Source organism: Cuculus canorus, unplaced genomic scaffold (genome assembly GCF_017976375.1).
Source record: "Cuculus canorus isolate bCucCan1 unplaced genomic scaffold, bCucCan1.pri scaffold_91_arrow_ctg1, whole genome shotgun sequence".
In the NCBI taxonomy this organism is placed as follows: domain Eukaryota; kingdom Metazoa; phylum Chordata; class Aves; order Cuculiformes; family Cuculidae; genus Cuculus; species Cuculus canorus.
In genome coordinates this window covers 46,849-118,470 of record NW_026527856.1, presented here as the reverse complement: position 1 = coordinate 118,470, position 71,622 = coordinate 46,849, and the positions used below count along the sequence as shown (strand labels likewise).

The 71,622-nt window shown below is 47.9% G+C and overlaps 1 protein-coding gene across 1 annotated transcript; it reads right to left on the bottom strand.

Moving 5' to 3' along the window:
• Positions 1 to 37,764: 37,764 nt before the first annotated feature.
• Positions 37,765 to 38,766, bottom strand: LOC104056101 (olfactory receptor 14A16). Its single transcript, XM_009557311.2, has one exon. It carries the CDS (start codon positions 38,719 to 38,721, stop codon positions 37,765 to 37,767), a length of 957 nt encoding a protein of 318 aa, XP_009555606.2. The 5' UTR covers positions 38,722 to 38,766.
• Between the last annotated feature and the right edge of the window lie 32,856 nt (positions 38,767 to 71,622).

Here is a 71,622-nt window from a genome sequence, read left to right as displayed (position 1 = left end):
GTGCCAGCATCCCCATCCAAGCGATATGGCCTCTTGAAGGGCTGGGGAGAGTCTTGGGGCTGGAGGCCTTCCTCTTTGAGGGATGCTATGGCCCCACCAGGGAAGTTGTCCTGGACAGGTGAAGAGTGGCCTGAGGCCACCATGATCCCTAACTCTTCCTGAGGCTGATCCTGCTCTGCAGGGATGGGCACAGACTGCAAGCAGGAGAGACCCGTATGTTGGGTGGCCTCTGATGTGCCAGCTTCCTTCTCCAGGCAGTGTGGCCTCTTGCAGGGCTGGGGAGAGTCCTAGGGGCTGGTGGCTCTCCTCTTTGGGGGGTGCTGGGGACCCCTGGGCAAAGTGTCCTGGGAGGTGCCTGCTGCTGCACCAACCCCTGTCTCTTGCTGGAGCTGATCCTGCCCTGTAAAGACAGGTGCAGTTGGAGGATCTCCTGGGTGCCTGTATCTAAAAGACGGCGCTGAATGGCTTTGTTGAGAGGAATTAATTTGAAATTGTAATTACCAGGTCATCAGCAGTGAGAAACGAGTAAATCCTAACCACGCTGGAGTAAAGGAAGGAATTATTGCAGGCTGAAACCCCTTAACCAGGTGTTCTCTCAGCATCAGATCCGTCTTGCTACTTGTCACCTCTTATACCTCCCCTGGGAGTAGCTGGGCTCCTCTGAACCCCAACACACAGTCAAAGGAGGAAGGAGTTCCTGTAACAAAGCAGTGCTCCAAATGCTGTTTTCTGGGAGACAAGCCACCAGATGTCTACAAAAGAGCGTGCTGCTGTGATTCCTGCCTCCGTGTAAGATGCCAGCTACTGAAACCAGCAGTAGAAAGATCAGCTCTCTGCTCCCTCTTGTGAGAGCTCTCCGCAGTGACAGTGTCACCGATCTGCAGCCCATCCGCTGCAGGGAAAGTGGCTGTGGTACTCCCTCCTCCAACACACTGGTGCAACAGCTGTGAGCGCTGAGGAAATGATGGCGTCAGCAGCTCTTGAACACGAGAAGCATTTGAACCTGTGCAACTCACTGGATTCCACAGCCTATTCCTTGGCAGGCGAGTCCCTTCCAAATGTGGCTTCTTCACTGCTTCCAAAGATGCCTCAAACTGAGCGCTGCACACACAGACACAACCCCCCACAGCACAGGGACAGACACCTCCAGCAGGACAAACATCTACGCCCCTTGGAGAGGTTCCTGCTCTGTCACATTCTGTTGGGCGCAGAGACAAGTGCTGGAGGTGGTAGGGTTGTAGCCCATCCCAACTCCTTTTATTTACCGACGGTGGAGACCAGGGCTGATGCCCAGTTGGGTCCACAGAATCACACAGAATCACAGAATCACAAGGTTGGAAAGGACCCATTGGATCATCGAGTCCAACCATTCCTAGCACTCCCTAAACCATGTCCCTCAGCACTTCATCCACCCGTTCCTTAAACACCTCCAGGGAAGGTGACTCGACCACCTCCCTGGGCAGCTGTTCCAGTACCCAATGACTCTTACTGTGAAGAATTTTTTTCTGATATCCAACCTGAACCTCCCCTGACGGAGCTTCAGGCCATTCCCTCTTGTCCTGTCCCCTGTCACTTGGCAGAAGAGGCCAGCTCCCTCCTCTCCACAACTTCCTTTCAGGTAGTTGTAGAGAGTAATAAGGTCTCCCCTCAGCCTCCTCTTCTCCAGGCTAAACAACCCCAGCTCTCTCAGCCGTTCCTCGTAAGACTTGTTCTCCAGCCCCTTCACCAGCTTTGTTGCTCTTCTCTGGACACGCTCCAGAGCCTCAACATCCTTCTTGTGGTGAGGGGCCCAGAACTGAACACAGTATTCGAGGTGCGGTCTCACCAGTGCTGAGTACAGAGGGAGAATAACCTCCCTGGACCTGCTGGTGACCCCATTTCTGATCCAAGCCAAGATGCCGTTGGCCTTCTTGGCCACCTGGGCACACTGCTGGCTCATGTTCAGTCGGCTGTCAACCAGCACCCCCAGGTCCTTCTCTTCCGTGCAGCTCTCCAGCCATTCTTCCCCCAGTCTGTAGCACTGCATAGGGTTGTTGTGCCCCAAGTGCAGGATCCGGCATTTGGCCTTGTTAAACCTCATCCCATTGGTCTCGGCCCAGCAGTCCAGCCTGTTCAGATCCCTTTGCAGAGCCTCCCTACCCTCCAGCAGATCGACACTTCCTTCCAGATTGGTGTCATCTGCAAACTTGCTGAGGGTGCACTCAATGCCTTCATCCAGGTCATTGATAAAGACATTGAACAGAGCTGGACCCAGTACTGAGCCCTGAGGAACTCCACTTGTGACTGGCCTCCAGCTGGAGTTAACTCCATTGACCACCACTCTCTGGGCCCGGCCATCCAACCAGTTTTCAACCCAGAAGAGTGTGCGCCTGTCCAGGCCAGAGGCTGACAGTTTCTGCAGCAGAATGCTGTGAGAAACTGTGTCAAAGGCTTTACTGAAGTCCAAGAAGACTCCATCCACAGCCTTTCCCCCATCCAGTAGTTGAGTGATTTTGTCATAGAAGGTGATCAGGTTAGTTTGGCAAGATCTGCCTTTTGTAAACCCCTGTTGACTGGGCCTGATCACCCGGTTCTCTTGCATGTGCTTCATGATAGCACTCAAGATTACCTGTTCCATGACTTTCCTTGGCACTGAGGTCAGACTGACAGGCCTGTAGTTCCCCGGATCCTCTCTGCAACCCTTCTTGTATATGGGCACAACATCAGCCAGCCTCCAGTCTAGTGGAACTAACTGGAGTGGAACTAACTAACCACACTGGAGCAGCAGCAAAAGCAGCTTGCCCTCCAGCACACTCTGCCCTCAGCACTCGCTGCAGAGAGGGTGTGAGTGTGCAGCAGGATTTCCTGTGGGAGGAAATTTCCTGTGGCTGAAAAGGCCCTGGGAATCAGTGGGCCCATGGCCGTGATGTCCATCAGGATGGTGTCACCCAGAATTCAGTACAGGTATCACGGAAAGGCACTACAAAAAGGGGGAGAAAGCAGCACCCAGACCTGGGGTCAAGGCAATAGCTATTTATTTGTCTTGTCCTGAAATAAAATGAACACGTGGATCCGTGCTACTGACAGGAGCAGAACAGCCTCCAGCAAGGCTGGGGAATGTTCTGAAGGCTGGGGTACCTCCTCTGTGGGGAGAGATGTGTTCCCAAGGGGGAGTGGTCTCTGTCCTGGCCCTGAGCAGAGGAGCTGCGGCTGCAAGCCTGGGCAGAGGAACCTTCTGCTGTCAGTCTCCTGGCTCCTCCTGGCGCTGATCCTCCTCTGAAGAGATGGGAACAGATGGGTGGTGGCTGGGATCTCCATTGTGGGTGGCGTCTGATGTGCCGGCTTCCTCCTCCAGGCAGTGTGACCTCTTGCAGGGCTGGGGAGAGTCTTGTGGGGTGGTGGCCCTCCTCTTTGGAAGGTGCTGGGGACCCCTGAACATGTTGTCCTGGCCAGGAGCAGAGGTGCCTGCCACCGCACCAAGCCCTGTCTCTTGCTGGGGCTGATCCTGCCGTGCAGGGAGAGGTGCAGTCGGAGGGCTGCTGGGACCCCCATGGAGGGTGTGGTCTGATGTGCTGCCTTCCTCCTCCATGCAGTGTGGCCTCTTGCAGGGCTGGGGAAAGTCTTGTGGGGTGGTGGCTCTCCTCTTTGGAGGGTGCTGGGGTCCCCCAGGCACGTTTTCCTGGCCAGGAACAGAAGGGGTGGCCACCACCATGATCTCTGGCTCCTGCTGGGACTGATCCTGCTCTGCACTCCCATGGGTGGTGGTCTGTGTTCTGCTGTCTTGCTCCTCCACATCAGAGCCTGCAGAGCTGGAGGAGTCTGGCTGGGCCATGGGAGTGCTCTCCTGGGAGGTGGTGGGACTGATGCTGACTGCAGGGTCCTCATCTTCATCCCTGGCAGCATGGAGCTCCTGCTGGACTAGGTGCTGGCGGATCTCACTGCCACACAGATGCACGGCAGCGCGGATGAGCTGGCGTATGAATGTCCGTGTGTGCTGTCCCAGGGAGGGCTCTAGCTCCTGCATTAGCGCCTCCTCATCCAGCCCAAACATGCAAAGGCAGGCCAAAATGATGGCTTCGATTGCAGACATCTCCCACCACTCATCCACGAAGAGCACGGTAAGCTCCCGTCGCAGCCACGGCAGCAGGGGCCTGATATGATCTGGGTGGCATTGGAAAAAATTTGCCCAGACCTGAGGAGAGAAACCACCTGCCTCAGCCGCAGGCATTGTCACTACAGCCTCCTGCTCATCCTGGTCGTCTTCAGATGATGACTCCTCAGCCTGTGACTCTCCATAGCGTCTGATTGAGATCATGGAATACTCCTCCATATTTTCAAACTGCAGCTGTAACAAGAGAACCTTGGTGTCCGTCCTGCAGAGGGGGCAGTTTGGATTCTCATTTAGCCAGCGCAATGCACAGGGGAAGCAAAACTGGTGATGGCAGGGTAACAGGTAGCCAATGTCATCTTCATTGTCCCTGCAGATGGGGCAGCACCAGTCACTCTCATTGTCCGAGTCCTCTGGTGGACTGGGCTGTGCCCAGGATGAGAAGATGTTCCCCATTGCTAGCGACACAGCAGCAGATGTTTTGCACTGCAAAAGTGTAGAGAGGCCACAGTTACTTGCTGTCCTGGGGATGGGTCAGGAGGGGAGGAAGAAATGTCCAGTTCCCTCAGGAAAGACACCCTACTGTCTCCCAGAACCCCTTTGCCCTGCCCTCGGCCAACCCAGGGTGGGACGTTTTGCTGCACGGCTCACCTCTGCTGCTGCAAGCACACCCTGTGGTGCCCTGCTGCCTGAACAAAGCAGGGACAGGGAAATACAAGGGAAACACAAGCTCCGGGATGGGCACCGAGAGCTGCCGACGGCAGCCTCCAAAGCAACACCCAACACTAGGAGAAGCCTGTCTCAACACTCTGGTCCTCACAGGAGACCAGGCACGAGACAACTGGGTCAAGCTCACCTGTTGCCAGCAGATACACCGTGAAGGGGTGAGGTGTCACCCTTCACCCCTTTGTGATGTCACAGCAGCCTCAGCGTCTGACTCCACAGCCACCCGCTCTCTTTAAATGGCCTCCCCTGCACAGAAGATAGAGGGGACACCACAGGGTGATGGGGACTACTGATGGCCAGGCTGCCGGGAGCTCTGCCTGCTTGGCTTCTAGAGACTACAGCTCTGTGAGAGGCTCTCACACATGTATCATGCTCTAGATATGACATCCTCCCATTGCAGAAAACTTGATCTCGATCAGAGACGTTTTCCTTCTGCAGAGCTTGTAATTTGACGTCCTTTTGCCCCTCACAAGATGCAGCCCGGGCAGAACTGCCGAGCATCAGAGCAGGTAGGGCAGCTCTACTGTGTCTCCATGGCCATCTTTGTACTCTGCAGCAGCCTGGGGAGAGTGGAGGATGAGAAGCTGCTCTCCCTCGCTGCTGCCAGCGATGCCAGCGTCTGTTGTGTGCTGCAAAATGGAGAGAGGCCACAGTCACTCGCTCTCTGGGACAGTGGAGGAGGGCAGAAGAAAAGCCCATGCCTCACAGAGGTCTCCTGCTAAGGGGAACGGGATGGGACCAATCAGTGGCACCACTACCTGGATGGCCATTGGGCAGCCCTGAGTTGGGGTCTTCCACCCTGCTGGGTTATATCCCCTGTCAGCAGGGAGAAGCCTAAAGGAGCATTTTGTTTCAGCCCCATCCACTTCCACTGGCGCACGCCCACAGTGTCACGTCCCTCTCCATTTACAAAGTTTGCTGGTGCTCCTGGCCTGCTGTTGTGTTGGTGGTCCTCAAAAGCACCATCAATGGAGCCAGATCCTTTGTACACAGGAAGGAGTTCTGGTTGCTGTCCCTCGTCGTCCCTAATCAGGCAAGCACACTTGATTAGGGATTGTGTTTAGCCTTGTTTGCAAGCAGCAAACATCTGCTGTATTGTGTTGGGGAATTTTCGTAGTACCCCTCACCGCTGATTAAACTCATGTTTGTGCTTAAATATGAAGGAAAAGATAATGAACACTGCATTGGGCTTAGTCCTATCACCATAAGCAGTTCTGTGCGGAGTCTGCAGACACGTTAGGAGCCAATTCCTTACACATGTGTGCAGCAGCCCCCATCCCTAGAGCGGGTGCACGGGGCTCCTCAGCCCAGCTGTTGGTCCATCCAGCTCTGCTGTCCATAAGTGGCCTCTGAGGTCTCCCGAACCAGGATGGTCACAAGATGGGATTAAAAGAGATTTTAGGGTGTCGGGGCAGCTAGTGAGGGTATGTGGGGCCCGAGTGATTTTTTTTCCCCTCTTTCCAGTTAAGGCTGGTGACCTTGTAAGGCTCAGACGGGTCCAGTCAATTAATACATGGCTCTGTGGCTGGTGTCAGCGCAACAGCTGTAGGATTACAAGTGTCGTGTGGGAGCCACTTTTCTTAAAGGGGGAGAAGTGTCTTTGCCCAGGAGCTTGCAGGGCCCGTAGAGAGGGCTTTAGACTAGATAGGAAAGGGGTGATGGATAATATCAGGACAAGCGGTGGGAGGACAGACAATGGCTGGAGGGATGGGGTGCTGGTATGGGCCTTCCACCTGCTGTCCAGGGTCACGCTGGGGATGCCGCGACATGGCTGAAGTCCCGTGGAGATGAGTGGGAGGCTCGTGAGGTGGTAGATGTCAGGGAGGAATTTTCTCCAAAACACCGTACAGGTAATAAAGGGTTGATCAAGAAAGCGATGCAACCGGCAGCCCAGCTGAAGTGCCTCTATACGAATGCACGAAGCTTGGGTAACCAGCAGGAGGAGCTGGAAGCTACCGTGCTACTAGAAAGCTATGATCTAGTTACCATTATGGAAACTTAGTGGGACGAATCCCATGGCTGGAGAGTGGCTATCGATGGCTACAGGCTGTTCAGAAGGGACAGCCCAGGAAAGAGGGGTGGAGGCACTGCCTTCTCTCTCAGGAAAGGGATAGAATGTGAGGAGCTGTCTTTGAAGAGTAGCCACAAACAGGCTGAAAACTTGTGGGTCAGAGTAAAAGACAGAGGGATCAATGGGAACATTGTGGTTGGTGTATGCTACAGTCCACCGATCAAGGAGAGCCAAACAATGAATTCTGCCCCTCCATTCCTCTCTGGCGAGACTGCATCTGGAGTATTGTGTCCGGTTCTAGAATCCTCAACATAAGAAGGATATAGAACTGTTGGAACGGGTTCAGGGGAGGCCTACAAAGATGATCAGAAGGCTGGAGCACCTCCCGTATGAGGACAGGCTAAGAGAGACTTGGGGTTGTTCAGCCAGGAGAAGAGAAGGCTCGGAGGAGATCTTACAGTGACCTTCCAGTACCTGAAGGGGGCTACAAGAAAGCAGGGGAGGGGCTGTACATAAAGGCTTGTAGTGATAGGACTAGGGGCAACGGGTATAAACTGGAGAAGGGTGGATTTAGACTAGACACAAGGAAGAATTCCTTCCCTATGAGAGTGTTGAGGCACTGGCACAGGTTGCCCAGGGAAGCTGTGGATATCGTGGAAAGAAGAGGGAGGGGCAAAGGAGAGTGAGGGGGAGAAACTTGCATGTTCCTTAGGAGAAGAGACCAACACCCACCTCGCTCTCAGCCTCCTTTCCTCCAGGCTAAACAGCCGCAGCTCCCTCAGCCACACACCATAACCCTTGTTCTCCAGCCCCTTCACCAGATCCATTGCCTTTCTCTGGTCGCACAGCAGCTGCTCAATATCTTTGTTGCAGTGGGGGGCCCAGAACTGAATAGAGGATTCAAGACGTGGCCTCACCAGTGCTGAGTACAGGGGGAAGATCCCTTCCCTGCTCCTGCTGGCTACACCATTTCTGGTAGGAGCCAGGATGCTGTTGGCCCTGTCGGGAGCTGGAGTGTTTCCCTCTGTGCCCCGCAGGGAGCGACAATGGCTCCCCCAGCACTGAAGGCCCATCCCCGGGGCCAGGAGACCACGCCCCCTGTGTGGAGTAACCACGCCCCTGGCTGGGAGGCCACGCCCCCCCCCAGCTGGGAGATGAGACAATTGACAGGAATTAGGTGCAGTACTTTCTGATGGAGCAATCAGTGAAGTGCAGGAAAACAAGAGGGCAACGTTTCTTTCCCCCGATCCCAACGGCAGGAAGTGCTTTGGGTTGTTTGGGTTTTGCTGTCGGAGCTGAGTTTCCGCACAGCCAACGCTGCTGGTTTCCCGAAGAGCTCCTCCGTAGGATGCGACTGCCCCAAAGGGCTTCGCTTTCACCCAAGAAACAGCATTTGCTGCGCCAGGAGTCACTTCAGTAAGTGTCCTGTGCTCCTCTCCTGTAGTCATTTTTCAGTCTGGTTTGGTTTGTTTAGTTTCTCTGCCACTCCATCTTCCCATCAACCATCATTGATTTTAATTTTCTTTTTGCTCAGTAGCAACTGAGAAAGGAATGGATCGGGAGGTGGGGTGTTGGCCGTTTTTTATCTGGAGAGGTGGGTGGTTTAGGGATTCGGTTTATTTGCTTTATGAATCAAGATGTGCACAAAAAAGGGGCCTCTGCACCCTCACAGGTACTCTCTTTGCTTTTGTTAATGGGTGGGGATGAAAGGAGACGAAAGGCCAAAGTGTTTCCTGCTGTCTTCTGTGCCTCTTGCTGCTCTTAGTGCCTTTGGAAGTCATTTTCTGCATGAAGGTATACAATCCCCTGTATTAGAAGACTTCACCTGAAACCTTGAATGCTGCTTCAGAACTGAAACCAAGGTGTTCCCTCGTTGCACCTGATCCTCTGGGAGCTGTGTGCACCGTATCCCCCAGAAGAAGCAAGCCCGGCCTTCTGTCCCCAAGCTGCAATCCAGTGTGTCACTCGAGTTTCCTGTGGGCCTTATTTGTTGCTTGAAAAAAAGGATGCTGGCAGTTAACTGTTACCACAAACATTTTCTTTTCCATTCTGGCAGGAGGGTAACGCCACAGGCCACTGAAACAAGGGAAGCTGGTAACCTCAAAAAGCACGATTCCTCCAACAGATACCAGGTCTCGTCGACACTGCAAAACCTTCCCACAAAGTGCCATGTGGTGCTGCAGGGTCAGAGGCTGATTCAGCTTCTGTCAGGCTGGCAAGACAAGGAGGCAGACCTGGTGAGCGTATGCCTCACTTGTTTGTTTTTCCTTTGTTTTCTTTGGCTTTGCTTGAGTGTGGCGGTAGAAAGTGCTTGTAGATACTACAAAAAAATCCTGTGGAGTTTTGAAATTAACCTATGGGAAAAAAATGAGCAATTGAAAATGTGATGGAAGAGGTCGCTTTGTCAAGACACCCTTGCAGTCTGTCGTAGCGCTCAACAAAATGTGTAGTTCTGCCCTATTTCTAATCAAAGTAGGTGATAATGGTTTAGCTGCACTTGACCGAGGTCTTTACGATTTCTGCTTGGGCTATTTCAGTAGCGGTCTGGTGAAAATTGTGTTATCAGAAAAAAGCATCATCAGGAAACTTGGTAAATGCCTATAAATTGTTTTTCCTGATGACAATTTCTTACAGTGCTCTTTTCTCATACCAGTGTGCTCCGTGCTTTTCTTACATCCTTTATTAAAGAAGAAAATGGGAGGAACTTGAGCAGATGCCTTGCATGGATGCTTAGAGCAGGGTGACAAATCCAGAAATAGGAATTAACAGACCAGTAGAAACCTGTCGAAGAATCCAAAGTCAGAGAAACGAGGTACGAGAGGAACATGACGTCCCAAGGTTCTGACTGTCCATTTTATCAAGGGAGACAAGTGCTTTTCACTGAGTAAAGCGAGCATTTCTTCCTGATAAAAGAGCAGCCTGAAAACAAAGGTCATGCTTCTGCAACCAGATAAATCAAAAGAGCAGCACCTTTTTCCTTCTCTCGACAGCTGCTGAAGCTCTAGAGTCCTGTGACAATGAAGTCCTCTCCAGCAGGATGTGCTGGAGACCTAACTGGTCTTTGCACCGCTCCAATTCTCCAGCACCCAATAAGCCCCAGTAAGGCTGCTGAGACCCCACAGAACTCCTTGGATCTCTTTGCACCTGTTAGTGTTTTAAAATACTTTTGTACTAAAGTGCCAGATACATATTCCTGGCACAAACAAGTGTTAAATCTCTGCCTGCAGGAGCTCTATTTGCTCTCTCCCAGATCATACGGTTCGTCGAGAATTTAAGGCTGATGACCATCATGGTAATAGTTACGAGACAGGAAGAGAGCCTTCTGATTTTGATATAAAAAATGTTTGGCAGCGGAATGCCAAAGAAAACACAAAGAAAAAGAAGGTATGATACAAAAGCACTGTGGGACGATGCTTTGTAGAGCTTGGGAAGACACTTCTAGCTGGCCTTGTTGGTTCTTATAGAAGGGAAGCTGTAGAGCACTCAAGTGTCCATATTCCAGAAGCAATTTTTATGTTTCAGTTAGCAAGTAAGAAGTACTCCGAGAGTCAAATTTAACTTTAAGAACTGTGTAATTGAAGTCCATGTGGGGTGACTGGTAAAGTGAGGCTGAAGTCCATTTCTGTTTGGGTGGAGTTTGATCGAGACGCAGTTTCCTACAGTCACGTGAAGGGAAGTTCTCATGTCTTTTATTTATCACCAAATACAAAACAAATCTATGTTATAGACTCAGATCAGATACCAAATCTGCCGAGGCCCTGGTATTTAATTTATACTTGTCTTCTAGAAGGTGAAGTTGAACTTTGTCTACGGTACTAAACCTACCAAAAGTTTCTCTTTAAGATTAGGTGCCTGAGAAGGCAGATTCCATGCCTCTAACTTTAGCTTTACCTCCACCCCACCAACCCTGAAATGGTTGCCCTACATAGTACCTTTTCTTGTTCCTTGAAAAGCATCTGATATATCTTGAAACATCACATGTTGCTTCTTTCACGGGTATTTCTTCTATCTCCTTCTATATTAGGTTTCTGTCCTGTGCTTTAAGAGTACATTTCTGAAGAATCTTCAAGTGAGATGATGGATGTAGCCCTTGCAGTCTTGATTTTAGTTTTGTTGCCTCACCTCCTGTATGTGGAAATGTTAAGAGATGTATTGCAATATACCATAGGCAAATTTCCAAGGAATATTCCATTTACTTCTTTGACTAAGTGATGATAATGCAGCAGCAGAGTACCTCAACTATTGAGACTGAATGTATTGAAAACATTTTTCAGTGCCGTCTGACTAAGCAGTTGCCGAGGAGAGAGATGTGTGATGCATCTGTGGAGACAGAGTCCAAAGAGCATCCTTAGGGACAAGTGCAGTAACATTTCAGCCTCTAAGAGTGCCTCTTCTGCTCAGTTTGGAATACAGTGTTTCCCGAGTGGGCCCTTGCTCTCGAGCTTTAGGCCAGTTTCCTTTGAAGCATTTGAGACTCCGCTGTTCCTTATATTATAGTTGTCACTGCACAGAGGAGGACTGGAGATGAGGGAACCGCTGCATGGTTCTCCATGCCTTGGGATATATACTGTAGTTGCTCCCTAATGCCTTAATCCCAGGGATAATTATTGTTCTCCTGGCAATTTTGTAAAGCAGCAGAGATGTGTTAGTGCATGAAGGATTTCATCTTTATGCTCATGGCAAAGCGATGGACTGCCAGCCCAGGTGGATGTTTAAAAGAGAAAACGGCCAAATAGTAGGGAGGTTCTAATTAAAAGGATGTTTTAGTATAACACATAAAAACTGGTTAATAAGCTTTGCAAAGTCTGTGCTTTCTTTTCCGCACTTCATGCAATGAAGTAAGCTGTAAATAGTCTTTAAAGGTGATTTGGTTTTTCTTTAGCCTCAGAATTTCTTAGCAGCTACTAGAGAAAGATACATGGGAATTGCTTGGGATATTTAATTTCATGCTTTTGTTTTAGAGGGAAGTAAGTTGACCGTTCAGCAGCTGTTAATTTTGATCAAAGTTAAAATAAACAGCTTTGATAACGTGTTACTAATGTTTCTCCATTCCTTTCAGTTTTACAACTTTCAGTCCTAGAGTTTGTGATGTCATTTCACTGGCTTCCCAGGTGTGTTCTTCTCTGTCTTTCAGTCAACACTGAGTTTCTTTACCTGTCGTTAGCGAGTGACAGAGGATAAAATACATTTTTCTGTTGTAGTCTTCCCCAACGTTTCTTTCATTGTTTGAGTTTCAAACCTCTAATTCAAGTACCACAACTGTTTTCTTATTATATGGGGTGCTTTATGCTTTTGATAGAAACAAAAATGTAGGAAATGAGGTGGCAATTAATTGCTGGTCCCTCTGCCTTTAGTAAGATGAGGATGTTTTCATACACAGCCTACAGAGGAACGAGCCAAGCTGGGAGGCTGCAGTGGATAAGTTTGAATTAGAAGCTTAACTTTGGGTAGAAGCGTACTGTGAGATAAAAGCTTGTGGAGAGAACATTTGCATTCTTGACATAGTGAACAAACAGCTGACCTGATCTAGAATAACTAACTAAGGTGCTGCTTTATCTTTGGCTGTTCCTTTCTACTCCTCTGCTCTTACTTATGGGAATAATGTAGATAAAAGAGTAAAATTTGAAGACTTTGGGGGCCTTTGACCTTAACTTCTCAAAGTTATACTATTATACAATCTTCTTGGTTGTTTTTATCCTAGTTATCTTATTATTTGGTCATAGATCCTTTGATTAAGTTAAGTTTCTCTTACACAGGTAAAGCTCCCAGCTAGAAATTCCAAATATGCGAGCAGAATGCCAAATGTTTCTACAAACAAGGATTTAGCAGCAAAAATAATCTTTCCTTTCCACCTCTGTAAGTAGTACGCTTCTGAAATTCATTGAACTCCTAAGCCTGCAGCTACTCGTGGAGGCAAGTGACAATACTCCTTGTGGCGTTGCAAGGATTACTCAATATGTCTTCATGGAGCGCACTTTTATTGTATTCTAAATGGTCTGTTTTTTAACTCAGTACCAGTGAGCAGACGCAAACTATAAAGTCCATTGTTAGCATAGGTTACAGAGACATAAGTAGGACTACCATTTTAAGAAAACACATAAACTATAGCCGGTATAAGGTCAGCGGCAACAAAAATACTGTAAGGAACACCTGGAAGATAGTAGTCTTTAAACAAATGATAATATCGCCTGTGATATGATGTAATCACATCATCACCTGTGTGCACAACTGAATTGTTTCTGTGTGCTTTGTGTTTAAAACTTATTACACGGTCATTAGTACCCCAGTATGTTTTAGAAATACATTAGTGATGCAAACTAAATGATTAAGTTGTCTAATGAACTTATGAGCATATCTGTGGCAAAAATTTCACCTTTGTGCAGCACAGAATGAGTGCAGTCAGCGTTTTTAACTGATGCGTTCCTTGTGTGATTTCCCTTTTTCACTTTTTCATCTCCAAGAGCAGAACTGTGTAAGAATTCTACATGATAAGTTCCAATAAAATGGAAGGTTCTCCTCATGTAAAATTACATATTAGTGAATCAGGCATGGTTGTATGCTCTTGGGGGGGTTTTTGGTTGTTGTTTTATTTTTTTTTTATGATTACATGTATATTTTTATATGTACATTTCAGTCCTATGTATATGTCTAGTTACTTAGAAATAAATTATAAGATTATTGCCCTTTCTGTGCAAAATGAAATTTTCCCACCCAATCCCCATTTTTGTTTAGTTATGCTGTTTTTTTCCTTAATATATTCAAATTTACAGACCTGCTCAGACTAGAAGTGAAGCGTTTAGGTTTAGCAATTTAATTAGCAATGGTGACGGGATTGACTGGTTTCGGCAGCATAACAGATGGGAAGAAAAGGTTCAAGAAACATCAGAAAATAGTGAGCGGACCAAAGGTAAAAACGTCAAAGGCTGCTTCTTTCCAAATGAGTTGGGATCTCCAAGTAAGAGCAGAGGGCAGCCTGAATAATTTGCATGGCTCTCTTTGAAAATCCTGAGAGTTAGGGAATTACCATGCTTAGCTTACAGTCCTTCATGACCAGCTGAAGAAGAAAGCGCTCCTGTTTGTAGTCAGGGAGGGCAGGGGCTCTCATGGATTGTTCTCATCTTTGTCATTGCAGAGCTGTGCTCTGTTTGGATCCAAGGCCTTCTGTGTGATGTTTTTTGGGACAGTGCTATAGACACGCTTCTGTCCTCCTGCCTGCATTTAAGCAGACCATAACATATTTGTGGCTTGTTTGTTGTGAGTAGTCTTTGGCCCCTAATATTTTTTTGAAAACTTGTGTGACGAATGTCACTGAGAGTTACGGTTAAGAAATAAGTCACTGTTCATAAAAACTTGTCAAAATATATGCACATCAGTGAAGACAGTGACGATGCAGCAGGTCTGTTAGAGAGAGAAAAAAGTGATCCGATTTTTATCTATGATTTGAAACCTGACTTCGTCACGTGTAATGGTAATAGCGATGGAAGACATCACTTGAAAACACTGAGATAGAAAGGTTAAATGAGGGAAAATTCCCCTTACTTCTGTCAAAGGCCTTTTGCTCAGGCGTTCTATAATGGCTTGGGAACCACAATGGGTATATGAGTTTTCTGTAGCAACCTTTTAAAATGCTGCTGCATGTACACATTGAAAGCTTCAGGTCTCTGGGTTTTTTTCCCAATTGTATCAGTAAATGCTTGTGTATATGATGGGTTGCCATGAGTCCTTTGACCGTGATATATCATTGTGTGGGAGTCTTAGAAGCCAGTTAATTCCATTTCTGCAACATTTTGCCACTTCTTGAACTCATCTTTGTGTCTTCCATTAACGTATCTACAGTAAATTTGTGTGGATTCTTAGTCCCAGAAGCACATTGTTTAGAGCAGACGTTCAGCTTTGCAGGACAGTTTTGTTGCTCTGCCTGCTGCACACCAACCAGCTGATCAGTCAGGATCTCCAGCTGCATGATTAAGACCTGGTGTAGTTTTCTTTTATAGTCTTGTTCTATAGAAATGAATCACTGGGTAGCAGTAGCGTGGGCGTGAGCTGTGCACAATGTCTGCCCTTTCAGCTGTTAAATAAGAATGTATTTATCCTGTTTTGACAGCAACAAAAGCATTGTATGCTAGATCTCGGTGTTCGCCCCAGCAAAACAGTTTGCACTTTGAAAGAGCAATGTATATAAACTATTTTAGTATTCTAAAAGAGTTAGATACATTAGCACTTGTTCCTTTACCTGCTTGAATTAGGTTCTATCCTTGAAAACTTATGAATAATTAAGTATTTATTACAAAGCCCATTAGAAAGTGGATGCAATTTCAGTGAGGTATTTTTTGCTAATTCTATGAAAAGTGAAGTTTTTAATAATAAGAAGAGTGATTTTTCGTTACCATTTCAGAGTATACTCTGTACAGCTTTGAATCAAAGAGCTGAAGATTTTAACATGTATTACTGAATATATATTTATTCAAACACAATGTTTAAGGGATTTGGCTTGACAGTGTTTTTCTTTAGAACTTTTTAGGATAGTTGATTGGCAAGAGGTAAACCTACTGCTAATCTGAACCGTCAGAATTTTCAGTGAATGTTTATGAAAGTTTTGCTGTTGATGTTGTTAGACCCAGCATGTGAATCAGTCTTTGTTGTTCATTCTAACCAATAATTTAACAAAATTGTATTTACAAAAATAGAAGGCTAAAAGGCGTGAAGGCACCCAGATGTGCGGCTGTGGGCTAGACTGCAAGATTTTCCAGATACAAACCAGCTTACATTAGCTGTACTTGGTGGTGGAGGGAGGAGGTAGGGGCTGGAAATTACTTACAGTAAAGAAACTGTGCATGTGTATCAGGCAAATTGTTGATACCCTTAGGATTTCAACTCTAAAATTTTGCACGTAATGCAGAAATTGCTGTTAGCTACACGATGTTGTCCAAATAATTAGTACCATTTTATGAATTTTTCAGAATTCTTCAGTTCTATGAAGGTGTCGTACCCAGGAATTCAGGTATCTTTATTTGACAGAGTCTTTAGGTAAGGTTTCAATTTTTATTTTTAATGTCTATAAAATGTGTGGCAGAGGTCTGGGTTTGTTGTGCCCACCAATTGTAAACTTCAACAGTAAAATAAGTTCTGTGTCTCACAGCCACTGTAGTATACTTTAATTGTATAACTACATTTCAGTCCCTCTTTGATCTTCTGACTGCCGTTATCATGGGGAAAACTTTTGCCAATACTATTTGAAGTTACATACTTTATTGGGCAAAACAGGAACGGGGAAATATGAGATGATGATGAAACTCTCTGGAATCAAATTGCTTAACGGTAAGGCACCCAAGCCTTTCTTAAAATGCTCATCAGTTGAGTAAAGAGGTGTTTTGTTCTTAGAAGCTTATATTGAATCCATTTCAGTCTCTTTTCCATGGCAAGATTTTTTTGAAGGTTTTTAGTACAAATTTACTGAAAACGTGGAGGACAATAATTTAATGACCAGAAAAACCCAACACCTGCACACCCCAGGGTGGGTATTTCAAAGTATTGACAAATTTGGGGATCACTTGTTCATATAGACTGTGTTGTGTCAACAGTCAAATGGCTGTTCTCCTTGTAATGTAACCAAATATATTCTTCATTCTTACCGTTTATGTCTTTTTAGACTAGACTAGAGTAGAAACGTGTTTTCAGAAATCAATTGTATATATACATTAACCTAATTTGTGTGGTGGTGGAAGCAAAAATTGAATTGGCCCATGTATTTCTTAAGCTTGTAAAATATAATTGACTTCTGCCTATCTGTTTCTTAAATACTTATAGCTCATTATTCTCTTTCTGTAGAGCTGAATGCCAAACCTCCTGAAAGCCAAAGCGGAATTTTTCACTGGACCCTAAGGTGAAGTTACAGGTAATATTCCTGCTTAAAAAAGTTTCTTGCACAGAATTAATATACTGTCCTAAGGTGCTCACTTTGGATTGTCTACCACCATAGTTTTCAAGTGTTCAAATATTCAAGGAACAGAGAAACGGAAGATGCATTCGGAGGCTGTGATTCTGTTTTGCCTGGGAGGGTTTCAAACAAGTTGGAGACGTGGTGTTTACTTACTTAGTTGAGCAGTTTCTCTTGTATGCCATTCCTGGCTAGAAATGCATCTGTGTGAAGGGATTTCTCTCTCTTCTATTCCCATGCAAAGTCCTTTGGCGTGAGACAGAAAATGAAGAGATTTTACTGTAAATGCCCAACGTGTGATTTTTGTTATAAATGCATCTTGGCAGTGTCTTGTGCCCAATGTGTGTTTACCCTCCTGATGTACAGAAGGTTATGCACCCAGAGGGTTTTAGTTGCTCCGTCTCCCAAGCATTCCCTCCTGTGGCAAAGAGCAGTGTGGCTCTGATAGGAAAAATGATTTCTTAAACTGAATTGCAGGATTCTGGGCTTCATGACTTCCTGTCTTCAGTTACTGTATGAACAACATGAAATTCATGCTTATCTAGTGCTGTAATTTAGTTTGTTTTGTTTTCCCCTTTGTTTTTGCTTTAGATTTCTTGCTAACTGATGGGAAGGGATAATCCTGCAGTAATTTTAAATGACTGTGTTTCCAGCTTGAACAGATTCTGCCAGACTAAGTGCATCTTATCTCAGAAGAACCAATGTTTGGCCTAATCTCATCTACAAACTGGAGACTTGACTCTGTAAGATAGGAAAGCGTATGTCAAGCTAAGTGTGTTTTGCATTCTCTCTTTCCAGGTTACTTCTAATTTTCCAAACTTGTAAGATTATATCTCTGTTTCCATTGCAGTGTCACTTCTGCAGCTGGATGTGCCGGATCCCTCTTGCAGATGTTTTCATCCCTTGTTGAGGATCTCATTGGTGCTTTAAAAGGAAGAGGTACCACTCTTTCAGAACTGAAAAGGGGGTGAGATGAATTCACAGCTTGATTTCCCTTATTTTTCTCGGGCTAATTGCCCTAGCTCTGGTAAGGTCAGCTGTACCCAAGTTAACCCTGGATACGCCACCTCTACACTTGTGCTGCACTCGCCTCTCTACCTTTAGGAGGTGAGGGTATCTTTTATTTCCTTGCTTTGCAAAAGTTTGAGCTTAGCTAGGAGCTGTTTTGTAGCAAGTTGTGGGGAATCTGTTCTTTTTATTTAGGTAGAGGGGGAGAACTTTATGAATCAGCAGTTGCAAGCAAGCAGCTTTAGTGATGTAGCATGTAAAACCTTTTGATTGGTGCTCAAGCTTTCAACCCTGAAGGATCTGACTTGAGATGGGAGCATTTCTAGGTTTTTTGTACGTTTAGGATGCCAGACATAAACCAGGCTTTTGTTATAATGGAGATTACCCCACAGTTGTGTTGGTTTCATTGATGTTAAGTAGATCTTTTCTTTTAAATATTATATCATTAATACTGGCTGGTGCAACAACCTCGTAAACTACTGGTCAGGTGACTCAGGTTCAGTTTTGAAGGACAATTTTCAGACTCACGTGGTGTATTAAAAGCTGTTTTCCATCCAAAAGGCAGGCCTGCATTTGACATGTTTTTTAGCTGTTAGTTGGTTGATGCACTGACTTTGGTAGCAGGGATGATAAACTCTAGTGCTTGCTTTGCTGAGTTAGTACTTCTCAAGTGAGGTAGAGGAATAGGTTGTGGTGCAGGGGCCGGGTGGCATCCACCGGTCCTGATAGGGAAAATGCATCTTTGGATGTAAGCTTCTGGGACTGGTGGAGAGGTCTTTAAACCAGAATCCGTGGGGAAAGGGGGTATGAACACGATTGCTGAAGAGAAGCCAAGGGTTGATGTGGCATTTTGACAGCAGGTGAAAAGAGGCGATTATCTCGCTGTATGAGGCATCGGTGTAGCCTCACTGTGAGTTTGCTCTCTCTGTGCATGGAGCTGCTCACCATCAATGACAGCATCAGATGACAGAGCTCAGTGTAGTCCTGAGCTGTGAGCAGTTGATCAACAATGGGATGGGGCCCCAGGAGTCATGGCAGCACGTGGGGATGGACCTTCCAGCGCCCCAACATTGCATGCCCAAAAAACGCAGAAGCACCAATCCACTGCAACCCTTCCCAGCAAGCGCCGGGCTGTGAGAGTCAGCACTGGGGTGAGAACGTGGGGTTAAACCCAGAGCAGTGATGAGAGGGAGATGGGGGAGATGGGGATGAGGTGGATGGAGCGTGGTGGTAGAGCTTGGCAGGGCACGTTTTTCTGATAAGGTATTTTTGCTTCTGTTCCACAGTTCTGTTTCTCTCTCGGGATTCTAATAATGTTCTGTTAATATTGGCTTAAAAGTTGTTTGAAATATGAAAAAAAATTAAGAAATTTTGAGTGTGTTTTTGTCACAAAGGGGTTCAGCAGTGCTGTGTAAGCATCCTTCCCTCGCCTGGGTGATGCATGGGTGATGCATGCCAAGGAAACCCAACTGACAGAATGTACCATAGACTTTGGGTCACCTCTCCTGTTTGGCTTTCTGATCCCCAGATTAGTCTTATCCTGTGGAGGAACACCAACATGCCTCCACCCGCCACCACCACCAGGCTTGAGGGCGTGATAGAGTTGGATGGGTAGCATTAGAATTTTTCATTAGCTTGTTCTACAGTTATTTAGTCTCTCGGAACATATTAATATTCTACTAGTATTCGCTGACATATTAATAGAAATAATTATGTTGCTAGGGAGGGTATAATTTTTTTGTTTAATGTCTGAATGTTTCCCATACTTGGATTTTTTTAAAAAATAATAAAAACTTTGAAGTGCATATGTAACACGTACGTGTCTTCCTGCATGGTCTTCTCAGCTTTGCTGGTGGAGGAAGATTTAGCAGGGAAAGGGGTGATATGATGTTTGTATGCTGTCGAAAAGAGCGGAGAGGTGGGTAACAGGAAGCAAATTAAAGGCTGTCTCTTCATTGCATCTCTGTTTTTTAAAATCCACCAGAGTTATTAACTTTCTGCTCTGCTTTATTCATTGAAGATGAGAAGAAGAGGTCTGAGATGAATGAGGAGGCAGTGTAAGAATTGCCTCCCTTAGGGACCAGGTTCTTCTCAACCTGAATGAGGGAGACTATGACTCCATCACTGGGGGGAGAAAACTCGCTTCATAACAACATAAGACAAGTTCAATGTGAGAGGAGAAAGAGGTCTGTAAGCCCTCCAAGGGTAAATCACCAAGACATTATCCCTGAAGGGTTTCCCTGCTCCAGAGACCTCAGTTGAGCTCAGAAAGGTTACAGAGCAAAGGCCACAAGTGTCTAGGACAAGTGGCGCAAGGATGGCTGGGTCCACCTCCATGGTTGCCAGCGGAGGAAGGATGAGAACATCTTCCCTCTGTTTTAGTGGCAAGCCCTCTGAGTTAGGCACTGGCTGCAGGGAGCTGGTGATAATGCTTTGATGATAAATAAAAGACATGAGAACTTCCCTTCACGTGACTGTATGAAACTGCGTCTTGATTAAACTCCACCCAAACAGAAATGGATCTCAGACTCACTTTACCAGTCACCCCACATGGACTTCAATTACACAGTTCTTAAAGTTAAATTTGACTCTTGGAGGACTTCTTACTTCCTAAGTGAAACATCAAAACTTCTTCTGGAATATGGAAACTTGAGTGGACTACAGCTTCCCTTCTATAAGAATGAACAAGTCCAGCTAGAAGTGTCTTCCCAAGCTCTACAAAGCATTGTCTCGCAGTGCCTTAGCATCATACCTTCTTTATCTTTGTGTTTTCTTTGGCATCCCACCGACAAACATTTTTCACATCAAAATCAGAAGGCTCTCTTCCTGTCTCATAACTATTACCATGATGGTCATCAGCCTTAAACTCTCGACGAACCGTATGATCTGAGATAAGGAAATAGAGCTCCTGCAGGCAAAGATTTAACACTTGTTTGTGCCAGGAGTATGTATCTGGCACTTTAGTTCAAAAGTATTTCAAAACACTAACAGGTGCAAAGAGATCCAAGGAGTTCTGTGGGGTCTCAGCAGCCTTACTGGGGCTTATTGGGTGCTGGGGGATTGGAGCGGTGCAAGGACCAGTTAGGTGCAGCACATCCTGCTGGAGAGGACTTCATTGTCACAGGACTGTAGTGCTTCAGAAGGTGTCGAGAGAAAGACAAAAGCTGCTGCTCTTTTGATTTATTGGGTTGCAAAAGCATTACCTTTGTTTTCAGGCTGCTCTTTTATCAGGAAGAAATGCTCGCTTTACTCAGCGAAAAGCACTTGTCTCCCTTGATAAAATGGACACTCAGAACCTTGGACGTCATCTTCCTCTCGTACCTCATTTCTCTGACTCTAAATTCTTTGACAGGTTTCTACTGGTCTGTTAATTCCTATTTCTGGATTTGTCACCCTGCTCTAAGCATCCATGCAAGGCATCTGCTCAAGTTCCTCCCATTTTCTTCTTTAATAAAGGATGTAACAAAAGCATGGAGCACACTGGTATGAGAAAAGAGCACTGTAACAAATTGTCATCAGGAAAAACAATTTATAGGCATTTACCAAGTTTCCTGATGATGCTTTTTTGTGATAACACAATTTTCACCAGAGCGCTACTGAAATAGCCCAAGCAGAAATCGTAAAGACCTCGGTCAAGTGCAGCTAAACCATTATCACCTACTTCGACCAGAAATAGGGCAGAACTACACACTTTGCTGAGTGCTACCTACACACGACAGACTGCAAGGGTGTCTTGAAAAAGTGACTTCTTCCATCACATTTTCAATTGCTCATTTTTTTTCCCATAGGTTAATTTCAAAACTCCACAGGATTTTTTTGTAGTATCTACAAGCACTTTCTACCGCCACACTCAAGCAAAGCCAAAGAAAACAAAGGAAAAACAAACAAGTGAGGCATACACTCACCAGGTCTGCCTCCTTGTCTTGCCAGCCTGACAGAAGCTGAATCAGCCTCTGACCCTGCAGCACCACATGGCACTTTGTGGGAAGGTTTTGCAGGGTCGACCACACCTGGTATCTGTTGGAGGAATCGTGCTTTTGGAGGCTATCAGCTTCTCTTGTTGTTTCAGTGGCCTGTGGCATTACCCTCCTGCAAGAATGGAAAAGAAAATGTTTGTGGTAACAGTTAACTGCCAGCATCCTTTTTTCAGGCAACAAATAAGGCCCACATGAAACCTGAGCGACACGCTGGATTGCAGCTTGGGGACAGAAGGCCGGGCTTGCTTCTTCTGGGGGATACGGTGCACACGGCTCCCAGAGGATCAGGTGCAACGAGGGAACACCTTGGTTTCAGTTCTGAGGCAGCATTCAAGGTTTCAGGTAAAGTCTTTAATACAGGGGATTGTATACCTTCATGTAGAAAATGACTTCCAAATACACCAAGAGCAGCAAGAGGCACAGAAGACAGCAGAAAACACTTCAGCCTTTCAATTTCTTTCCTCCCCACTGTGAGGGTCGGTCAAAGGATCGATTTCTGTCTCAATACTTCCCATCAGGTGCTAAACCACAGGCACAGGCCTTGCAGTAACGGCCAAAGCTGGTATGCCGTGTATCTAATCAAGGTTGGTACAGGACAACTGCTTTGTACCTGTCCCTAAACCTCTACTACTGTAAAAGATCCATGAAGCACGGCAACACTACAGACGGAAAGGCTCCATGCTAACTACTGTTGTGAAAGATCTACGAAGCGAAGCAAGAAAATTAACGCTGGGACTTACCATAGACCCCCTACCCCAACACAGCATGCGCAAGGACGAGTTCATTTAAACTGCAAGGTGAAGATGACTACTAGCCTTCATCGGGGACCCCAAAATCGACCACTGCCACCAGGAGGAGCGCATGCGCAAGGGAAGAATACCTGCCTTCAAAGCTGACCACACCTCAGACACTCCTCTCATGGCACGTGTGGCCTACCAGGTGGAGTTTGGGATATCTCTACAGGACAGAGGTGGAACAAAGGTGGGTCGCAAGGAGGAAACAGGTGCATGGACTAGCATAAAAGACAGCCCTGGAGCAACTGAACTTTGAAGATCTTCCCCACCGTGAGATCACACTGATTGAAGACAGAAGCAGAGGAACCCCTTTTGGACCAGGACCCCTGAGACGCCGGACGTCTCTGGACCTGTGGTGGTAGCTATAACCCTCTTTTTCCCTTCCTTTTTCTCCCTGTCCTTTTCCTCACTCTCTCTCTTCCTCTCTCTCTATCACAAGCTGCTTTGCGGGCATGATTAATAAAGTTCCAAAGTTACTGTAATTTAACTTCCTTGACTTGTTGAATTATTGCTTTGCTTTCCTTTTGCACTCCGAGATCACAGATAAAAGGAACCATCATGCATCCACTTATGAGCGGACCGTGACACCCACCCATTAACAAAAGCAAAGACAGTACCTGTCAGGGTGCAGGTGCCCCTTTTGTTCAGGTCTTGATTCGTAAAGCAAATAAACCAAATCCCCAAACCACCCACCTCTCCAGAGAAAAAATGCCCAACACCCCACCTCCCGATCCATTCCTTTCTCAATTGCTACTGAGTAAAACCAAATCATTGTTAATAGGAAGATGGAGTGGCAGAGAAACCAAACAAACCAAAACAGACTGAAAAATGACTACAGAAAAGGAGCACAGGACACTCACTGCAGTGACTGCAGGTGCAGCAAATGCTGTTCCACAGGTGAAAGCGAAGCCCTTTGGGGCAGTCGCATCCTACGGAGGAGCTCTTCAGGAAACCAGCAGCGTTGGCTGTGCGGAAACTCAGCTCCGACAGCAAAACCCAAACAACCCAAAGCACTTCCTCCCGTTGGGATCGGGGGAAAGAAACATTGTCCTCTTGTTTTCCGGCACTTCACTGATTGCTCCATCAGAAAGTACTGCACCTCATTGCTGTCAATTGTCTCCCTCTGGAGAGGGGCCTCCAGAGAGGGGGCGTGGCCTTCAGCACCCGAGGGGCGTGGCTTCCTGTACCCCCGGGGGGGCAGACTTTCAGCACATGGGGGCGTGGCTTCCAGTAGGGGGAGGGGCTTCCAGTCTGGCAGGGGCATGGCTACTGCTTAGGGAAGGCGTGGCTGTCAGCCCTGGGGCATTACTTCCTGTCGAAGGGCCGTGGCCTTGCAGCACACTGGGGCGTGGCTCCTATCTGAAGGAGGGCGTGGCTTTCTTCACCAGCGGGCGAGGCCTCCCTCCCCTCGGGGCCATGACTTCCTTGACCCTGTCATGTGGGGGCGTGGCCTCCCAGCCCTTCCCTGCCATGGGCATGGCTTCCCAGCAGCAGGGGCGTGGCCTTCAGCCCCCAAGGGTGTCATCTCCCTGTAGGGGGCGTGGCCTCCTGGCTAGGGCGTGGTCTCTACACACCAGTGGGCGTGGTCTCCCAGACCCAGGGATGGGCCTTCAGTGCTGGGGGAGCCATTGCCGCTCCCTGTGCGGCACAGAGGGAAACACTCCAGCTCCCGGCATGCTGGGAGACGAAGGAGTGCAGCTCCAAGCTCAGGAGCCACTACAGGAATCCAGCTCCCAGCGGGACGGGCCTTGAGGGACTCCAGCTCCAAAGGGGCTGTGGCGTGGACAAACCCAGCTCTCACCATGCTCTGCGCTGTAGCACTCCAGCTCCAAGCGTGCTGCTCCTTGATGGACTCCAGCTCCCAGGATTGCTGCTCTTGAAGGACTCCCGCTCTCAGCACGCCGGGAGGAGAAGGGTTCCAGCGCAAGCACGCTGGGGGTGATGCACTGCAGAGGAGCTGCAGCGGCTGCAGGACATGGCGCTGGAGGAGAAGCCACAAGAGGCACAGCTGCAGGTACCCAGGACCCTTCCGGGGGTGGGAGCACCCGCGAGGGGCTTTGGCCGAGCCCCTGTGGGCGCTGGGCTCAGCACCTTCCTCCCCACGTCCCTCCTTCCCATCTCTGCCCAAGGCGGTTCGCCAGCTGGAAAGTGACATCGCAGAGACACTGACAAAAGTCCACTCTGCCCAGAAGGTGACCGGCCTGTACCTGGCGATGCGGGATGTCCTGAGGAAGGTGAGCTGCTCACTGGGCCATCCTCCCACCTGCTCCCCCTGCAAAGGCAATGAGGTGCTCCAGGGGCTGTGCTGGCGGGATGCCCTCCTGCTTCTCCCGCTCTCTTCCATCCCCTGTCACAGCACGCAGGGGAACCCTCGGACTCGGTGGGGTGATGTGCTCTGCCTTTTGACTTAGGACTTCTGAATAGGATTACCTTTATTTTCATACCCGGTATCAATTGAACATTAGTATAGTTCATCCACATTTTTATTTCATCCAGTCGTTGCGTAGCTTGACCAGTCAGGGGCTTTAATTTTGTCAGAAATGAAGGTGTCATTGACTGACGCTTGCTAACACAGTACTGTTCAAATGTTTCCATCTCAACAGCTGAAGAGCTGCTGACATGATTTCTTCTGGTTTTAAATAGATTTCTCTTTTATTTTTTTAGATATTGGAAGACTTTCTACACAGAGCTGGAAGGATCTTTACCGGAACCTCCCCTTGGACTCTGCCGCTCCCTGAAAGAAGGATCCTGCGTCTCCCTTGAGGTCTGTCCGAGCACCCTTGGGCTGCGCTGAAGGATGGCCTGAAGGACTAGCCATTGTTCAGTCCTCAAGGATTTATAGGGACTGGAATGTTTTAGTTATTGGCTTAAAGGACTTGGGATTTTTTACTATACCTTCTGACCCCAGCGATAGTGAAAAATTTACCTTTTCGGTTCCGACCACAAACAGACAGGCACTGGTGTAGAGATATCAATGGGTGATGTTACCACAAGGGATGAAAAATGCGTCAACAATGTGTCAGCTTTATGTTGACCACGACTAACAAGGCTTTCAGAAAAAATATCCACAGCTGTTAGTGTATCATTAGATAGATACTGTACCAGTGAGGGGGGAACAGGGAGAAACACTCGCAAATAGGTTAGCTGAAGTACAATAGGTTATTAATTTTTTCCGATTCCTGGGAGATACTTTAATCCCTCCAATAGTGAAACATGTGCAAACCATTCCAACAAGAATGATTGAACATAAAAATCAAGTGAAAGTCATGGTAAGAACGTGGGAAGGAAATTAGGAAGGTCCTTATGATTTAATTATAAGGGGGAAGGGGATATGCTTGTGTTTTAATAGGAGACAGTCTGCATTGGATACCAGCACGAGAAGTCCGACCCGGGTTGACCATGGTTGCATGTCCACCCCGGCACAGCGAGCTCCCCCTGCCACGCAGGTGGCCCACGAACCCGGCACGGTCCCTCGCCCGTCCCCAGCCCTGCCTGCGTTTGCAGAGAGGCGGAGAGAGCCGCCCTGCCAGGGCAGGGAGCCGATGTGGGGACAGGCGGGGCACCCCAGTGCCAGCCTGCCCGGGTGCTCAGCTGCACCCAGCACCCACGGAGGGCAGGACAGGCGGGGGCACCGGCAGCCGAGACCCACCCGGGAGAGACGCACAGCGCCGAGCCAGGAGGAGGGAGAGAGACGGGGGGGACCCCGCATCGCCCCTGCCTGGACACCCAATAGGGAAAAAGATGGCAGAGAGAAGGGGGCAGAGAAGGTGGCAGAGCACTGAACCCGAAGGAGGGGGATCGGGGGCAGGGGGAGGGAGAGGACCCCTCGTGGCTCCCTGCCTGGAATCCCTGCGGGAGACAGGGGGGCAGAGAGGATCCCCTGCCCCCAAGGACCCTGCACCCACCATCTCATGGCACCTCCTCCCCAGCACCCTCCCATGGCTCGTTAATGAGGGACAGCAGGCTAATGAGCCCCTGGGGGCAGCCCCGCACCCCGCAGCTCCCAGCATCCCGCACTCCCGCAGCTCCCGGCATCGCATACCCGCGGGACCGGGCAGCACCCGCCGCTGCCCCCCTGCCCCCAGGGACCCTGCACCCACCGGCCCACAGCACCCCCTCCCCAGCACCCTCCCACGCTCCGCGGGTCACCCTGCCAGCGGCAGCAATCGCGCCAGGGCAACGTTGGCTCTGCTTTGCTTGGCGTTGAGTTTCCTGGGACAACACAGGGGAAACCCCTGCGGGACGCCAAGCAAAGCCCCGGGCGTGGCTGGTTCCGAGCCCTAAATAGCAGCACCTACAGCTGCAAAGCCTTCTGCCCCGACCCTGGCACCCGCCCTGCCCAAGGCTGTGCTCTCCTCCAGGGCATCGCTCAGGACTCTGCGTCTTTAGGGCTCTTGTTCCGGGAGTTGCTTTATTTTTCTCGCAGCACAAACGGGAGCAGAAGCTTTCCTGGCTGCTCTGATGGCATCACCGCAGCTCTGATGGTCACATCAGAGCTCGCTCCCTGTCGCTGACAGCTTTGCTGCGGAGGACTCCTCCCTCCAACAGCTCACGAACCCCACTGGTTCCCGGGGCCATCCCCTGCGTAAGCAGCACCTCCTCTGTGCACAGGGACCCCCTGGCCCTGGGGTGGCCGTGCCAACACCCACAGCCCCCCTCCAGCCTGGGGAACGCAGAGCGAGTGGAAACCTCAGCTCTGCAAGTGCCTCCTGTGTCCATAGCAAACACAAGGTTAAGAGAGAGAGCTTGGCTCGGAACAAACAGCAATAGAACTTTACTTAGACTAAATTCAAAACAAAAGCCTAATTTTCTTCCTCTTCATCATCATCCTCTTCATACCCTTCCTCTTCTTTATCATTATCCTTATATCCTTCATCATCTTCTCCTTCATCCTCTCCATCCTCTTCTTCACTCTCATCCATTCTCCACCCAGCACTACACCCCTGTGAGGCCTGGAAGGAAGCAGGAGGCACAGCCGTTTGGCTAATGAGCAGCACCTCGTCCAAGAGAGCCGGGGGTCCCGAGATGGCTCAGCGGCAGCAGCAGGTTGGGGTTCACCCTGATGGGCATTTGATTTGCCGCAGCTCTGGGATATGCTGGGGAGAGCAGGACCCTGCCACCAGTGCTAAGCTTTTTATGGGATTAGGGTTAGACGAGGGTTGCCTAGGAAATTCCTCCCTTCCCAAAGCAGAGGGGCGCTCAGGGCAGGGCGTGGTGGCTGTTGTGTCACCAGGACAAGGGGACCGGGTGCTGTGTTCCTGCAGCAGGGCCCCCAGCCCCATCCTGGCTGAGGGTAGTGGGTGAGGAGCACTTGCCTGTCCTGGTGCTGGTGGGTCTACCCACATGTCCTCTTCCTCCTCCTCCTCCATCTCCACATCCATATCCATCTCTACATCGACCTCCATTGGCTCCTCCTCATCCAACTCCTTTCTCTCACCACCCTTCCCAGCAGCCACCTTTCCAGCCTCCCGCATGAGGTTAAACAGCCTGAGCGAAAGCCAAGCAGGAAAGTGCATTGGTGCTACCCTGGCCAGACAAGGGGACCTGTGGGACGCGGGTCTCGGCACCGCTGCCCCCTCTTAGTGCCTGGGGAGAACCGTGGGGAAATGGGGCTCCCAGGGCACGTCCCCAGCCAGGAGCCGGCTGGAGGCTGAGCAGCTCCATTGATGCCAGTACCCACCAGAAACCACGGGGCAGGGCCTTCAGATGGACAATCCTGCGCTTCTTTTCCTTCAGAGCTTGGGAGGCTGGCAAGGTCTTGCGGATCTGTCAGAGCAGAGAGCACAGGAGTGAGCAGCCCTGCTCCCTGCCCCGAGGGGCCTTGGGCATGCACCCTGTCCCCCCACCCGCCCAAGCTCCCAGAAGCTCCTTACTCTCCTCAGGTGGCTTTTAGTCTCCATCCCAAAGGCTGGGAGCAGAGGAGAAGGGGTGGGATGGGAGCAGGGGAGAAGGGGAAGGCTGAGAGCAGAGGGGAATGGGTATGTCAAGAGTAGCGTAGAAGACATGCTTTGGGAGCAGAGGTGGCAGGCAACCCAGCCTGGCTGTGGGCAGTGGGTGAGGAGCACTTGCCTGTCTTGGTACTGGTGGGTCCATCCACTTTTCATCTTCCTCCTTCTCCATCACCTCCTCCATTTCCACATCCATATCCATGTCAATATCTACGTCCATTGCCTCCTCCACGTCCATCTCCACATCTACCTCCATTGGCTCGTCCACATCGAAGTCCTTCCTCTCTCCCAGATTGCTGACAACCATCTTGGCAGCCTCCAGCATGAGGTGAAACAGCCTGAGCCAAAAGCCAAGCAGAAAAGTGCATTGGTCCTACTTACCCTGGCCAGCCAAGGGGACCCGTGGGATGTGGGTCTCGGCACAGCCTCCCCATCTTGCTGCCTCAGGAGAACCATGGGGCAATGGGGATGCCAGGCATGTCCTCAGCCAGGAGCCATCTGGAGGCTGAGTGGCTCCTTTGATGCCAGCACCTACCAGAAACCACGGGGCAGCGCCTTCACCTGGAGGATGCTATGCTTCCTTTTCTTCATCATTTTGGAGCTTGGCAAGGTCTTACGCATCTGTCAGAGCAGAGAGCACAGGAGTGAGCAGCCCTGCTACCTGCCCCGAGGGGCCCTGGGCACGCATCCCTGTGCCCCCACCCGCCTCGGCGCCCAGAAGCTCCTTACTCTTCTCGGGTGACTTTTGCTCTCCATCCAAAAGGTTGGGAGCACGGGAGAAGGGAAGGCTAGGAGCAGGGCTGAAGGGGTATGACAGGAGTAGGGCAGAAGGGCTGTGTTGGGAGCAGAGAAAGGCTGAGTCGAGAGCAAGTCAGGAGCTGTGTCAACAGCAGGGCAGAACCACTGCGTTGTGCTCGGTGTCCAGCGCTGGCAGGTCCACTGGAACACTGCCTGTGACATCACAACTCTGTTACATGGGAGCTCTGGGGCCAAGTGCACTGTGGGTAATGGGGACAACCCCCCTTATTGGTTGCTATGGGTATATTAAGATGCAGCCCTTCAAAATTAATAATCCCGACAACAAATGGTACTTCACTGCTGCCTCAAGAGGTTCTTTCTGACTGTCCCGTCACGCCTGGCAGCCATTCACACCCATCCAAAGGGTTTTTCTCCAGCTATTTCATGCAGTAGCTGAAGTTGAGCTGTTCTTTTATGGATGGTCCCTCATAGTCGCTGATGTGCGCCTGCATTGTGGAGCACGCGGTGCAGAGCAGTGCACAGGGACCTTTCTCGAGTGATGGGTGCAGCGCTGAAGGCCATCCTGTGGTGCAGGGCTACCTGGGATGCTCCTTTTCCCTCCAGCTGTAGGGCTAGAATGGCATTGCCCATCTCTGCCATACAGCAGATCTCTTTACAACTGCCCTTGCCAATCCCGATGCCCCAACCAGAGGTTGTCAGATATTTAACAAGTGGGTTTTGCCTAGGTTTTCTTTGGGATGCAGGGACAAGCTGCGCCCGTCCTTCCAGAAGAGATCTGGAGGCACAGAAACACCAAGGAAAAATCCAGCCCATCCTCAATCACCAGCGCCAGCCCAATCCCCAGGAAGCACCTTTGGGGCCTTAGAGCCACGCAGCCTCCCCAGGAAGCACCTCTCATTGTCCTCTGTTCCTCAAGGTCTCACCTGATACGGGTTAGTGGATGAGCAGTCATAAGAGTAACCCCGAGGCAAAACTCCAGCCGCAATTCCTGCAACCTCTCGACAGGTTCAGGTGGTACCAACAGGGCCATCACAGACTGTTGGCAAGGCTGGAGCTTGTCTTCCTGGTGATATTTGTTCCAAGACGACTACTGCAGACCACCCAGCTCTGCTGGGACAGGCGATGCCCTCTGCATTGGCTCTGAAGCTGGTGGGACCCTTTGACGCCGGGCAGCGCGGGTCCAGGTGAGCAGCTCTTGCCCTCAGGTGCAGTATCAGGAATTCCCAGGGCCTGGTCAGGAGCCTCCCAGCGCAGCCCAAAGGTGCTCGGTAGTTGTAGAGAGCAATAAGGTCTCCCCTCAGCCTCCTCTTCTCCAGGCTAAACAACCCTAGGTCCCTCCGCCGCTCCTTGTAAGACTCGTTCTCCAGCCCCTTCCCCAGCTTTGTTGCTCTTCTCTGGACACGCTCCAGAGCCTCAACATCCTTCTTGTGGTGAGAGGCCCAGAACTGAGCACAGTACTCAAGGTGCGGTCTCACCAGTGCTGAGTAGAGGGAGAATAACCTCCCTGGACCTGCTGGTTACACCATTTCTGACCCAAGCCAAGATGCCCTTGGCCTTCTTGACCACCTGGGCACACTGCTGGCTCATGTTCAGTCGGCTGTTCAGCACTGGTGTGGCTCCACCTTGGGCACTGTGTGCAATATTGGGTTCCAAAGAATAAAAAAAATCTAAGCTACTAGAGAGTGTCCAGATGAGGCCACAAAGTTGGTGAAGGGTTTAGGAGAGAAGTTGTAGGAGTGGCTGAAGTCACTCCGTTTGTTCAGCCTGGAGAAAAGGAGACTGAGTGGAGACCTCTTGTGATCTACAGCTTCCTCGCAAGGGGAGGAGGAGGAGCAGGTGCTGCATTCTTCTCTCTATTGACCAAGGAGAGGATGCAAGGGAATGGCAGGAAGATGTGCCAGGGAGGGTTATGTTGGTTTTTAGGGAGCGAGTCTTCACCCAGAAGGCGGTAGAGCACTGCAACAGCTCCCAGGGAAGCTGGGGAAGCGCCAAGCCTGACAATATTCTAGAATTCTTGGACACATGGTGTGAATGTTGGGATTGTCCTATGCAGGGACAGGATTTGGACTCGATGATCCTTGTCGGTCCCTTCCAACTCGGGGCATTCTGTGATTCTATGATAAATCTCAAGATCACCCTTGAACTAAGCTGTAAGAGTCCTAGGTTTTGTCTGAAAGGAAACGGGAATCAAGTGCGTTTCCTTTTTCCTCATTCTTCTTGATTCTGAGGAATTGTGAATCGGAAGAAAACTGTGTGAGTTGAGGACTACAGCATAGTAAGAGCTGTGCTAAAGGTTAGTACAGAAGTGTTAAGCTTCCACAGGTCCTGGAGGGAAGACAACTGTATAAACTCTTTAGATTATTGCGGAGTGGCCAGACTAGTAGAAACACTGACACTTATCAAGCCTGGTTTTTATGTGAGTCTCCACCCTGTTCTGCCCTCACTCTTGTCTCACCCTCCTGACACCTCTGCTGCTGTTCTCCACCCTGTAGCTATTAGCAAACCAATTATTAGCACTGCTTTTGAGTGAGGTTTAGGTGGTCAACCGCTGAACTAAAAAGGATAGCAGGGTGTTGAAGCTTTTTATCTGAGTGCTAGTCTAGGTCTCTTTCCTCAGCCCTCCATGCAATTTTTGAAATCAAAGAGATAAATGCATACCTAGGAAACACCTACTCCTTTGTCAAACTCAGTTAAAATTTAGCCAGTTGTCGCAAAAATCCTGGAAAAATTGGTCTGGGAGGACCAATATAGGCTGTGCAGCTAAATAAATCCAGTTTCCCAAGGAAAGCAAACTAAAATTGTCTCAGAAAGACGCTAAGAGTTCATCAGTGCAACGTCTGCCTTGATGGACAGCAATTAACTGTCCTTTCTTAGAAACATCTGAAGGGAATTTCGTGGTGTACCTTGGCAGAAGCTGAGTTGACAAAGTCTCTCTTGGTCGAGCGTCACGGATTTAGGGACATTGCATTGACACTGGTGTGTTTTCTTTCTGTTCCCATCTGGCAGTCTACAGTTCCTCCTCTGATGCGCACACTGCCAAGGCAGCTCTTTTAACGTTGGGTATCAAGTGGGGCTCATAAAATGTTTTTTGAAGTAGACAGGTTTTAGCTAAAATTTGTGCTGAGTGCCCTTCTTGCCGTGGCTGCTAGATGAAGCATTGGGAACAAATCAGAAAGTAGCTTTAAAAATTAAAGACCTCAAAGTCTCTTTTTAAAAATAAAATGGAAAGCACTTAATTGATTACCTCAGGGAAAAATTAAAAACTACCATGAGGTCATTCCCAACCACAGAGGATGAAAAAATCTGTGAAATCCTCTCAGCCAAGAGGGCCAACTGTGTCCTGATGTGCATCCATTGTGCATGGCATTGCCAGATGGTGAAGGGAGATGGTTGTCCTGCTCTAGTTATGGAATCATAGAATCATAGAATCACAAGGTTGGAAAGGACCCACTGGATCATCGAGTCCAACCATTCCTAACACTCCCTTAAACCATGTCCCTAAGCATTTCATCCAGCTGTTCCTTAAACACCTCCAGGGAAGGCGACTTGACCACCTCCCTGGGCAGCCTGTTCCAGTGCCCGATGACTCTTTCCATGAAGAATTTTTTCCTGATATCCAGCCTGACCCTCCCCTGGCAGAGCTTCAGGCCATTCCCCTTTGTCCTGTCCTCTGTCACTTGGGAGAAGAGGCCAGCTCCCTCCTCTCCACAACCTCCTTTCAGGTAGTTGTAGAGAGCAATAAGGTCTCCCCTCAGCCTCCTCTTCTCCAGGCTAAACAACCCTAGGTTCCTCCACAGCTCCTTGTAAGACTCGTTCTCCAGCCCCTTCCCCAGCTTCGTTGCTCTTCTCTGGACACGCTCCGGAGCCTCAACATCCTTCTTGTGGTGAGAGGCCCAGAACTGAGCACAGTAGTCAAGGTGCGGTCTCACCAGTGCTGAGTACAGAGGGAGAATAACCTCCCTGGACCTGCTGGTCACACCATTTCTGACCCAAGCCAAGATGCCATTGGCCTTCTTGGCCACCTGGGCACACTGCTGGCTCATGTTCAGTCAGCTGTGAACCACTACTCCCAGGTCCTGCTGTTCCGTACAGCTCTGCAGCCACTCTTCCCCCAGTCTGTAGCACTTCATAGGGTTGTTGTGCCCCAAGTGCAGGATCCGGCATTTGGCCTTGTTGAACCTCATGCCATTGGCCTCAGCCCAGTGGTCCAGCCTGTTCAGATCCCTTTGCAGAGCCTCCCTACCCTCCAGCAGACCCACACTTCCTCCCAGCTTAGTGTCATCTGCAAACTTGCTGAGGGTGCACTCAATGCCTTCATCCAGGTCATTGATAAAGACATTGAGCAGAGCTGGACCGGTACCGAGCCCTCAGGAACCCCACTTGTAACTGGCCTCCAGCTGGAGTTAACTCCATTGACCACCACTCTCTGGGCCCGGCCATCCAACCAGTTTTCAACCATGAAGAGTGTGCGCTTGTCCAGGCCAGAGGCTGACAATTTCTGAAGGAGAATGCTGTGATAAACTGTGTCAAAGGCTTTCCTGAGGTCCAAGAAGACTACATCCACAGCCTTTCCCTCATCCAGTAGTCGAGACACTTTGTCATAGAAGGCGATCAGGTTAGTTTGGCAAGATCTGCCCTTTATAAACCCATGTTGACTGGGCCTGATCACCCGGTTATCTTGCATGTGCTTCATGATGGCACTCAAGATTACCTGTTCCATGACTTTCCCTGGCACTGAGGTGAGACTGACAGGCCTGTAGTTCCCTGGATCCTCCCTGCAACCCTTATTGTAAATGGGCACAACATCAGCCAGCCTCCAGTCTAGTGGAACTTCCCCAGTCAGCCAGGACCACTGTAAGATGATGGAAAGGGGTTTGGAAAGGACATCCACCATCTCCTTTAATACTCTTGTGTGGATCCCATCCGGCCCCATAAACTTGTGGGTGTCTAGCTGGGCACGCAAGTCTCTAACCGCCTCCTCTTGGATCATGGGAGCGTCATTCTGCTCCTCTAACTCCTGGGTTTGTACACAGAGGGAATAACTTTCCTTGCTATTAAAGAAGGCATTAAGTACCTCAGCCTTATCCTCATCCCTTGTCATTCTTGTTCCTTCTGCGTCCAAGAGGGACTGAATATTCTCCCTAGTCCTCCTTTTCTTGTTGATGTATTTGTAGAAAGATTTTCTATTCTCTTTCACAGGCTTAGCCAGTTTGATATCTAATTGGGCCTTAGCACTCCTGATTTTTTCCCTGCACGATCTCACTTCCTCCCTGTAGTCCACCCAAGATGCCTATCCCTTCTTCCAAAGCTCATAGACATTCCTCTTCTTTTTCACATCTCTCAAAATCTCTTAGTGAATAAGAGAGCTCAGGTGACCTCTAGTCCAAAGCCCAGCTCCAAGCAGGGCCTTGTCTGAGGTCAGCCCAGGCTGCTCAGTCCATGTCACCATCCACAGAGAGAGTTTAGACATCAACAAGGCACCGAAGCCACGATTACAAGAAAGGCTTTCGAGAATTACCGGTTCCGTGAACACATCTATCGGTCAGCCATGCCTTCTGTGATACCTGGGAATGTCCACCTTCTTGTGCAGACGAGTGGGATCCTTCTGCCAGACTCCTGGCCCATCTCCAGCCCATGGGGTGCTTTAGAGAAAGGTTGTAAAAGAGTCAGATTATAGAGGAATTTTGTCATAGAAAGGTCGTAGATGAGTCAGGTCACATGAGGCTTGGGTTATTGAAGGGTCAGAGAGCAGTCAGGTCAAAGAATGTTTGACAGCATATGGGGGTGATCACTGAATGGTCCCAGAAGTGTGACATCATAGAAGAGTCATAGAAGTGTTAGGTCATTCTAGAGTAAGGTCACAGAAAGTTCAGAGAAGAGTCATATGAGAGTGGAGTGGTAGAAGGGTCAGATCGTAGAGGAGCTGGGTCATTCCAGGGTAATGGAAGGCTTGGGTCGTGCAAGGGTCGGGTCAGAGATGTATTGGTGTCACAGAAGAGTCATAGAAGAGTTGGGTAATTGAAGAGTCGCATCGCAGGGAGACTGAAAAAGACTTAGGATACAGAATTTTACTGTGTAGGATGTTGGCCTGTAGGAGTTGGCTGATGGAAGGGCAGGGTCTAAAGTGTCATGTCATAGAAGAGTAACAGAAAAATGAGGTCATTGAAGAGTAGTGTCAGATAAAGTGTGTCATAGCAAGGTCATAGCATAGCAAGGTCATATAAGTGTCATAGAGATGTGATAGTATGGTCAGTTCATTGAAGTTTTGGATCAGAGAAGACATGGGTCATTGTACTGTTAGGTGATAGAAATGTCAGGTAACAGAATGGTTACAGAAGAGACCAGTCACAAAAGAACGGAGTCATGGAAGAACACGGTCACAGAAGAGTTGGGTCATGGAATAAGAGTAGAGTCATAGAGGACCCGTGTCAAAGAAGGGTGATAGAAAAGTTGGATTATAGAAGAGTAGGCTCACAGAGAGCTGGGAGGGGCTGTGCTGAGCTGGAAAGTGCCCTGGAGAGGACACCACCAATGCTGGCTGAGCTGTGTGACCATGCAGGAGGAGGACAGGCTGCAGTGGGTGTAAGGGGCAGAGCCCAGCCCTGCAGGTGCAGGAGGGAGGAGGCCGGTCGGTGCCCTCAGTGGCAGGGACAGAATGGGAAGGTGCCTCAGGGCACCGGTCTCTCCCATTCCCAGTTCCAGCACTGGTCACTCCCCCCAGGCGATAGGTGAGCTTTGCTCTCTGCCCATCTTCTCCCTCCTGCTGGACTCGGTGCCAGGAGAACAACAGCCCTGCCCGGCCTCTCTTCCTGCCCAGAGCTCGCAGAGCCCAGAGCAGGGCTGTGTGCGGAGCCCAGCATGGGACACGGCTGGGGACTGGCTGGGACCTCATTGCAGTCTGCAACTGCCTCAAGGAGGGCAGTGGAGGGGAAGGGGCTGATCTGATCTCTGGTGAACAGCAATGGGACACGAGGAAATGGAATGAGGCTGCACCAGTGGAAGTTCCAACTGAACATCAGGGAAAGGTTCTCCACGGAGAGGGCACTCAGTCACTGGAACAGGCTCCCCAGTGGAGTGGTCATGGCGCCAAGCCTGTCCAAGTTCGAGGAGCATCTTGACAATGATCTTAGTCATACGGTTTCTTTGATAAAGTTGTGTGAGGGTCAGGGATCACTCCAGTGATCCTTATGAGTCTTTTCCAACCCAAGATATTCTAGGAGCCAGTGATCTTCAAGCCCAAAAAACAGTCTGTCCACCCACTACCCTTCTCATGAAATTTCTTCTTCCTGAGAGTAAGAATCCACCTTCCAAGTTCCTCTTTGTGACTCTTTTTCTGCTCCCCTATCATCATGCTAGCTCTCCATATCTTTTCATATTTGGTTTCTACTGTTACATTCCCTGCCTGCATTTGCTTCTCTCTGTACTCGGTGCTTGATTTTCAACACCTTTCTAATCCTTCAAGAGCTTGGAAATGGCTGCAGGACGTGTGTCACCCACTCCCCAGGGTCAGGGGTCGCCTGAATTACAACTCTCCCAGTCTACGTTCCTGCTTTTCCTGAAGACAGCTGTGACATCTGCCTTTTCCAAGGACCCCAGAACTGCTCTGATTGCTCTGGCACCTTTGAGAGCACATTCAAGGATCACAGGCAAGAGTGATGCAGCAGGCGGAAACATTTGCACTGAGCCTGTCCAGCCAGGTGAGATGAATCTCCCTGGAACAGTGGGGTTTGTTCCTGAAGGCACGCACAGAAATGCCAGGGTTCTGTCAGGAGTTCACATCTCAGCTGGCCTCCTGGATTCCTCATGCATCCAAGGATGTTCTCTGAGTTTTCCCCTTTTACACACAAAGGCAGGAGTCACAGGGTTTATCCGGACTGCCAGAGAATCAGATGCACTCAGACCTGTGGCGTATCCCACCACACTGTACTTGTCTGAGATGCCTCATGACATGAGGAACGGACACAGCGACCTCAGTTCAAGAAAGCAAATCCCAGTGCTGCATTCATACACTTATTCTTGGGACGTTGACCTCAAAATGACCTTGAGAAACTTTCTGTCCCACAGACCTTCATGGGACCCAGGGAAGGGCTGTTTGTGTTCTCTTGGGTTCATTTCACCTCACACACGTGATGTATGTGCTCAGTTATCATATGAACACTGTGAACTTTGACTCTGACCTCCTCATTCCGTGTCCTGTCAGGGAGGGACAAAGAATCTCTACAATTTGGAGTAAGAGGGAAGTGCTGGGAATGGTAGTTTTGAGGGGTTACTCCCTGCAGCTCTGAAAAGGACGTGGGAGAAAGATCAAGAAAGAAAAGTCATTGAATATCTCTTTATTTTGTTGAAACACACAGAGAGCACAGCTCCTCATTTACACAGAAAATAACTAAGAAAAGTAAAGAGAAGAAAACAGTGAATTACAAACAGGATGACAAGACCATCCCAATTGATGAACCAGCAACACCAACGAAAAATACAGAAGCTGGTCTGAGCCTGCCATGAGGTGCAGGATAACTGCTATGCAGAAGGTGATGAGCAGTTCATTGCTTGAGAGAACCATCCAATTATCAGTTTCCACACTGCATCCTTGAGCTGCTGGTTCCTCAAGCTGTAGATGAGGGGATTCAGTGCTGGAGGCACCACTGAGTACAGAACTGACACCAGCAGGTCCAAGGGTGGAGAGGAGATGGAGGGGGGCTTCAGGTAGGCAAACTCTGCAGTGCTGATAAAGAGGGAGACCACAGCCAGGTGAGGGAGGCACATGGAAAAGGCTTTTTGCCGTCCCTGCTCTGAGGGGATCCTCAGTACTGCCCTGAAGATCTGCACATAGGACACCACAATAAAAACAAAACAGCCAAAAAATAAACAGACGCTAACATCAAGAAGTCCAACCTCCCTGCGGTTGGAGTGTGAGCAGGAGAGCTTGATAAACTGGGGGATTTCACAGAAGAACTGGTCGACAGCATTGCCCTGGCAGAGGGGCAGGGAAAATGTATTGGCCGTGTGCAGCAGAGCATGGAGAAACCCAGCGCCCCAGGCAGCTGCTGCCATGTGGACACAAGCTCTGCTGCCCAGGAGGGTCCCGTAGTGCAGGGGTTTGCAGATGGCAACGTAGCGGTCGTAGGACATGATGGTGAGAAGAGAAAACTCTGCTGAAATGAAAAAGACATAGAGAAAGATCTGGGCAACACATCCTGAATAGGAAATGTTCCTGTTGTCCCAGAGGGAATTTGACATGGATTTTGGGACAGTGGTGGAGATGGATCCCAGGTCAATAACAGAGAGGTTGAGGAGGAAGAAGTACATGGGGGTGTGGAGATGGTGGTCGCAGGCGATGGTAGTGATGACGAGGCCATTGCCCAGGAGGGCAGCCAGGTAGATGCCCAGGAAGAGCCAGAAGTGCAATTGCTGCAGCTCCCGTGTGTCTGCGAATGCCAGGAGGAGGAACTGAGTGATGGAGCTGCTGTTGGACATCTGCTGCCTCTGGGCATGGGGCAGTGTCACAGGAGGAAAGGAGAGTGACAAATTAGGGGAGATGCCTGTGAGCAAAATCAAAACCATTTCTCCTTCCCCTCTGCCTGCTGCTCACACCCTGTCCCTTTTCTCCCAGTTTTTCCTTCTGCTCCGTGCCTGCAGCTCTGCTTGGTGCTGGCTGAATGTGCCGGGAGGAGCAGGGCCTCTGCCCGCTGGCTGCGAGGAGTCAGCCCTGCTCTGCAGCAGGGGGTCATGGGGACGGTGGGGACAGGGGACACTGCTGGGGTTCAGCTTTGTCCTGGGGAACTGCTCCTGGTGCAGAAGGGCCTGTCAGCATCTGCACCACCAGGGACAAAGAAGACAGAGAGGGCAGAAGGCAGGCTGAATGGTTTGGGATTTTACAGCTCGTTCTCCCACCCTTGGCAGTGTTCTTGGCTGTCAGAACTGTGCAGCATCTCTGCTGCACTCCGGGAGGATAGAGGGAGTCCTGGGAGGCAAGAACATTGCCTGTGGCTCAGTGCAGAGGGAGGGGAGCTACTTTCTCCCTCGCTCTTGGTCCCAGCTGCCCAACAGCATTCTCTCTCTTCCAGCATCTCTGCACTTCTCCATGAGGCTTTCAGGTAACACCAAGATGCGATGGGACATGTTTGTATCCTGGACGGAAGCTCACAGCTTGGAAGGAAACCTCAAGGAGACCCAAGTGTTGTCAGGGTGACATTTGATTACAGCAGATTCAGCTCCTTCCCCAGCCCCACTGACTGCATTGCCCACAGCCTCACAGCTCAGAGCAAAGCTGGAACACGGGTTCCCATGGAAACAATGGCAGAAAAGGAGCGACCAGGGCAGTGGGTGAATCTACAGCTGCAATTCCCATCCCCAGAGAGCCTGGCAGTGAGAATGAGAGAACAACAGCAAGAGCAGAGACAAGGGGAGAAGTAAGGGGAAATAGAGTGAGGGTCTGGCTGCGAGAGGCCAGGGCAGAGGCAGCCGGGCACACAGACAGTGTTCCCCTTCCCGAGCTGTGCTCACCCCCTCCCAGACACCAACCTTGCCGGGCAGTTGCTCTCAGCCCCTGTGCTCTGGAGAGGGCACTGGAGCTGTGGCTGCAGAGGAGGGGGTTCAGCCCTGGAGCCCAGAGCCCTGAGGGCAGAGGCTTTGCTGGGTGGGAGAGGAGGCCAGGGGGTTTGCTCAGAGGAAGGGGCTGTCCTGGAGGGGAGCACACAGAGCTGTCTGAATTCTACCTCCCACAGCATCATTCTTTTAATTTTCCTTTCATTCTCTGATCCAGATCCTTCTGCCTGGAGATTTGCCACCTGGGATGTGTTTCTCTGTCCCATACCTTCTCCCTGTCAGTGCTCACGCACTCCATCTGACCCTCTCTGCTCTCCCCCTGTTCGTACACAAACCTGCCTGTTTGCCAGGTAAAGCTGGGCACAGGGTCTTGCTTCTAAGCAGAAAAGGACAGGACAGACTGAGCCTGATGGGTCCAGCAGAGGTGATGCTGGTGGTGTCCATGGGCAGACGAGCAGCTGGAGACACTTTAGGAAGCTCCTATCAGACCTACTGACCACTCAAGGACACAGCTCAGGAGTCTCAGTGATTTCTTCAAGCATGAGAGCCTCTTGTTCCATTTCTTCCCTGAAATTCCCCAAGTGCAGGGAAAGGAAAACAGACTCAGGAGAGTTCCTTATCTTTAACATAATCCCTGCCCTGATCTTCCCCTTGAAATGTCCTCTTAGAAATATGCTGGGGGGATTTGGAGCTGTGAGCAGCCCTGACTCACACAGCACCTCTTGAAAGGAGAAAGACCGTCTTCTGACAGGAGTTTCTTCTTCCCCCCACAGCTTGTCTCTCTCCTACCATGGGGAGCTCCCCGAGCAGCTGAGAGCTGACCCTGGTTTTTCTCTCCACTAGAGACACTGCAATAGTCGACCTGATAGATCCCACAGGCTGTGGGGCTCTGGTGGCTTTAGGAGATCCCTCCAGGATTCGCACACGCATTGTCCTGCACCCAGAGACTCACCTGGAGAAGGGCTGTGAAGGTCTTTCTCCAAATGAAGCCTCCTCTTTCCTCCCACCCCACCCTGCCTTTCCCCTCTCTGTTCCTCCCTCCTCTCCTCTCACTGCCTGCAGGCAGTGCCCTCAGCCCTGCTGGGCTTTGCAGAGGAGCTGCTCCTGCCCAGAGATGGCTCTTTGTAGCACTGCCCACTTGCCACCAGCTCCCTCCGTGCCAGGAGCCCAGCCCAGCTCAGCAGCAGAGGAGCAGCCCGAGGCAGCCCTTTCTCTGCCCCCTCGGGGCTCCCTCCAGGTGTCCCTGGGGCTCCAGGGAACCTGCTGAAAAACAGGCTGAAGCCATCCCTGATGTTCCCTCCCTCAGCTGGGGAGAGACACTTCTGTCCTGCAGTGTCCTTGCTCCTGTTAGAAAAACAGCTGGGCAGGAAAATCAATGTTATTGTCCCATCATTAGACAGGACAAGAGGAGGGTGACAGGGAATGTTCTCAACTCTCCACGCTGCGGGTATCTGTTCCATTGAGTGAATTTAGGCATTTCATAATAGGTCTTTAGCCCTGGAGTCTGAAAGACATTCAGCTCTCTTCTGACCCAGCCATGTCTTTCTTCTAAGCAAAGGCTTCGCACACATGGGGTTTGGACACTTGGTCCCAGTTTTCCTCATTGCAGGGATGAGGTTGCCTAGTGCCACAGCTGCAGGGCTTCAGCCCCAATGGGCAGCAATGCCCTCAGACGGGCACAGGCAGGAGGAGATGGAGCTGTTCCTGTGGGAGACAGAGCTGGGACATGGTCACAGAGCTCAGCACAGATGGGCTTCAGGGACAGCATCCTCCAAGCTCATCATGGGTCCAGACCGAGATTCAGTCTCAACTTGAAAGGCCATTCAGGGGCCCCATGACGAGTGTTTACTGCTTCAGACCTGTGTAGGCACTGCTGAATTTAGGATCTGAGATTCCCTTTGTCGTCTTTGTCCCTGTCTTTCCCAGCAAGGTCTCCCAGGCCACTGTGACTCAGAATAGGTCTCTGGAGGAGATGGACCAGGAGTGGGTGGGGAACAAGTCAGGGATCACTTGAGCAAACACAATGCTTCACAGCCTGTGGGACAGGAGGGACAGTATCCCAGGGAGCTGAGTGAGCAGGACGATGTCCCAGTGAGGCCATTCTCCACCGTTTTCACAAGGCCATGGAGACTCCCTGACCACTGGCACTTCTTCCACTTTGCATGTCCTTTTCAGAAATGGCCAATGGATGAGCAGGGGAGCTAAAGGCTGTGCCCCAGACATTTTCCCTTGGATTCTCTTTCTGGATATCTGAAAGAGAAGTGGATTGGATTCCCTTTGGGCAGATTGTGTCTCACCACCCTTCTATTACCAAACTCCTCTATGACCTGAATGATTTGGGACCCAACTCTTCTATCACCCAATACTTCTATGACCTAACTCTTTTAAGAATTTTCTATGATCCAATCCTTCCTTCTCCTGACTAAACTCTTATGCTTCTATGACTTGACTCTCCCATGACCCATATATTTTATGACCCTTCTAGGACCCAAATCTTTTATGGCCTGAGACTTCTGTGACATAACACCTCTATGAACCTTAATTCTTTTATTACTCCTCTATGATCCATCACATCTATAACCTGACTCTTCTTTGACCCATCCCTTATATGACCTGACACTTCTGTGACTTGAGCCTTCTATGACATTCTGTGAATTGACTATTCTCTGACTCTTCTATGACATGACTTTCTATGACCCAAGGCTTCTATCCCTCTTCTGTGATGCAAATTATCTGTGCCCTGACACTTCTATGACCCGACTCGTCTAACTTGACCCTTCGATGACCCAAGTTCTATGAACCAACCCTACTATTAAGTGACCCTTATATGATCTGACTCCTGGATGATATTATTCTTATATGAGCCACCAGCTGTGTTTTTAGGACTTCTATCAGCCCAAATTCTATGACCCTTCTATGACCTAGTGCTTCTATGACCCAACACTTCAATGACACACCCCTTCCACAACCCTACTCTTCAATCAGCCTTGAATCACTCATCTCTTCTATGAACGAACTCTTCTACCACCTACTCTTCTATGACACGGCTCTTCTAAAACCCGAGACTTTTGTGGCTCAAGCCGTCTATGACCCAATTCTTCTATGATCCTTCTACAGCTTGCTATGATCTGGCTCCTCTAGGACCAGAATAATCTATGACCCAATCATTTTATGACCTAACACCTCTATAATCTGACTCTTTGATGACCCTTCTATGAACAAACTCTTCTATTATCCAAATCAACTTTCATTTTTCTGTGACTCAATTCTTCTATTATGGGAAAATTCTGTGACCTGAGACTTGTAGGAACCTTCTGTGACTGAACTCTTCTTTCGCTCCTCTAAGACCTGACACATCTGTAACTCAACTCTTCTGTGACCTGCCTCTCATATAATCAGACCCCTCCTTGACTCAAACCTTCTATGACACAATACGTCATCCATGACCTGACTGTGATCTGACTGTTCTATGATGTGGCTTTCTATGCCTTCACTCTTCTATGACTCTTCTACGACCTGACACTTCTATGAACCTTCTGTGAACTGATTCTTTTATTACCTGAGGGTTCCAAGACTCTTCTCTGACCCAACCCTTCTGTGAACCAAAACTTTTGTGACTGTTCTATGGACAAATGCTCCTAAAACCCAAATAAACTCACACTTCAGTGACTCAACTCTTCCACGGCCTGAATATTCTATGACTCTTTTATGACCTTAATTATCTACGACCCAGTTCTGCTATGAGACTTCTATGAACCAACTCTTCGATAACCCTTCTATGACTGAATTCCTCTATCACTCCCCTGTGATCCAACCTTTCTATCACCTGACTCTTCTCACACACATGCTTTCTGCAACTCATGAATCAACACATCTATGACCCTGACCTGCTGTGACCCGACGCTTCTACAACTGCATGGATCTTGGTGTGAGAGCCTTGGCATCTCATGTATCCCTACAGGTCTGTGTTTGGAATGACATGGAATAACTGCTTCCAATTTAGTTCAGCAATGCGAGAATGTTCATGACACCAGCGTCATTGCAGTCAAAGCCAGATCTACCTGCCCAGGGCCTGGGGGTCAGCGCTTGGCCTTTCTGCTTCACCAAGCAAACCCAGGCTTTTCTCAGCATCACAACTGCCTGCACAGTGCCTCTCCCTGCCTGCAATCATGGCCTCCAATTCTCAGCTCTAACAAGTCCCTAGGGAAGCTTTGTCACTAACAATCCTCACTGAGACCAATTAGGACTTCAAGGAACTCTGAGTTCTGCTTTTGACTTCTTGAGAGCTTTCTTCAATCTCTTCTCAGAAGATGAGGTTCAAGGACTCATCAGCAAATCCACCCTGGGTCTCATTAAAATACCAAAGAGCCTTAACAAGCTCTTTGTTTTCCTGGAGATTTCTCCAGGTCTTCAAGCCTTCTACATCTCCTTGGAGTCATTTCCCAGTGTGGTTAAAGAGGAAGATTTCAAAGTGCATCTAAGAAAAGTATGTTTTAGTTTAAGTTTGTATTACCATACTTTTAAGAATCATAGAATGATTTGGGTTGAAGACCATCCAATTCCACCACCTTGTCATGAGCAGGGACACCTCCCACTGGACCAGGCTGTTCAAGGTCCTATCCAACGTGGCCTTGAACACATCCCTGGAGGGGGCCTCCACAGCTTCTCTGGGAAACCTGGGCCATTGCCTCATCCACTTCTTTGTGAACAATTTCTTCCTAATGTCTAATCTAAATCTTCCCCTCTCCAATTTAAAGCCATCCCCCCCTTGCCCTATCACTCCACGCCCTTGGAAAAAGTCCCTCCCCAGCTTTCTTGATGACCTCATTCAGGTACTGGAAGGCCACTCTAAGGTCTCCCTGGAGACTTCTCTTCTCCAGGCTGAAAAAGTTCCAAGAGAAGATGAATATTTCTTTGGAAAATCTCTTTTAAAAGGAGACAAGCAAGAGCACTGATACTCAGGTCCATCTCATCAGGGCACTCCTCATCCAGCCAGGTTTCTGCACACGCTGCTCCATGGAAGTGTTTTTGACTTCTGGGCTGAGCTAGAAGTAGTTCAATAGCTGGAAAAAAAAAAAAAAAAAAAAAAAAAAGATGAAAACCAATATAATCCAAAACCAATACTAATGCAAATGCCATCACTTGCCACTTCCCTCAAGCAGACTAACACACCACCAGTCTAACACAACCTGATATCTTGGGAAAAAAAAAATCTCCACTTCTTCCTTCTCCTGCCACACTCCTTATCATTGGCCATGACATCTATGTTATGGGATTTCCCTCTGTCAGTTGGGGTCAGATCTCCTGTCTGTGTGCCCCTGCCAACTTCTTGCCAACTCCCAGCCACTCCCTGGGAGGGAGGAGAGTGAGCAACTCCTGACGCTGTGCAAAGGAGACAATCATTGCCCTCACCCTTCTGGCACCAGGACGATGCCACAGGACCCAAAGAGTCTCCCATTTCAAAAGGAAAGTGGAGAAACTGAAGAGGATCTGGAGGAGGTTTGCCAGGATGGAGTTAGGGGCCCACAGCATGAGGTGTGTGGGCACACTTTGGCCTGTGGGGGAGGCTCAGGCCAACCTCCTAAGTGGGTCTCTACATCTTCAGCTCCTAGAAGAACTTAGCAAATAAGAGAGCTCAGGTGACCTCTATCCCAAAGCCCAGCCGCAAGCAGGGCCAGCTGTGAGGTCAGACCAGGCTGCTCAGTCCATGTCATCATCCACAGAGACTGTTTAGGCATCAACAAGGCACAGAGGACACGATTGAAAGAAAGGATTTTCACATTTGACCTGCTCCATGAACATATCTCTTGGTCAGCCAGGCCTTTTTTGATACATGGCAACATCCACCTTCTTGTCTAAACCAGTGGGATCCTTCTGCCAGACTCCTGGTCCATCTCCAGCCCATGGGATGCTTTAGAGAAAGGTTGTCAAAGAGTCAGGAAATAGAGGAACTGGTTCATAGAAAGGTCATAGATAAATAAGTTCATATGAGTGTTTAATCAGAGAGCAGTCAGGTCAAAGAATGTTCGGGCCGCATATGGGGGTGGTCACTGTATGGTCCCAAAATTGTGAAGTCATAGAAGAGTTAGGTCATAGTAGAGTAAGGTCACAGAAAGGTCAGGGAAGAGTCATATGAGTGTGGGGTCACAGAAGGGTCAGATCATATAGGAGCTGGGTCATTGAAGGGTAAAAGAAGAGTTGAGTTGTGGAAGGGTCAGGTCACAGATGTGTAGGTGTCACAGAAGAGTCATAGAAGAGTTGGGGCATTGAAGGGTCATGTCACAGAGGACATAAGAAGACTCAGGTTACAGAATTCTTATAAGAGAACTGGCTGATAGAAGGGCAGGGTCAAAAGTGTCGTATCGTAGAAGAGTAATAGAAAAATTAGGTCATTTGAGAGCAGTGTCATAGAAAAATGAAGTAATTGAAGAGTAGTGTCAGAAAATGGGTCATAGCAAGGTCATTGAAGTGTTGATTCATTCAAGATAAGGTGATAGAATGTTCAGGTCATAGAAGTATTGCATCAGAGAAGAGCTGGGTTATAGTACTGTTAGGTGATAGAAGTGTCAGTTCACAGAGCGGTCACAGAAGAGTTGTGTCATAAAAGAAGTGAAAGATAGAAGAAAAGGATCATGGAAGAGTTGGATCATTGAATAATAGTAGGGTCATAGAAGACCTGTGTCAAAGAAGGGTGATAGAAAAGTTGGATTATAGAAGAGTAGGCTCACAGAGAGCTGGGAGGGGCTGTGCTGAGATGGAAACAGCCCAGGAGAGGATACACAATGCTGGCTGAGCTGTGTGACCATGCAGGAGGAGGACACGCTGCAGAGGGAGTTGGCAGAGTCCAGCCCTGCAGGTGCAGGAGAGAGGAGGCCGGTCGGTGCCCTCAGTGGCAGGGACAGAATGGGAAGCTGCCCCAGGGCACTGGTCACTCCCATCCCCAGTTCCAGCACTGGGAATTTTCCCCAGCTGATGGGTGAGCTTTGCTCTCTGCTCATCTTCTCCCTCCTGCTGGACTCAGTGCCAGGAGAAAAACAGCCCTGCCCGGCCTCTCTTCCTGCCCAGAGCTTGCAGAGCCCAGAGCAGGGCTGTGTGCAGAGCCCAGCATGGGACACGGCTGGGGACTGGCTGGGACCTCATCGCACTACCCTTCCCATGACATTTTTTCTTCCTGACAGCCAGTGTTCATCTGGCACCGCCTTACTCTAAGGGATTTGTGTCTGTGTCGCTGCAGGGGCAACAGGAGGGACACAAGGGATTTGCCCCAGAGAGGCGCTCAGCGGGATCCTGGCAGGTGCCAAAGTGCAAAGGACCCGTGGTGCCCCCTTACCGTAAGGGATTTGCCCGGGGACGCTGCCGGCACAATCCTGGCCTGAGGAGGCTCCCCTGTGTTTTCCACTACTCTGACTCAAATCGGGACACTTGTAAACCACACGACTGCTGCTGCCCTTTCAGCTTCTCCCTTAGACACCACCATGTGCTGCTGCTGTCCCGTCCTGTCCTCAAGGAGAATGGACATGTCCACCCGTATCCAAGCAGTATCCCTGCACAGCTCCTATGGGGACATGGGCAGAGGTCCTTTCCCAGCCATGTTCCTGCTGGTGGCCTGTCACCTCCAGAGACAGAACTGACCTCACCGTCCCCTTCACAGCCATACACTTATGACTGGATTAGGAGTTTCTGAGACACAATTGACACCATAACCCTGACCCATCCATCTCCTCCTTATGGGCCAGGACCTGAGCAGGTAAAATTCTGCTTGTTTATAGCAAATTTATCAAATGTGTTCCCTACTACTGATTGGAGAGGAGAAACACTCTTCACAACACCTACTGACTTCATGTTGACACATAAAGCTCATCTTTTAGATCTTTTAGAGCTCATCTTTTCCCTCTTTTTTCTTTTCTTCTTCCTCTTCCTTTTCTGTCTTCAAAAACCCACTCCAATTGGATGATTCACTGCATTACTGAATAACTCAGATTTAGAGACCCCTGAACATCCTCTTCGGGCATAATGTCCATGTCCCAGCTGCTCCCACTGGACAGGGTTTAGCACGATGGGTGGCTTTCCGTGTGGATCTTCATCGGATGCCCATCTCCGTGTTGTGTGCGTTAGGGTTCCCAAACCTGAGAAGATCACATCTGCTGTGTGCTGGGAAGCCACGCCCCCTGGGCTGGGAAACCACGCCCCCAGTGGGAGGATATGCCCCCAGGCTGTGATGATCCTTGGTCAGAAGCCATGCCCCTCCCCCCTGCTGGGAGGCCATGCCCATTGCAAATAAGGAGTGTTAGGCCACGCCCACCCAGACGACAGTGTGAGCACGCCCCCCGAGCTGAGAGACCACGCCCCTACTGTTGAGAGACCACGCCCACCGCAGGGACAGGCTGGGAGGCCACACTCTCCATGAGACAGCGGTTAAGAGACCACGCCCCTGAGTGCAGGGAGGCACTGATCCCGGTGCTGGAAGCCACGCCCCATGGGGTTGGGACCACGCCCAGGGTGCTGCTAGGCCACGCCCCTGGACAAGTCACATCACCTGAGACTGCTGACCATGCCCCCAGGCCTGAAAGCCACGCCTCTGTGTGCTGGAAGCCACGCCCTCTGGGTCCTGTGAGCCACACCCCTGCATGCTGGGAGGTCGGGCCCCCTGGGACAGGAAGCCACGCCCCCAGGGGATGGAGGACACGCCCCATCCTAGAGACCACGCCCCCTCCCTGGAGGCCAGAAAACAGGACGAGGACTCAGCCCGGTGCTCCTGCAGGGTACAGGATCTGGGCCGGGGTTGTGGGGAGCTTTTTGCCCCATGGAATGCTGCAAGCTCATGGCATGGAGAAAAACAGCTCCATCCCTGCCCGCACAAAAGGCCATCTGGGGCCTTTCCAGAGGCAGAGGAGAGCAGACAGCTGCACAAGGAAACAAGGGAGCTGGAGCCTCTCACCCTGTGCACACACGGAGCAACAATGCCTGCACTGAAGCCACAACCCGGGCCTGGAGAGACCACGCCCCTGGCTGGGAAGGGCTGGGAGACCACACCACCATGTGACATAAGCAAAGAGGTCACGACCCTGAGGGCAGGGGTCCCCACCCCCTACTGCAGGAAGCCACGCCCTCTGGGGGCAGGAGCCACACCCCAGTGTGATGCAAGGCCACGCCCCTGAGAAAGGAAGTAATGCCCCAGGGCTGAAAGCCACGCCTTCTGGGAGCAGGAGCCACGCCCCTGCAGGATAGGAAGCCCCTCCCCTTCTGGAAGCCACGCCCCTGTGTTCTGGAAGTCTGCCCCCCGGGGTACAGGAAGCCACGCCCCTCGGGTGCTGAAGGCCACGGCCCCTCTCTGGAGGCCCCTCTCCAGAGGGAGACAATTGACAGCAATGAGGTGCAGTACTTTCTGATGGAGCAATCAGTGAAGTGCAGGAAAACAAGAGGACAATGTTTCTTTCCCCCGATCCCAACGGGAGGAAGTGCTTTGGGTTGTTTGGGTTTTGCTGTCGGATCTGAATTTCCACACAGCCAACGCTGCTGGTTTCCTGAAGAGCTCCTCCATAGGATGCGACTGCCCCAAAGTGCTTCGCTTTCACCCAAGAAACAGCATTTGCTGCACCTGCAGTCACTGCAGTGAGTGTCCTGTGCTCCTTTTCTGTAGTCATTTTTCAGTCTGTTTTGGTTTGTTTGGTTTCTCTGACACTCCATCTTCCCATTAATGATTATTTGGTTTCATTTTCTTTTTTCTCAGTAGCAGTTGAGAAAGGAATGGATCGGGAGGTGGGGTGTTGGCCGTTTTTTATCTGGAGAGGTGGGTGGTTTGGGGATTAGGTTTATTTGCTTTACGACTCAAGATGTGCAAAAAAAGGGGCACCTGCACCCTGACAGGCACTGTCTTTGCTTTCGATAATGGGTGGGGATGAAAGGAGACGAAAGGCCGAAGTGTTTCCTGCTGTCTTCTGTGCCTCTTGCTGCTCTTAGTGCCTTTGGAAGTCATTTTCTGCATGAAGTTATACAATCCCCTGTATTAGAAGACTTCACCTGAAACCTTGAATGCTGCTTCAGAACTGAAACCAAGGTGTTCCCTCCTTGCACCTGATCCTCTGGGAGCCATGTGCACCGTATCCCCCAGAAGAAGCAAGCCCGGCCTTCTGTCCACAAGCCGCAATCCAGGGTGTTGCTCGAGTTTCATGTGAGTTTGATTTGTTGCCTGAAAAAAGGATGCTGGCAGTTGACTGTTACCATAAACATTTTGTTTTCCTTTCTTGCAGGAGGGTAACGCCACAGGCCACTGAAACAACAAGAGAAGCTGATAACCTCTAAAAGCATGATTCCTCCAACAGATACCAGGTCTCGCCAACCCTGCAAAACCTTCCCACAAAGTGCCATGTGGTGCTGCAGGGTCAGAGGCTGATTCAGCTTCTGTCAGGCTGGCAAGACGAGGAGGCAGACCTGGTGAGTATATACCTCGCTTGTTTGTTTTTCCTTTGTTTGCTTTGCCTTTGCTTGAGTGTGGTGGTAGAAAGCGCTTGTAGATACTACAAAAAAATCCTGTGGAGTTTTGAAATTAACCTATGGAAAATAAATGAGCGATTGAAAATGTGATGGAAGAGGTCACTTTGTCAAGACACCTTTGCGGTCTGTCGTGTGTCGGTACCACTCAGCAAAATGTATAGTACTGTGCTGTTTCTAATTGAAGTAGATGATAACGGTTTAGCTGCACTTGACTGAGGTCTTTACAATTTATGCTTGGGCTATTTAAGTAGCGGTCTGGTGAAAATTGTGTTATCACAAAACAGCATCGTCAGGAAACTTGGTAAATGCTTATAGAGTATTTTTCCTAGTGACAGTTTGTTACAGTGCTGTACCTGTTTTTTCTCACGCCAATGTGATCCATGCTTTTGTTACATATTAAAGAAGAAAATTAAAGGAACTTGAGCAGATGCCTTGCATGGATGCTTAGAGCAGGGTGACAAATCCAGAAATGTGAATTAACAGACCAGTAGAAACCTGTCAAAGAATTTAGAGTCGGATAAACGAGGTACGAGAGGAAGGTTCTGACTGTCCATTTTATCAAGGGAGACAAGTGCATTTTGCTGAGTAAAGTGAGCATTTCTTCGGGATTAAACAGCAGCCTGAAAACAAAGGTAATGCTTTTGCAACCAGATAAATCAACAGAGTAGCATCTTTTGTCTTTTTCTCTCGACACCTGCTGAAGCGCTACAGTCCTGTGACAATGAAGTCCTCTCCAGCAGCATATGCTGCATCTAAGTGATCCTTATGAGACAGGAAGAGAGCCTTCTGATTTTGGTATGAAAAATGTTTGGCAGCGGGATGCCAAAAAAAAACCACAAAGAAAAAGAAGCTATGATGGAAAGGCACTTGCTTTGTAGATGCTTTGTAGAGCTTGGGAAATCACTTCTAGCTGGACTTGTTGGTTCTTATGGAAGGGAAGCTGTAGTCCACTCAAGTTTCTGTATTCCAGAAGCAATTTTTATGTTTCATTTAGCAAGTAAGAAGTAATCCGAGAGTCAAATTTAACTTTAAGAACTGTGTAATTGAAGTCTGTGTGGGGTGACTGGTAAAAGGAGGCTGAGGTGCATTTCTGTTTGGGTGGCGTTTGATCAAGACACAGTTTCATGCAGTCACGTGAATGGAAGTTCTCATGTCTTTTATTTATCACCAAACACAAAATGAATATATGTTATATACTCAGATCAGATACCAAATCTGCTGAGGCCCTGGTATTTAATTCATACTTGTCTTCTACAAGGTGAAGTTGAACTTTGTCTGTGGTACTAAATTTACCAAAACTTTCTCTTTAAGATTAGGTGCCTGAGAAGGCAGATTCTGTGCCTCTAACTTTGGCTTTACCTCCACGCCACCAACTCGGAAATGGTTGCCCTACATGGTACCTTTTCTTGTTCCCTGGAGAACATCTGGTATGTCTTGAAACATCACATGTTGCTTCTTTCATGGGTATTTATTGTATTTCCTTTTATAGTAAGTTTCTGTCCTGTGCTTTAAGAGTACATTTCTGAAGAGTCTTCAAGTGAGATGATGGATGTAGCCCTTGCAGTCTTGATTTTAGTTTTCTGGCCTTATCTCCTGTATGTGGAAATGTTAAGAGATGCATTGCAATATACCATAGGCAAATTTCCAAGGAATATTCAATTTATTTGTTTGACTAAGTGATGATTATGCAGCAGCAGCAAAGTACCTCAAGTATTGAGACTGAATGTGTTGAAAGTGTTTTTCACAGAATCACCAGCTTGGAAAGGACCCACTGGATCATCGAGTCCAACCATTCCTAACACTCCCTAAACGATGTCCCTCAGCACTTCATCCACCCATTCCTTAAACAGCTCCAGGGAAGGTGACTCGACCACCTCCCTGGGCAGCCTGTTCCATTCTGACAAAGCAGTTGCTGAGGAGAGAGATGTGTGATGCAGCTGTGGAGACAAAGCCCAAAGAGCATCCTTAGGGACAAGTGCAATAACATTTCAGCCTCTAAGGGTGCCTCTTGTACTCAGTTTGGAATACAGTGTTTCCCGAGTGGGCCCTTGCTCTTGAGCTTTATGCCAGTTTCCTTTGAAGCATTAGAGTCTCCACTGTTCCTTATGTTATAGTTGTCACTGCACAGAGGAGTGGAGATCAGGGAACTACTGCGTGGTTCTCCATGCCTTGGGATATATACTGTAGTTGCTCCCTAATGCCTTAATCCCAAGGATAATTCTTGTTCTCCTGGCAATTTTGTAAAGAAGTAAAGATGTGTTAGTGCATGAAGGATTTAGTCTTTGTCCTCATGGCAAAGCGATGGACTGCCAGCCCAGGTGGGTGTTTAAAAGAGAAAATGGCCAAATAATATGGAGGTTCTAATTAAAAGGATATTTTAGTCTAACACATAAAACCTGGTTAATAAGCTTTGCAAAGTCTGTGCTTTCTTTTCCACACTTCATGCAATGAAGTAAGCTGTAAATAGTCTTTAAAGATATTTTTGTTTTTTCTTTAGCCTCAGAATTTCTTAGCAGCTACTAGTGAAAGATATCTGGGAATTGCTTGGGATATTTAGTTTGATACTTTTGTTTTAGAGGGAAGGATTTTGAGCGGTTTATAATTTTGATCAAAGTTAAAATAAACAGCTTTGATTACCTGTTACTAATTTTTCTCCATTCCTTTCAGTTTTACAACTTTCAGTCCTAGAGTTTGTGATGTCATTTCACTGGCTTCCCAGGTGTGTTCTTCTCTGTCTTTCAGTCAACACTGAGTTTCTTTACCTGTCATTAGCGAGTGACAGAGGATAAAATACACTTTTGTATTGTAGGTTTCCACAATATTTCTTTCTTTGTTTGAGTTTCAAACCTCTAATTCATGTACCACAACTATTTTCTTATTATATGGGATGCTTTATGGTTTTTATGGAAACAAAAATGTAGGAAATGAGGTGGCAATTAATTTCTGGTCCCTCTGCCTTTAGCAAGACGAGGATGTTTTCCTACACTGCCCACAGAGGAATGAGCCGAGCTGGGAGGCTGCAGTGGATGTGTTTGGATTTGAAGCTTAACTTTGGGTAGAAGCGTACTGTGAGATAAAAGCTTGTGGAGAGAACATTTGCATTCTTGACATACTGAACAAACAGCTGACCTGATCGAGAATAACTAACTAAGGTGCTGCTTTATCTTTGCTGTTCCTTTCTACTCCTCTGTTCTTACTTATGGGGATAATGTAGATAAGAGAGTAAAATTTGAAGACTTTTGGGGCCTTTGACCTTCACTTCTGAAAATTATACTATCATATAATCTTCTTGGTTATTTTTATCCTAGCTCTTTTATTATTTGATCATAGCTCCTTTTATTAAGTTAAGATTTCTCTTACACAGGTAAAGCTCCCAGCTATAAACTCCAAATATGCGAGCAGAATGCCAAATGTTTCTACAAACAAGGACTTCAGCAGCAAAAATAAGCTTTCCTTTCCACTTCTGTAAGTCGTATGCTTCATTGAACTTTCATTCATTCATTGAACTCCTAAGCCTGCAGCTACTCGTGGAGGCAAGTGACAATACTCCTTGTGGCGTTGCAGGGATTAGTCGATATGTGTCTGGGCTTTTGGGTCCTTACTGCTACTAAACTCACTATCGTATGTGACACTAAAATAATTTTACAAACAACTAAAACAGCAGCACTTTAATTTGCATAGGAAAGCTATTACATATAATTTTCTTTAGGAAAACTAAGCATCTGGGTACATGTCTTCATGTAGCGCACTTTTATTGTATTCTAAATTGTCTGTTTTTTTCCTCAGTACCAGTGAGCAGATGCAAACTCTAATGTACATTGTTAGCATAGGTTACAGAGATATGAGTAGGACTACCATTTTAAGAAAAGTATTAAACTATAGCCGGTATAAGGTCAGCCGCCGCAAAAAAACTGTAAGGAACACCTGGAAGATAGTAGTCTTTAAGCAAATTATGATATCGCCTGTGATGTGATGTAATCACATCATCAGCTGTGTGCACAACTGAATTGTTTCTGTGTGCTTTGTGTTAAGAACTTATTACACGGTCATCAGTACCCCTAGTATGTTTTAGAAATACATTAGTGATGCAAAATAAATGATTAAACTGTGTAATGAAATTTTGAGCGAATCTGTGGCAAAATTTCACCTTTGTGCAGCACAGAATGAGTGCAGTCAGCGTTTTTAACTGATGCGTTCCTTGTGTGATTTCCCTTTTTCACTTTTTTGTCTCCAAGACCAGAACTGTGTAAGAATTCTACATGTTAAGTTCCAATAAAATGGATGGCTCTCTGCACGTAAAATTACATATTTGTGAATCAGGCATAGTTGTGTGCTTTGGGGGAGAGGTGTTTGGTTGTTGTTTTATTTTTTTTTTTTGATGATTACATGTATATGTTTATATGTACATTTCAGTCCTATGTATATGTCCAGTTACTTAGAAATGAATTATAAGATTATTGCCCTTTCTGTGCAAAATGAAATTCTCCCACGCAATCCCCATTTCTGTTTAGTTATGCTGTTTTATTTCCTTAATGTATTTGGATTTACAGACCTGCTCAAAATTAAATTGAAGCATTAACCTTTAGCAATTTAATTAGCAACAGTTATGGGATTGACTGGTTTTGGCAGCATGAAGAAAAGGTTCAAGAAACATCAGAAAATAGTGAGCGGATCAAAGGTAAAATAATCAAAGGCTGCTTCTTTCTAAATGAGTTGGGATCTCCAGGTAACAGCAGAGGGCAGCCTGAATAATTTGCATTGAAAATCCTCTTTGAAAATCCTGAGAGTTGCTGAATTACCGTGCTTAGCTTACAGTCCTTCATGACCAGCTGAGGAAGAAAGCGCTCCTGTTTGTAGTCAGGGAGGGCAGGGGCTCTCATGGATTGTTCTCATCTTTGTCATTGCAGAGGTGTGCTCAGTTTGGATCCAAGGGCTTCTGTGTGATGTTTTTTGGGACAGTGCTATAGACACGCTTCTGTCCTCCTGCCTGCATTTAAGCAGAACATAACATATTTGTCGCTTGTTTGTTGTGAGTAGTCTTTGGCCTCTAATATTTTTTTGAAAACTTGTGTGATGAATGTCACTGATAGTCATGGTTAAGAAATAAGTCACTGTTCATAAAAACTTGTCAAAATATATGCACATCAGTGAAGACAGTGGCGATGCAGCAGGTCTGTTAAAGAGAGAAAAAAAGTGATCCGATTTTTATCTAAGATTTGAAACCTGACTTTGTCATGCGTAATGGTAATAGCGATGGAAGACATCACTTGAAAACACTGAGATAGAAAGGTTAAATAAGGGAAAATTCCCCTTACTTCTGTCAAAGACCTTTTGCTCCAGCTTTCTATAATGGCTTGGAAACCACGATGGGTATATGAGTTTTCTGTAGCAACCTTTTAAAATGCTGCTGAATGTACACGTTGAAAGCTTCTAAGCTTCTTTAGCACAACTTCTTCATAGTTCCATGATCTTCCCAGGCACAGAGGTAAGGCTGACAGGTCGGTAGTTCCCAGGGTCCTCTTTTTTTCTATTGTCGAAAACAGGCACAATCTTGTCTTTATCGCAGTCAGCAGGGACTTCCCCTGAATGCCATGACTTTTCCAATATCACTGAGAGTGGCTTGGCAACTATATCACAGTCACTGCAGTTTCGGACAGTGGGAAGAAGGGATGTTTCATAGAATCAAATAAAACTATTTTTTTTCTGTTATCACATGCTCATGAAATTGCCAATTTCTCTGTAATTTAACAGCAAATCTATGTGGGCTGCAGATATTTGCTAATGCTTAAAAAAATAATTTGAACTGGAAGTCTAACCTGCTAAAAGTAAGGTTAACAATGAAGTTAAATTTACTTAAATACACGTCTTCATTAGTTTAATGTACTACTTCTGAATTGGCTGGTTCTTAGATTTACAAGGGGTTACCTTGAAAATCTTTGACAAAGTTGAAATGACCTTCCAAGGGACCTTTGTAGCAGCTTTCACTTAACTCTGATGTTTAAACTATAATTCCAGCATTACAGTAGATGGGATATATTTTTTCTTGTTACTGAAGTTAGTTAGGCACTGTCCTTGGGAAGCTGTGTAATTTGTTTAGCTGATGACACATGAAGATGATGTATCAGTGTGTTGTGAGCTGGTATTCTAACACCGTTCTTTCATGCGATACCGTATTTATACCTGCCGCAAGAATTTTTTTTTTAATTCTTAAAGAAATTGAGATAATGGCATATCAGATATCCTCTGAAATGCTGTGAAATTTGGATTAACTGTGTGATTCTGAATAGTTCTGCTATGTGCCTCACCTGAAATGCTAATTTTAAATATACTGTACACTCCTGAAGAAGACGCTGCTAAAAACTCTTCCACACAGTTTACACACATTTGTCACTCACACACCTTTCTTTGCCACGTGTGCACATCTCCAGGGCTTCACCGTTCAGAGCAAGTGGATTCCTACAGGGTTTGTAAAAGCACATTTTCTGTGTATGGTTATTTGTAAAGGGTGTGCATAATCACCTTGCTTCTGCTTGCTGAGCTAGGAGTAATTACATATTTAGTAAGACTGTCAATAAATTTGAGCTAAGAAATGGAAAACTTTTAATTAAGAGTGAAAGTATGGTATTTCTTAAGATTTCCGCATGTCTTGTACTTTTATATATATTACTTCTATCCAAGGTCTTTGAATTCATTATATGTTAATATTTGATTCTGTATGGAAGGAATGGGAAGATGGAGTGTAAGAAGCAGGAGAAAAAATGGGAAAAGGAATGCCTACCCTGTTTCCGTTGTTTAAGTGAAATCTTTCTTTGAAGGGAGAGAGAAAAGTGAGTAAGAGGTAAAGCAGTGTCTCCGGTAAGTCACTTGTCCCTTCTGCTCCTGCTCATCCCGTACTGCTGCCTCAGACCTGTACTTGCACTCATCTTGCATCACTGAGGTCTGCAAGGTTAACTACCTCAAAACAATTATCCTTAAAAGAGGAGTACTGATGTCTGTAGCTTTCTATTTCCTTCATTATTTACAGTACTATTTATCATACTGTATTTCAGAGTTATATTATTATGATTTGGGAACTCTGTGTGTCTGTGTCTTTTAAAGACACAGAAATACAGTTTAGTTGTACAGACTCCAAAAGCACATCAATGGCACTATTCCGGTTATCTAAAATGGTGCTTCAGTTCCATAAAACTATATATACGTGTGCATTTGTATATCTGTATGCATCTATGTACACACACACACACACACAAAAATACATTAAAAAGTTGGCATTCTCTGCACTGCTCTGGTGATACGATATCTACATAGTAATATAGTCTGCTTCACAGAGCAATGGAATGAAATTGGGATAATTGAGTTCTACCCGTAGCTTTGCCTCTGTTGCAGGTTTTTTTCAACAAATAAAGATTTACCAATTGCATTTGTAAAGCACCCTGAAATAAAACTACATTATATATTTCACAGCAGCTGTGCTCTTATTCTTCTCCAAGTCATTGTGCAAAGTCTTGTGAATTCTTCAGCATTTAGAATTTTAATATTTGATGGCAAGACATGTTAATAGTCTGCTTCGTTAAGTGTATTTCTAGACATTTCTCTCTATCAACACATATGCCATCAAAATAGCTGAATATAATATATGCCATCATTTCATGATTCTGTGTTTTATTACTATTATTTCCAAGGAATAAAAGTAAAATTAGGATAGTTGCTTTAGTGCTTACTCCATACATGCAGGCATAAGTGGAGGTCTTCTGCTCTGACAAGAAAAAGCTTGTGCTGTATTTTGCAAAAGGAGATTGTTGACTCCTTTCCCTCTCTAAAGTAGGTAATGGTATTCCTACACTATCGGTGTATTTAGCCAAACTTGCAAGAACAACTCTGTGACAACTAGTACTCAAAATGTCTTGGAATTTTGCAGTAATAGTTTGATTGTCTTCTTATTTGCCTTTTCTGTGTATGGTTATTTGTAAAGGGGCATACGTAATCACCTTGCTTCTGCTTGCTGAGCTCGGACTAATTATATATTTAGTAAGACTGTCAATGAATTTGAGCTAAGAAATGGAAAACTTTTAATTAAAAGAGTGAAAGTATGGTATTTCTTAGGATTTCTGCATGTCTCATACTTTTATATATATTACTTCTATCCAAGGTCTTTGAATTCGTTATATGTTAATATTTGATCTCACTTCAAGTGTATGCAGCACTAAACAAATTGACTCTACAGCCTCAGTCTAAGATAATCTGCAAACAATTGTCTTCTGTATTCTGGTATAAATATATTATTATTTTCTTAAGACACATATTACACTGTAAAACCCTTCCCTAAAAAAAAAAAAAAAAAACCAAAATCCCCAAACCCTTCAAAACAATAGAAATCTCCAGATCAAAGTCAGTTAGCTGAATGTGAGGGAAAAACGGAGGCTTTTTGATGTTTTCAGGCAAACAGCATGAGCACAATCAAGTCTGACAAGAATAGCATTTAAGTGCCTAGTCCTTAATTATAGAATTTTGCTTTAAATAGGCAGGTTTTCCTTTTGGCCTACCTGCATTCACTGCTGAGCATTTCTCTTCACAGTAAAACAATTTTATCGCTGTGTATCTCAACATTAGGGAAGCGATTCCTGCAATCCCTGCTTGGCCAGTGCTGCCCACTCCTAAGGGCCTGACTCCCACTCCCATGCCCTGACCTGAGATGGGAAAGCTTGATACAAATCCTCTCCACTGAGCCCTTCAGGTGCCCATTGGCTGAAACTGAGCTGTGACAGCTGTACCGGAGAGTCACATCAGAGCAGGACTAAAGCTGCAGTGTGGGTAAGCATGAAAACTCACGAACCGTTCAATCAGTTCTGATCAGGGTGAAGGAATTATGCAAAGAATGATAATGTGATATTTTTGGGGATATAGTACTGTTACAGCTGCAGACTGCTTGTATGGGAGCCGCTAAACCACTTGTGGAGGTGTTCTCCCATGCAAGCGTGGTAAAACCCTTGAGATGAATTTAAGATTTAGTCTCTCCATTCCACCCCACACCCTCCAGAAAAGATGCAGAGCAGTCACAGAATTAAGAAATAATTCCTTAAGTTGCAAAATTTAATGAGTTTTCTTAAGCTCCCTCAGTATCCTCAGGCATTATTTCCTCCCTTGATGCTGCAGTTCCTTCCCTGCCAAAACACCCTGGATGTGTGCAGAGAAAAGGAAGATGGAAGAAGCATTAGCTGCTAATGCATGACTGTGAGGTGTCTGTTAGCCTGGGAAGGTTGGCCTGTTCTGGAAGAGAAAATGACAAGTTGACTGCACTCTTTTCCACCTATTTAATATTTTATCATAAGTATCCATGATAACCCGACTGTTTCCCTCATACTGGTATGTAGCATCAAAATAACAATAAATGCTGATTTAAATTAACGTCATTGAAGAGAACTTGCTGTTAGGTGTGCTGGAAAAAAACCCTCTAGACTTGTCACACGAGGAAGAAGAGTCAGAAATATCTAATTTAATTATTTTACTTATTTAACTTGCCTTTTATTTTTCTTCTTTTCCTTTCCCTCCCTCTCAATTTGTTACTGAAGACTATAAAAAAGAATTTATTAATTCTACTTGTATGCACTTGAACATCTTACTAAAGGTCAACACTAATTTATAAAATGTTTCCATTCATTTCAAACAGTGGTTTTCTATTTCTTTTGAGGAAATGCAGAGTTACACCTCAATAAAAAGTTGAATGCTATAACAAACCCACTTACACTACTGGGAACTTTTATTTTATGCATGTGATGTATAATGTAGTTTCTGGATGCCTTTCGTATGACCGACAAGCACATAGATGCCCAAAACTCCTTCTTATAATGATCACACTTCACTCACTTGTAGACAAGTTCAGGGTTTGTTGCTTTTTAGATGGCGTAGAAAGATGAGTCTTGTTTAAATGTTACACTCTCATATATTCGCCATCAGATGTAATCTGTAATTCTGCACACAGGTTTTGCACCGTTCAAATGACATGACAAATTAATTAGTCTTCAATTGCAGCAATCGGTGTTAATAAAAGAGATGTTTTCTTTTTAGTGAGACTATCAAAAACTTTTAAACCCAAATTGCACATATTCTCATAATACTGCTCGAACAGCCCAATGGAGCTCCAAGTGCTTCCACTGTACAGCATGCAATTCTTTATCCTGGCCAAAAGTAGAGTGACCTGTAGACACTTCAGCAACACACAACAATCATGCAAAAGCCTTAACGCCTGTTTATAGAATGGCAGAGTGGTTTTAAGCCCCGCGCAGCCGCATTAACACCGGGATGTTTAAGCCTCCAGAAGCTGAGGGAGAAGAGCAGAACAGGACTTGTAGATCCAAAAGATACAGACCCCCAGTATGGAACAGCTTGTTGGCCACCAAGGAAGTTATATCATGACACCAAGGAACAGCCTGATAGAAATGCAGCAGCTTTAAGAATCGCAGCACATGAAAAATATAGTTAGGCCCTCTTGTTCCTGCCACTCTGCTCTAAACTGTGAACATTCTCCACTCCTACATAATCCATACGCTCCCATTTCTACAGTTCTGTTGTGTAAACATACATTGAAAAGGAGACTTTCCCTTCTTTAGGACAACTCTGTTCTAGCTGGTAGGAAAGGTCTGTGAGAGGAGAAAAGAGAGCGCACCTCTTCCTGAAATGCCATGGAAATAGCAGTGACCTTTACCTGAACGGCTCTTCTGCCTCAGTGAGCATGAGGTTGTGGACTCTTTCCTTTCTTTCGCCACCAGTCAGTCCGTAAGTATCTCCATTCCTTAATTACCTTCTAAACACAGGTGTTACCAATCGGGACAGTTGAAGGAGGTGACAGCTTATGAACTATGGAGCATTTTATATATGAGCTCAAAGTTATGGATACCTTACAGCTGTTTCTGCTGCGCTGCGTATATGGATCTGTATAGGATATACAGGGCTGTAAGTACCACCCAAATCTAAATAAATCAGTTAGCTGTCCGAATTAGGACTCTCATTTCCCTGTACAGGCAGTAGATCCTTCAAAACATCTGGATATGCCAAACTGCTTGAGGGCTTCTCGCTGATGCTACAGAGGGTGTCCCCTCACCCCATTTGTGGAAACATGTTTGAAAGTTCTTCCCTGGAGGGGACAAGACTGGGAATAAATGGTGAAATATTCAATAGACGTAATCAAAAGAGCAAAGAAATCAAAACAAGAATAACCAGCAAAGCTCAGAATGACAGGAAGGAAGACATCTACAGCTGACACAGTAACTGAATTTTTTTTTAAACAATGAAATAACAGCTATTAAAAAAAAACGAACTTACACTCCCTATACAAACATTAATATTACTATTATCCTATAAGCTAATACTAATAGACTATTACTATAATACTGAGAACATACCTAACAATTACACAGAACTACATAACCTACGGAAAAAGCTTATCTTCACCCTCCCACACACCCAAATCTACCATTCCTCCCCAACCACCCTGCCTTATTCCTCCCTATCTGTCTGTCTGTCTATCTATCTATCTGTCTGTCTATCTATCTATCTATCTATCTATCTATCTATCTATCTATCTATCTATCTATCTATCTATCTATCTATCTATCTATCTATCTTTCTATCTATCTATTCCACAGCCCTTCGTTTCACAGGGGGGGCCGGACTGATGATTTTACGCTTTTGCCCCCCCTTTTTCGCTATGGCCGACTGTGTAGTTTGTAGGTGCTTCCCCACATCCCGCTGTGGCTGATGGGGCCTCATCCTGATGGTCTTCATAAGGACACTGACGTTCTGGGAGATGTTATCATCCAGGGAAAGTCGCCCCATCAGCCGTGACAGTGCCGTGATGTCCTTGTCGCAGATGTTATTGCGGGCGCTTCCGGGGTGTCTGGCAGGCGGGATGTGGGGAGCAGCGTGGTGGTGGGAGGTGGCCGCGGATTCCTTCTTCTTTATGCCCTGGGCTGGCCCAGCAGGGACAGGTGTTTCGGAGAGGCTTAGGTTGGAAAACAGCCTCTCCAGCTCCTGCACTCCTGGAAAAGCACATGGCACACCGTGAGCCTTGTAGTGCCCGGGATCTCGCAAGGCCATTTTCGGGGCCCGGCGGTGTCCCAGGGGCTGCCCCGGCCAGAGGAACCCCACAGCCCCAGGGGTCCCGCGGGGCAGCACCTTGCCGGGACCCCGCACTGCAGCTGAGCCTGGGGGGGTCTGGGGGAGGCACCTTGGTGTTCTTCCACTCAATGAGACGGATCTGGGGTTGGAACGGCACCCACATGGAGGCATCTGCAGGACTGCAGAGGGGAGTGGGAGCTGTGCTATGCCGGGGGGACGCTCCGGAGTCACCTGCTGAGCCGGCTCTCACGGCTGGGCTCCCCCGGCTCTGCACCAGCTCGGGGCTGGGGCACTCCCCACAGGGTGAAATGCTGTGCCCGTGGGACGCGGTTGCGGATCAGGGAGGAAACTCGCTTACAGCAGATAAAATAGCAGAAATGCCCCCAGTTCTTTGGGGAATTCTCTGTACATTGTGTTTCCTGGGTGTGCACCACCGAGGCGAGGGAAGGGACAGTTGCACGGGATTGCTGAACCCTCGTGTCAAAAATGCCAGGGGTACCGGGGATGCTGGAGGTGACGGGGTGCCAGAGCGGATGGGGATGCCATACCTGTTGGGAGTGCCTGGGTTGTGACCCCCGCTGGGCGAGCCCGGGCAGCAGGCAAGGGTGGTCTGGAGGGGTTGATGGAGCCTGAAAGAGAGACAGGAGCCATTGCTGGCCGTCACCTCTGCTCTCGCTTTCAAGAGCATCTCCAGGCTCCGGGGATCAGTCCTACCTTGGGGGTAAATGTTTCTGGGATTAAGGCGGGAGCTCAGGAACCACGCCATCACGAGCAGGGTGCAGGTCAAGATGGCCGTCTGCTGGTCTGCTGGTTGCTAAGGACTCTTTGGGGTGCTGGCTCTGGCGTCTGATTGGTGGTCGCCTAGGAAGGACTCTTGGGGCTCCCTGTGTTCAGCCCCGCCCCCAACTGCCACCCCAGGGTCTCATGGGGAGGGGACGGTTCAGGGTGGTTACGAATTGGTTGGATGGTTGCATCCAGAAGCCCGTGGTGAGCAGTTCAATGTCTGGATGGAGATCGGGGACAAGTGGTGTCCCTTCAAGCTCTGCCATGGCACCAGTGCTATAGAATATCTTCAGCAATGACAGTGGGATCGAGCACACCCTCAGCTACTTGGCAGACGACAGGAAGCCAAACAGCGCAGTTCACGTGCCTGAGGGACAAATACTACATCTGCTGGAAAATTGTGTCCCTCCTGTACTTGTCCTGTCCTCAGAACTCTGTCGAACCTTGAGACAGTTCCCAGCCTCACTAAGGGGACTGCTGGGACTGAACTCTTTCCTCACCATAATGCAGTGAGTAAAGTTAGAGTATGAAAATAAAGACAACTTCCCAACACATCTCCATTCCATCATGCCTCTCTAAACAGAACTGACACTATTACCAAAACCGACACAAGTACTTCCCAAAGGGGACTATACTTCATCCACTGTATCATACACATCCCCGAATGTATGTGTGTGGAAAAAAGAATAATAATAAAAAAAAACCAAAACAGTTTTTCTGTGCCGACTGAATGAATTCACACAGAAGCCACAAAGTTGAGAAGAACATGTTACCTAAGGGAGGCAATTCTTACACTGCCACCTCATTAATCTCGCACCTCTTCTTCTCATCTTCACGGGAGTTCTACAAAGCATCTTCAACGAATAAACCAGAGCAGAGAACTAATAACTCCGGTGGATTTTAAAAAACACAGATGCAATGCAGAGACAGCCTTTAATTTGCTTCCTGTCCCGTTAACTCATGTTACCCACCTCTCCGCTCTTTTCAACAGCATACAGACATCATATCACCCCTTTCCCTACTAAATCCTCCTCCACCAGCAAAGCTGAGGAGAGCATGCAGGAAGACACGTACGTGTTACATATGCGGTTAATTTTTTTTTAATATTTTTTAAAAAATCCAAGTTCAGGAAACATTTAGACATTAAACAAAAAAAAATATCCTCCCTAATAACATTAGTATTTCTATTAACATGTAAGCTAATACTAATAGAATATTAATATGATCCAAGAGACTAAATAAATGTAGAACAACCTAAAGAAAAATTCTAATGCTACCCATCCAACTCTATCATGCCCTCCCATCCGTCCCAACCCCATCCCTCCTATCTCCCTCTCAGCCCTGCTGTGGTTTTAACCCCACAGTGCCACCCTAGCGCTGACTGCAACAGCCTCCGCTTGCTGGTGGTGGGTTGGAATGCTGCTCTTCCTATTTTTGGGCATGCCAGGCTGATGTGGTGGCAGGTCCCTCCCCACGTCTGCCATCTCCTGAGGTCCCAATCCCAGTGGTGTTCCAGTGCTCTTGGCTCAGGTCTGCACTGGAGCCCTGGAGGACTGTGTCACCGAGGGTCAGCCACTCCAGGCATAGTGAGAGCACCTTGATGTCGCTGTGCGAGATGTTTCTGCGGGTGTTCCCCAGGTCCTGGACAACAGGGATGTGCTGCGCAGAAGGGTGGTTAAAGATACTGCTTGCTGGGGCAGTGTTGCTGCTCTGGGAGATATTTCTGTGCAGGGATGTCCCAGCAGGGGCGGCCACTTTGCAGAGGCCGAGTCGGTCAAGTTGCCTCTCCATCTCCTTGTACCCTGGCATAGCCTGTGGCAGCACTGGGAGAGTTGTAGTGCCTGGTATCTTCCGAGGGCGCTGTGGGGAGGCCATGCAGCCCCAGGGTCCCGCAGGGCAGTGCCTCCACGAGAGCCCGCACTGCAGACAAGCCTGGTGGTGGTGGCTGGTGGAGGCATGTTGGTGTTCCTCCACAGGATAAGACTAATCTGGGGATCAGAAAGCCAAACAGGAGAGGTGACCCAAAGTCTAAGGTACATTCTGTCAGTTGTGTTTCCTTGGCATGCATCACCCATGCATCACCCAGGTGAGGGAAGGATGCTCACACAGCGTTGCTGAACCCCTTTGTGACAAAAATGCACTCAAAATTTCTTAAATTTTTTTCATATTTCAAACAACTTTTAAGCCAATAGAACATTACTAGAATCCCAAGAAACAGAACTGTAGAACAGAAGCAAAAAGGCATTCTGAAAAATTTTAACTTGCCCTGCAAAGCTCTACTACCACACTCTATCCACCTCATCCGCACCTCCACCATGTCCTTCTCATCCCTATTCTGGGTTTAACCCCACATTCCCACCCCAGTGCTGACTCTCACAGCCCGGCGCTTGCTGGGAAGGGTTGCGGTGGATTGGTGCTTCTGCGTTTTTTGGACATGCAATGTTGGGGCGCTGGAAGGTCCATCCCCACGTGCTGCCGTGACTCCTGGGGCCCCATCCCATTGTTGATCAACTGTTCACAGCTCAGGACTGCACTGAGCTCTGTCATCTGATGCTGTCATTGATGGTGAGCAGCTCCATGCATGGAGAGCAATTTGATGTCACTCTCAGAGATGGCTCTCCTGCTGCATTCCGGGTGCGTGTGGGCTTGAGTGTGGGTTGCAGCACAGCAGCTGAAAATGTTGCTGCCTGGGGAGATTGTGCAGCCCAGAGATGGCCCCACGGGGACAGTCATTTTGGAGAAGGTGAGCTGGGGACATTGCCTCTCCATCTCCTGGAACCCCAGAATGGCCTGGAGCAGCACTGGGAAGACTGGAATGCCTGGTATCTTCAGAGGGCACTATGGTGGGCACTGTGTTTGGCCCTGTGGTGTCCCAGGGGCTGCGCAGGCTGGGGGCTCGATCAGACCTTGTGCTGTGGATGAGCCTGGTGGTGGCTGGTGGTGGCACGTCAGTGCTCATCGCCTGCTTAGAGCAGATCTGGGGCATGAAAAGTCATGGAGGCGTCTGCAGCCCTGCAGAGCGGAGTGGGAACAGTGCTGTGCTGAGGGGAGTCTCCACGGTCACACGCCGAGCTGGCTTTCATAGCTGGGCTCCCCCAGCTCTGCACCAGCTCGGGGCTGGGGCACTCCCCACAGTGCGGACTGCTGTGCCCATCGGACAGGGCTGCCGATCACGATGGAGACTCGCTTACAGGAGGTCAAACAGGAGAGCTGATCACAAGTCTCTGGAAAATTCTCCGTTCGTTGTGTTTATGCAGCACACACCACCCAGGCAAGGGCAGGGACAGTTGCACAGGATTGCTGAACCCTTGTTCAGCCAGGGAGGCAGGGGATGATGAAGGTGCCTGGTATTTAAAAATATTTATGTTGTGACACAGAGAAGCTCTCACTGAGGTTTTCCAACCCACAAATCCACTAGGCCACAGGCAATCAGGGGCAGTTTCTCAGGACAAGGGTTTTGCTCTCCATCCTGCAGAGACAGGGGAACACTCAGAACCAGCTGCTCAACAGTCATACCAGCCTTGCAACTGGATGCAACTTGAAGCAGTCCTATCCACGCCTCTGAAACCACAGCTGTATGTTCTCTCTGTGTCACGGGTCTCAAAGGTGACGTCCTGGGCTAAAAGCGTATCAAAAAGAAGGGAGATCAGTAGGAGCAACTGGGCTGTTCTCTGAACCAGCAGAGAAGACACAGATGCATCAAGATGCTCATCACACAGCATTGCTGGGAACTACAGAGATTGTGGCTGTCATGGGATCTCCATGTCAGCAAAAAAAAAACCAGTGATCAAGAGAACAGGAACTGCTGGGAGAAAGAGGGATGTTAGCCCAGCCTCTGATCTCAGCAGCCACACAGCCAGCAAGAAGCAGCAGAGTGAACATGAGCCAGCAGCGGCCCAGGTGGCCAAGAAGGCCAATGGCATCTTGGCTTGGAACAGAGATGGGCGACCAGCAGGTCCAGGGAGGTGATTCTGTCCCTGGACTCAGCACTGGTGAGGCCGCGTCTCGAATCCTGTGTTCACTTCTGGGCCCCTCACTCCAAGAAGGATGTTGAGGGTCTGAAGCGTGTCCAGAGAAGAGCAACAAAGCTGGGGAAGGGGCTGGAGAACAAGTCTTACGAGGAGCCGCTGAGGGACCTGTGGTTGTTTAGCCTGGAGAAGAGGAGGCTGAGGGGAGACCTTATTGCTCTCTACAACTGCCTGAAAGGAGGTTGTAGAGAGGACGGTGCTGACCTCTTCTCCCACGTGACAGGGGACAGGACAAGGGGGAATGGCCTCAAGCTCCGCCAGGGGAGGGTCAGACTGGACATCAGGAAAAAAATTTTTCACAGAAAGGGTCATTGGGCCCTGGCAGAGGCTGCCCAGGGAGGGGGTGGAGTCCCCATCCCTGGAGGGGTTTAAAAGACAGGTAGAGGAGGTGCTCAGGGACATGGTTTAGTGGCAGATAGGAATGGTTGGACTCAATGATCCAAGAGGTCTGATTCCAGCCTGGTGATTCTATGATTCTATGATTCTAAGAGAAGCTGAAGGGGACCCCACTGACAGCATTGCTGCCCAGAAGAACAGCCACAGGATGACTGACCTGTGGAGAAGCACCCTGTTGAAGTGCACCTTTGTGGGGCTGACCTCCAGCTCCGCCCACACCCCCTGGCAGCACAGGCGGAAGACCACCAGCTCGGGGTTATCTTTAACGTAGCAGACGAGGTTGTCTTCCACAAACCCAGCTGAAGTGGGGTACGCCCCAACGCTCAGCTCCTAGCTCCGTCCCTGCAAGAAGAAATAGAATGATAGATTCATAGAATCACTAGGTTGGAAAGGACTCACTGGATCATTGAGTCCAACCATTTGTAACAATCCCTAAACCATGCCCCTCAGCACCTCATCCACCAGTCCCTTAAACACCTCCAGGGAAGGTGACTCAACCACCTCCCTGGGCAGCCTCTGCCAGTGCCCAATGACCCTTTCCATGAAAATTTTTTTCCTCATGTCCAGTCTGTTAATGGGGACATGGAGGGAAGGAGGGAGACGCAGCAGAGGGAGGGAGGGGGATGTGGCAGAGGGAGGGAGGGGGAGCGAGGGGATGGATGCACAAGACAAGAAGAGAAGGATGAGTGGGGGATACAAGAGAGAGGAGGGATGTGAGGGATTCAAGAGGGATGTCCAAGACAGGGAGAGAGGGATGCACGAGAGAGAGAGGGAGGGGGATGCGAGAAAGAGTGGGACGAAAGGTCGGGTCAGGGGGAGTGCCAGAGGGGAGATGCAAGAGGGAAGCTAGAGGGATACAGTTCCTGTCCTGCAACCACAGGTCTGCCACTGCTCCTTAGGAGATCTGCCTCAGGGCTACAAGCTTTCAAGATGATTGTATAATAAAAATATATAATCGCATGTAGCACCCTGAGGATCCCAGAGTTTGGTTAGATTGCACGGACACTGGTATCCGTGTCTGTCTCCATAAATCTTTATCTGCACAGGCTGCCTTCAAGTGCATTTCTATTACTCGCACTTTGGTCCGGCAAAACGAGGTGGTGAGAGAAGAGCACAGGTGACTTCTGCTAATAGAGTAGATCAGGTGGAAGGGACCTACAATGATCATCCAGTCCAGCTGCCTGACCTGTTCAGGGCTGACCAAGTTCATGTGTTGTGAAGGGCACGTCCAGATGCTTCTTAAACACTGACAAGGGTAGGACATCAACCACCTCTCTAGAAAGCCTGTGCCAGTGTTTGACCACTCTCAGTGAAGAAACGCCTCCTGATGTCCAGCCTGAACCTCCTGCCCCGGCGCAGCTTTGAATCATCACCAAGCATCCTATCCTGAACACCCAGGAGAAGAGATCAGCACTTCCCTCTCCACTTCCCACCACTCGAGAAGCTGTAGAGAGCAATGAGGTTGCCTCTCAGCCTCCTTTTCTCCAAACTAGGCAAACCCAAAGTCCTTATCTGTTCCTCGTAGGACATCCCTTCAAGGCCTTTCGCTAGCTTTGTTGTCCTCCTCTGGATTCATTCCACGGCCTTCACATCCTTCTTAAATTGTGGAACCCAGAACTGCATCCAGAACTCACGGTGAGGCTACACCGATGCCTCATACAGCGAGATAATCACCTCTTTTCACCTGCTGTCAAAATGCCACATCAACCCTTGGCTTCTATTCAGCAATCCTGTTCATATCCCCTTACCCCACGGATTCTGGTTTAAAGACCTCTCCATCAGTCCCACAAGCTTACACCCAAAGATGCATTTTCCCTATCAGGACCGGTGGATGCCACCCGGCCCCTGCACCACAACCTATTCCTCTACCTCACTTGAGAAGTACTAACTCAGCAAAGCAAGCACTAGAGTTTATCAGCCCTGCTACCAAAGTCAGTGCATCAACCAAATAACAGCTAAAAAGCACGTAAAATGCAGGCCTGCCTTTGGGATGGAAAACAGCTTTTAATACAAAGACTACCACGTGAGTCTGAAAATTGTCCTTCAAAACCGAACCTGAGTCATGTGAGTAGTAGTTTATGAGGTTGTTGCACCAGCCAGTATTAATGATATAATATTTAAAAGAAAAGATCTACTAAACATCAATGAAACCAACACAACTGTGTGGGAATCTCCATTATAACAAAAGCCTGGTTTATGTCTGGCATCCTAAACGTACAAAACCCCTAGAAATGCTCCCATCTCAAGTCAGATCCTTCAGGGTTGAAAGCTTGAGCACCAATCAAAAGGTTTTACATGCTACATCACTAAAGCAGCCAGCTTGCAACTGCTGATTCGTAAAGTTCTCAAAAGCCCCCTCTACCTAAATAAAAAGAACAGATTCCCCACAACTTGCTACGAAATAGCTCCTAGCTAAGCTCAAACTTTTGCAAAGCAAGGAAATAAAAGATACCCTCACCTCCTAAAGGTAGAGAGGCGAGTGCAGCACAAGTGTAGATGTGGCGTATCCAGGGTTAACTTGGGTACAGCTGACCTTACCAGAGCTAGGGCAATTAGCCCGAGAAAAATAAGGGAAATCAAGCTGTGATTTCATCTCACCCCCTTTTCAGTTCTGAAAGAGTGGTACCTCTTCCTTTTAAAGCACCAATGAGATCCTCAACAAGGGATGAAAACATCTGCAAGAGGGATCCGGCACATCCAGCTGCAGAAGTGACACTGCAATGGAAACAGAGCTATGATCATACAAGTTTTGAAAATTAGAAGTAACCTGGAAAGAGAGAATGCAAAATACACTTAGCTTGACATACGCTTTCCTATCTTACAGAGTCAAGTCTCCAGTTTTCAGATGAGATTAGGCCAAACATTGGTTCTTCTGAGATAAGAAACAGTCTGGCAGAATCTCTTCAAGCTGGAAACACAGTAATTTAAAATTACTGCAGGATTATCCTTTCCCATCAATTAGCAAGAAATCTAAAGCAAAAACAAAGGGGAAAACAAAACAAACCAAATCATTGCACTAGATAAGATGAATTTCATGTTGTTCATACAGTAACTGAAGACAGGAAGTCATGAAGCCCAGAATCCTGCAATTCAGTTTAAGAAATCATTTTTCCTATCAGAGCCACACTGCTGTTTGCCACAGGAGGGAATTCTTGGGAGACGGAGCAACTAAAACCCTCTGGGTGCATAACCTTCTGTACATCAGGAGGGTAAACACACATTGGGCACAAGACACTGCCAAGATGCATTTCTAACAAAAATCACACGTTGGGCATTTACAGTAAAATCTCTTCATTTTCTGTCTCACGCCAAAGGACTTTGCATGGGAATAGAAGAGAGAGAAATCCCTTCACACAGATGCATTTCTAGCCAGGAATGGCATACAAGAGAAACTGCTCAACTAAGTAAGAAAAACACCACGTCTCCAACTTGTTTGAAACCCTCCCAGGCAAAATAGAATCACAGCCTCCTATGTTTCCATCTTACCAGCTTCAAATGTTTCCATCTTAACGGCTGAAGAGCTGCTGATGTGATTTCTTCTGGTTTTAAATAGGTTTCTTTTTTTTTATTTTTGAATATTGGAAGACTTTCTACACAGAGATGGAAGGATCTTTACCGGAACCCCCCTTGGACTCTGCCGCTCCCTGAAAGAAGGATCCTGCGTCTCCCTTGAGGTCTGTCCGAGCACCCTTGGGCTGCGCTGAAGGATGGCCTGAAGGACAGCCATTGTTCAGTCCTCAAGGATTCATAGGGACTGGAATGTTTTAGTTATTGGCTTAAAGGACTTGGGTTTTTTTACTATACCTTCTGACCACAGTGATAGTGAAAAAATTACCTTTTCGGTTCCAACCACAAACAGACAGGGACCGGTGTAGAGATATCAATGGGTGATGTTACCACAAGGGATGAAAAATGCGCCAACAATGTGTCAGCTTTATGTTGACCACGACTAACAAGGCTTTCAGAAAAAATATCCACAGCTGTTAGTGTATCATTAGACAGATACTGTACCAGT

Excerpts from the sequence above, each read along its gene's own strand:
- LOC104056101 (XM_009557311.2), bottom strand. The coding sequence starts at position 38,721 with ATGTCCAACAGCAGCTCCATCACTCAGTTCCTCCTCCTGGCATTCGCA.